This window comes from Kogia breviceps, chromosome 7, assembly GCF_026419965.1.
Source record: "Kogia breviceps isolate mKogBre1 chromosome 7, mKogBre1 haplotype 1, whole genome shotgun sequence".
NCBI lineage: Eukaryota > Metazoa > Chordata > Mammalia > Artiodactyla > Physeteridae > Kogia > Kogia breviceps.
This window is the reverse complement of record NC_081316.1, coordinates 2481409-2553497: the sequence shown is the minus strand read 5'-3', so window position 1 is coordinate 2553497 and position 72089 is coordinate 2481409.

Sequence of the window (72089 nt, the reverse complement as noted above, 5' to 3'; positions counted from 1 at the left end):
CCAGGAAAATGTAACAATCATAAATTTGTTTGCAATTAATAACGTAGTATCATAATTAAAGCAACTACTAACAGAAGTAGCAAATACATAACCAAAATAGAGGACTTGAGCACACCTCTCTCAGCAACTGATTGAATCAGCAGACAATTAGAAAAGACAAAAAAAGATCTAAACAATCCAATTTGCTAAATTAACTTCTGTAGCATATATAGAACACACCACACACCTGCAGAATATACATTTATTTTAACTGCATAAGAAACATTTAATAAAATTGCACATTAAATCTGAGGTATGTGGTAATAATATGCCACGCTACTTTGCCTGAAATGCATGTGACTTAGTTATTTATTGCTGCAAAATAGACCACATCAAAACTTCATGGCTTGAAACAAGAAATATTTTATTTATCTTCTACAGCATCTGGGTTGTCTAGAATCATCTACCCAGTCTTCTCTTGGTTTGTTAGGAAGGTATAGCCACTGTTGGCTGAGGTTGCAGTTCTGTTTGGGCTCTAAGTGGATAGCAGTGGGTATGGATTGTTGGCTGGGAATTCTGTTCTGTAGAACAAGACATTTCAGTTCCTCCATGTGGTCTCTCCCCGAGGCTTGAGGTGCTCACAGTACAGGAGCTCAATTTTCAAAACAAGAATTCTGAGATTAATTGTGGTGCCAGATCTTAAGGTAATTTTTTCAACCTATCATATCAATAATAATGCAGGTCTCCTTTATGAGTTCAATAATTCACAACAAATCCATTTTTTTTTACTTCACAAAATTCTGAAATCAAGAACTATAGTGATATACATAAATATTGGAACTACTGCAATCAATGACATAATGCACAGAAAACAAAACCAGATAATCTGTTGATACATGGTGTTTAGGTTCAGATGTGACCTTAGAACTAAACCTCTTCGTAAGAGAGAAAAGTATCCTTGTTAGAATAGGCTTCCTTGGGTTTCAGAATAAATAGTACATATAAATCTATATAATTAAACTACTTTGCCCTAATGCATTGAAATTCTTCACTGTGCCTCTATAGCCACAGCCAGATTTTAGGGACATTCAGAGAACTAAAGTAGTTTGAGTGACTTAAAGCTTGATGCACCTTAAAAGCGTAATGCATTTTATTTTGTGGATTTTGAAGGGTATGAACTATATTTTTTTAAAAAGCAGTATAGGAATAGGGATATTTATTTATTTGTTTGTTTATAAACAAGGCAAAATTTTCTTTGAATGTGTTCAAGATCTTAGTATCTTTATTTGCCCACTTTCTAGCACTTCAGATAAATAACAGGGAGTCTATTTTCTTTTTTACTCTCCTCTATTTTAGTACGTTCTCTTTTAAGTTCTATATTAATTTATTGTTTCGCTTATCTAAAATTTTTGGCTCCCTGGGCATCTTCCTATACTTTCTTCTTGTATTTTTGCCTTTTAATTTATTTTCCCCTTCTTGCACAAAATCACTTTCCTATAAAAAATTCATGCTTAACTTGTTACAGAATGTTCCTCACATTCTCATAAAATATCAATATTCTCCTAGGTTGTCAAAGTTGTTGGTGTATAGTTGTTCAGACTAGTCTCGTATGACTCTTTGTATTTCTGTGGTATCAGTTTAATATCTCCTCTTTCATTACTGATTTCAGAAACCAGAATTGTATTTCTGAAATCAGAAATCAAAGAAGAGGGACTTCCCTGGCTGCACAGTGATTAAGACTCCGAGCTCCCAGTGCAGGGGGCCAGGGTTTGATCCCTGCTTAGGGAGCTAGATCCCACATACATGCCACAACTAAGCAGCCCAGGTTCTGCAACTAAGGAGCCCACATGCTGCAACTGAGACCTAGCACAACAAAATAAATAAATAAATATATTTTTTTAAAGAAATGAAAGAAGAGATTTTTATTTATTTCTTAATGTGGGTACTACAAACAGACAAAAAACCGTGACATTGCATCTGTTCCAGATATTTAGATAAAGAAGAGAGCTAAGTAGTAGCACTGGTGGGAAAGGGAAAAAAATTTTATCTTAATAAATATACCTACTGTAGTGCTCAAAGCTATAAAGTCTCAGATTGCTCTATTATGAGTTCCTTTTCCATCCCTATCATTAATTATCTGCCTCAATTGATTTTTCCTAGAATAATTGAAGAGGAGTTAATTATACTAAGGTAATAGCGCAATTGTTAGAAAGTTGTGTTTTTTAGCTCAAAGTAAAGACAAAACCTGGTGTTTATCTAACTTTGGCTATCTTAACTTAAAATGTGAAGGTCTAACCTTTAGGTTTTCTTCAGTTACTGTCTATAGCATATATTTAAAGTCATTGTAAACTATCACCAGAAACATTTAACTTCTAGAGGTGACCTGTGTTTTATTTTATGCAATATGACATCTATTTTAAGCAAAATATAAGACTAAAGTAACAGTGTTTCCTTTCCTTGAAATCAGATTTTCATTACAAAATTGACCTTTAAATGTCCCATCTTGTTAGCAAACAAGATTATTTGAAGTTAGTCACAGGTTTCTTGTTTTGTACAAGCAAAGCTTGATTACAAGCCTTTCTATAAAGCTTCTATTCAGTTTAATAATTCATACTTCTCTCTTATCAGCTTTAGAATTCTAAAGGAGGCATTTGCCTATAAATCTTTCCCACTGCTGCATTTTATTTTAATTCACAGCAACAGAACACTAACATAATTGGTGCAATCTGTTATTTACAGATATGCAGTGAGACACAGGTGGCACACTCTCTTTCAGTGTTGTAAGGAAAAGTAAGACCTTCCTCTCATCTCGAGTTATGTGAATAACAATTGTGTCTGGGTTAGGACAGCAGCCATTGTCACTATGGGTGTTCTCCAATTTCTGCAGTAAATTTTTTCCATATGGAATCCTTTTTGATTCCACTCTCCACCAGAATGCTAATTTTCTATGTGAATATTTATTCTCTAAAACGTGGCTCCATAAAGGAATATTGTTGGGTTTTACATGTATAATCCTAAACAAATTTCAGAATAAACTGGCTTATGATTTTGTTCTAAAAATTTTTTCTATAAATCCTTTCTGACATCTAAAACATGCACCATGTTTTTGTGCCATAACCATAATTTTAAAATTTAAAAATGTCAAAACTAAAGCTCAGGCAGTTACCTCATTTGCCAGAAAAAGTTTGATATGTTTGAATAGGATGGGAATTTTTTAATGAACATTCTAATAACCATCTTTTGAAAAACAACTGTCTAATAAGTGGACTCAGTTGAAGGCTAGATAGTCCAAGCCCACATGGAATTAACTACAATCTTTGAGGCCAGACATAATTTGGAATTCAGAATTTCTTAAATTTTCTAAAGTAATACAGTCATATATTGCACATTATATACAACTCTAGCACCCTGTATTTCTGGGATAAATAATTACACAAACAGACTTATTTTAGCTCTATCTAAACTTTGTATCCATTTTCCATTTTTTGAAATTTGCGGTTTGGAAATTATAGATAAGTGAGTCTTTACTATGTATAAATTTGCTGATACCCCAGCAAAGCCATTTTGGGGGGCATTTTGTTGCTGTTTCTGTTCTTTATTGACCTATTAGCAAGTGTCCAGAACAATGAATGGAAGATATAAATACTCAATATATACTAGTTGAATAAAAGAGTTAAATGAACATTTGGGAAAATTTGATTTATTCATTTAACTATCATTTGTTCTGCTAAAAGCATTATCCAGAGATCTGGGGATTTAAGCTTATGTAACAATACAATAAAGTAAAACTGTACAATAATAAAAGTTAGCATTTACTGAAATTTACATTGTACTGATGCTTCTGTCTTGTGGAATTCTCAAAAGAAGTTTGGAATATGCTTACTATTATTTTTATAGTTGGAGATATATGAAACCTGAGGCTTAGAAAGCTAAGACACTTGCCAAAGTTGTCATAAGTAATAATATCAGAACTAGAGGTTAAACCCAGGCAATCTACTTTGGAGCCCATAGAATTAATGGTCTAGATATGGTGAACATGTCAGAAAGTAGATAATAATAAAATGCCATATTTAATAAGGATAAGAAAACTACTGAAAAAGTGTTTTCACTTAATAGAGAGATTATAATGTCTGGAATATTGAAAGAGGGCTTCCCTGAGGTGGCAGGGAAATATAATTCTTAGTGTATATGTGTAGGATTTAGAGAACATGTGATATTGAGAGAAATTACCAGGTAGATGCAAAGTTCAAATTGAGCTATTTCTAAGAATGCTAACATATGTACAGCAGCAAGAATGCCCTGTATTCATGGTGCCGATGACAGAAAATTCAATTTCCAGCAGATCCCAATTTTAGAAGAAACAGAATCACAGAAAACAGAACACAACAAAACACCTTTCTTGACTCCATATCCCCTCTATAGTTTCACTCATATATTTCCTAGTGATAAACCTGTCAATGGAATATTTAATATTTTCTGTATCTATTTCATCAACTCATACTTTGTTCTGCTCCATGAATCTTATAATCATCACTCACTATTTTCAAGATCATCAGTAATAATAACCTTTTCTCATTCAATGTTCAATTCTCAGTCCTTATCTTCTTGTATCTCTCAGTAGTATTCAATAAATTTGATGATATTCTTAGAATTCTCTTTCACTGAGCTTATTATATGCATCTCTCTGATGTGTTTTTCTCCTCCTTGCCTTGCTACTCCTTCTCCCTCCTTTTTGTTGGGGTCTCTCTTTGTATTCCTGAATGCTGGGGTGACCCAGCTCAGTTCTCCAACCACCTTCCTTCCCTATTTATATCTTACTTCTTTATGATTTCATTCAGTCTTGTTATACATAGTTCATTCTCAAATTTATAGCTTGATGTGCTATAGAACCTTACAAATAAGAAGCTTACAGCTAAGTATCTGTTAAAGCTTCTACTAACTGAGCTTAACATATCCAATACATAGTTCTACTTTCCACTGTTAATGAACTCAAGGCTTCCCCATCTGGGCATTCATCATGTATCTAATTGCTCAGATCGAGAAGTCATCCTTGATTCTTTTTATTTTCACTATCATCCTCAACCCTGTTCATATGTCTTGAAATATCACCTCTCAGGATGTATTAAGTTAGAACACTTGTCTTCATTTTTACCACTAGCTCACTAGCCCAAGCCGCCATCATCTCTGGAATCTACTTCAGTGACAACCTTAGTGGTTTGTTTACTTTTAATCTTGTCTAGTCTACATGTAGCCATCAGAGTTATCTTTTAAAATTGTAGATAAGATCATATCACTCTCATACCACTCAAAATCTTCTGGTGGTTTGCATCACACTTAGAACAGAATCTAACTTCCTGATTCAGGTTCAAAGTCTCACGTGATTTAATTTTCAACCTAGACGCCTTCCTGCTTCAGCTATGCTGACTCTGCCTTGATCACACTGACTCTCCTGCAGTTCCTTATGACATACCTAATTATTTCCCGTCTCAAAGACTTTCACTCGTGTTTCCTACTCCAGAATGTTCTTCATCCTTACAGGATCCCCTTCCCTCCCTCTCTTCATCAAGGAATCTCCTTAAATATCTCCTCCTCATAGAGGGCTTCCCTGACCACCATATGCAAAATAGAAAACCCACCACAGTTCTACAACTCTTTATTTCCTTACTTCGCTTTGGTCTTTCTTCACATTACTTATCACTTCTTTAATTTAACTGCATAGGCCTCTTGACGTATGGATTCATGCAGAAGTACCTCTTGTTCATAACGGAGGCTATCTACACCTTAAGAGATAAAAATGTTTTGAAAAATGTTTTGTAATAGTTATTAGTAAAAGTATCATATCAGTGATAGGAAGGGCCAGCTGTGCTGTGACCAAGATATAGGATGGCATAAGCTTCCAGAACTTATCTGCTTTTAGTAATAATATGTTGTCTATATACATATATATATGAGGTCATATAAAAATGTTTAGTATTTTAAATAAATTTACCATTGGGCATAAATTAACTAATTATGACATCGATTGAATTTTAAGAGCTATTGGACACCTCAAATCAAGGGACTAGTTCTTAGAAGAAAAAGACAGGTCCCCTTCCCTGAGGTGCTCTTAGAGTAAGAGAAATAAAATATTTGAATGCATCTGACAACTAATGATATGAAAAGAGTACTAAGAAAACATATTTATAAAAAAAACTTTAAAAGACTGATTACAGAGATCTCAAAGATTAGGTATAATGAGAACTCTTAATTGCAGGCTTAAAAAGGACTTGCAGTATTTAAAAAATTGGTCTCGATTTATGACTTAGAATTTAAATTAGAACATCCATTTATATAAAAGTCTATTAGTTAAGTATATGTGACTTATATTTAGAAAAAAAATCAATTATAGTACAATTTTACAATAGTAGCTGAGGAATAATTATTACGATCCATCTGCCATGAAAGAGGTGCTGATTTTTGCAGGCCACATTCAGAAAATCTTAGAACAATTGCTTTCCTTCTCCAAACCAGAAAGCGTCTTCAACTATTTGTTGCAAGATGGCATCTTTGCTACTGTCTATACTGTAAAGAAAAATGATCAAAATACTAACAATAGATAATAAATACTCTCTTGTTCTGTATAATTCCCAGAAGAAAATATATCATTTCTCTTTTAACCCATTTTTGTAAAATGTGTTACTTCACTTAAGGTGCCATTGGAGGAACAGTCATGACCATAACAGATGCCATCTTAGGATTCCGCTATTATTCTCACACAAAGATTTCTCAGAAGAAACTGATTTATTTTTCTAGGTCTTTCAAAGGCAGATTGTATCCAAGCAGTATGTCTGTATTTCTTCTATTACACTGGCATCCACAAGAATTGAATAGAACCTCCCTTTCTCTAAAATAATTCGATAATGAAAGGTTTCAGTTAAGTTAACATTCCAAGGAAGTGAAGCCTACATTTCTACCCACCAAACTATTTTAGAACTAGTTTGAAAGGGTAACATTTAATATAAATATGTATCATAATTCCAATTTGATTGTTTCACCTTGTCCTTAAGCAAATAAAATATTAAAATAAGAATATAAGCAATAAAATTAAGAACAAGTAAAACAATGATAATTGTAGCTATTTATTAAGCAGTTACAGTGTGCCAGGCACTGGATAAGTGCTTTGTATTATTTTCCCATTTAATCCTCATAACAACTGGTTACATACATATCATGTTTGTCACTTTTTGATAGGTCAGGAAACTGAGGCACAGAAATATGAGTTAACTACTCATTTAACTAATAAGGTTACTGGTATTCAAATCCATACAAGTTGACACAAGTGCTTAAGTCTTAACATCTACAACCCTTGTTAAACTCTCATTCAGTCATTCACCTTTTTCTTCTGTTAAGAATGTAATTAAAACCATGCCCTTAGAATGTAGTCACTTTGCTGTAGAGCAGTAATAACACAGCATTGTAAATCAACTATACTTCAATTAAAAAATAAAAGAAATAAAAACATAAAAAGATTCCTTTAAAAAAACAAAAGACCATGCTCTCATGTTCAGATTATCAACATATGATTCCCCACCCTACTCCATATTAGCTGTGTCATCTTGAACAAATTACTTCCTCTCTGCCTTAGTTTCCTCATCCACAAAATGGGAATAGTGAACAAAACATACAACATAGGACTGTTAAATGGGATAATAGATGCTAGTGCATGGCATGAAAAATTACTCAGTAGGTGTAGGATATTTTTCATTTAAGAAATGTTATGAGGCACTTTGCTTATCCCTAGGCAGGATAAGCTCTCCTGTCTTTCTCCTACTAAAACCACTACTGTGTATTAGTGGCATATCCTCTTTCTGAACATTTCAATGCCTCTATCTGTACTTACCATTTTTTCAACAAATATCTCCTGAGTTACCACTTAATATGTGCTAGCTACTAGGCACTGAAAGATCAGGAATGTATGTGTCCAAACCTACTATGAAGACATATCTGGACTTGTCTGAAAAACTGATGGGGTATATCTAATTCACATCAATTTGTATGAGGTGAGAACACATCTTAAAGGAAAAATAATAACTAAAACCCATTGAAGTTTAATAATGCCAGTTTTATTTAAATGCTACTGATTACACATGCTAGACAATTTGATCCCACTGACTAAATGGCAGGTGATACTATTGTAATATTGATTTTATATATGTGGAATGTGAGGCCCATGGAAATTGAATAATTTGTGAGAGATCACTCAACAATTATGTTGTGGAGTCAGGCTCTAAATACAGTCAATAAGGTTGAGAAGCTATACTCTTAACCACAACACCATACAATATTGGACCAGAAACAGGATGTCAGATGTCATAATCCAAGGTTAGAAAAAAATTCTCTGTAGAGCATAATGTTAGACAGTTCCTTCTCACTGTCAATACCCCATAAACTTCTGCTAAGTTTTAGTGAGATGGCAGTATGAATGAAAGCAAGGACTTTGTTGTTGTTGTTGTTGTTGAAAACTTTATAAGACTGGGATTCAAGAAGCAATTCTATATTGCCTGTTTAACGGAATGAATAAACTAAATCAGAGGTGTATTGTACTTCAAAAATGTCACAGAAGATCACTCAAACATGGCACCTAAAAGACTTCTCTGGGTATGGTGTCTGGCTGGAGAAGCCGTACCTGGAAAACAGAGCAACGGTGTCCAATACAGAAAGTCATGGAGGTTTTCGGCCAGTTTGTGAACTGTGCCAAGGATTGGGGTGACGCTGCCCAGACAGAGCTGCATCGGTGTCAGATATGTCAGTAACCAGCAGAATCTGAAGTGATGTGAGAAAACTGAGCAGTGTCAACAGACAGGGTGATACACAGGGAAAGAGAATCAAGCCAAACAAGTGAACAATAAACTAATGAGGCCTTGTGGTAACCCTAGTGAGCAGAACTGTTAATGAGCTCATGTGTAACATCCGTCAGGAGTCTCAGACACACTTGTGGGAGGATCTTAGCAAGCAGAAAAAGAGTCATTGGACTGTGGATAATGGCTTGGATCATAATACTGATTTCACTTCTATCTTGGCGTGGCCTTGCATATATGCAGATTCTACAAGTCAGGTAGGGTCTCTGCTCTTAAGAGGTGAGATGGACATGCAAATACTTACTTAAAACTGGCTCTTTCATTGAGTTCTACATGAAGTTGGGTTGGAACACAACCATTGAGGAGGGGGATGAACTCCCCACTCAACACTCCACCTTGCTGCGCTCCGTCTCTCCCCAAAGTTTCCTTTCATGTTTATGATTGCTGCTAGGGTGTTTCTGTTATATAAATTACGTCTAAATCTTAGTTCATGAGGGCAAGTTTCTCCTACAAATCACACACTTGTTCCCTCTCTCATTCTATGCCATGTAGGAACAAAAAACAGAGCAGGAAAAATAAATACAGTCAAGTTTTTAAAATGTGTGGTAGTAATGCTCTACTGCAAACACTGAGATAGTGAATCCTGAATCATTTATGCTAGGGGGAATACAGGGTTATGTTCCTGTGAAGCTCTGGTCACAATATTTTTGTCACCCAATCAATATATAACCATATTTATATGAGTTTCTGTTTAAAGATGCTTATTTAATATATACTGCCAATTTATTAACCTTGGATTCACAGCCAAGTGTATTATAACTCATACCTGAACAAAATTTATCTAATATGCTTATTTTGTCTATAAGGCATATCACAGCCTTCTTGAATTTAGGAACACTAGACAGCACTTCAGCACTAAGCCTGGGGCCACTTTAAATGACAAAATTACTAAGAAAATGCACAAAAATGCAAAAAAAAAAAGGTGACAATAAATAAACTGCAAAAAAGATACTTGTTTACAGTATGAGAGCTGTAAAAGGAGGTCAGATTGTCTTGTTTGGCCTCAGCTGGAAATGCATGCCCAGGGCCACTCAAAAGTTTCCTCAGCTGAAGAGACAAGAGACTTTTTCTTGCCTCTTTGTTTCCTGGTGCACGAGGAGAGGGGATTAAGTGCGTGTGCTTAAAGTAGCTCCAGAAACGGGCGTGAGCCACGGTTATCAGCGTGGACCCCAGAGATGGGCATGAGATGCTAATGCTGCTGTTGAAGCCACCAAGAAGCCTGTACAAGCACAGGTCACTGTCCACACAGCCCCTCCAGGGAGCCTGTGCAGCCCACCACTGCCAGGGTCCCGTGATCCAGGGACAGCTTCCCCAGGAGAACGCACGGCGCGCCCCAGGCTGGTGCAACGTCACACCGGCCTCTGACGTCGCACGCTCGCCCCGCCTCTGTGCCCCTCCCTCCCCGCGGCCTGAGTGAGCCAGAGCCCCCGAATCAGCTGCTCCTTTAACCCCGTCCTGTCTGAGCGAAGAGCAGACCCCCTCAGGGAACCTACACGCAGAGGCGGGGCCCAATCCAAAGCTGAATCCCTGGAGCTGTGTGAACGAGGAAGAGAAAGGGAAATCTCTCCCAGCAGCCTCAGGAGCAGCGGATTAAAGCTCCACAGTCAACTTGATGTACCTGCATCTGTGGAAAACCTGAATAGACAACGAATCATCCCAAACTGAGGAGGTGGAATTTGGGAGCAAGATATATTATTTTTTCCACCTTTTTCTCTTTTTGTGAGTGTGTATGTGTGTGCTGCTGTGTGAGATTTTGTCTGTATAGCTTTGCTTTCACCATTTGTCCTAGGGTTCTGACCGTCCCATTTTTTTCATTTGTTTATTTTTTACTTTTAAAAATTTTTCTTCTTATTAATTATTTTTTTATTTTAATAACTTTATTTTATTTTATCCTAATTATTTTAACCTCTTTCTTTCTTTCTTTCTTTCTTTCTTTCTTTCTTTCTTTCTTTCTTTCTTTCTTTCTTTCTTTCTTTCTTTCTTTCTTATCTATCTATCTATCTATCTATTTTTCTCCCTTTTATTCTGAGCCGTGTGGATTAAAGGCTCTTGGTGCTCCAGGCAGGCTTCAGGGCTGTGCCTCTGAGGTCACGACACTGTTCAACAAGAGACCTCCCAGATCCATGTAATATCAAATGGTGAAAATCTCCCAGAGATCTCCATCTCAACACCAAGACCCAGCTTCACTCAATGACCAGCAAGTTACACCCTATGCCACACAACTAGCAAGACAGGAAAACAGCCCCATCCATTAGCAGGGAGGCTGCCTAAAATCACAATAAGGCCACAGACACCCCAAAACACACCACCAGATGTGGACCTGCCCACCAGAAAGACAAGATCCAGGTTCATCCACCAGAACACAGGCACTAGTCCCCTCAACCAGGAAACCTATTCAACCCACTGAACCAACCTTAGCCACTGGGGACAGACACCAAAATCAATGGGAACTATGAACCTGCAGCCTGCAAAAAGGAGACCCCAAACACAGTAAGATAAGCAAAATGAAAAGACAGAAAAACAAACAGCAGATGAAGGAGCAAGGTAAAAACCCACAAAACCTAATAAATGAAGGGGAAATAGGCAGGCTACCAGAAAAAGAATTCAGAATAATGATAGTAAATATGATCCAAAATCTTGGAAATAGAATAGAGAAAATGCAAGAAACATTTAACAATGACCTAGAAGAACTAAAGATGAACAACACAATAAATGAAATTAAAAATACTCTAGATGGGATCAATAGCAGAATAACTGAGGCAGAAGAACGGATAACTGACCTGGAAGATAAAATAGTGGAAATAACTACTGCAGAGCAGAATAAAGAAAAAAGAATGAAAAGAACTGAGGACAGTCTCAGAGACCTCTGGGACAACATTAAACACACACCAACATTCGAATTATAGGGGTCCCAGAAGAAGAAGAAAAAAAGAAAGGGACTGAGAAAACATTTGAACAAATTATAGTTGAAAACTTCCCTAATATGGGAAAGGAAATAGTTAATCAAGTCCAGGAAGCACAGAGAGTCCCATACAGGATAAATCCAAGGAGAAAACGCCAAGACACATATTAATCAAACTGTCAAAAATTAAATACAAAGAAAACATATTAAAAGCAGCAAGGGAAAAACAACAAATAACACACAAGGGAATCCCCATAAGGATAACAGCTGATCTTTCAGCAAAAACTGCAAGCCAGAAGGGAGTGGTAGGACATATTTAAAGTGATGAAGGAGAAAAACCTACAACCAAGATTACTCTACCCAGCAAGGATCTCATTCAGATTTGATGGAGAAATTAAAAGCTTTACAGACAAGCAGAAGCTGAGAGAGTTCAGCACCACCAAACCAGCCCTACAACAAATGCAAAAGGAACTTCTCTAGGCAAGAAACACAAGAGAAGGAAAAGACCTACAAGAACAAACCTGAAACAATTAAGTAAATGGTAATAGGAACATACATATCGATAATTAACTCAAATGTAAATGGATTAAATGCTCCCACCAAAAGACACAGACTGGCTGAATGGATACATAAACAAGACACATATATATGTTGTCTACCAGAAACCCACTTCAGACCTAGGGACACATACAGACTGAAAGTGAGGGGATGGAAAAGGATATTTTACACAAATGGAAATCAGAAGAAAGCTTGAGTAGCAATTCTCATATCAGACAAAATAGACTTTAAAATAAAGACTATTACAAGAGACAAAGAAGGACACTACATAATGATCATGGGATCGATCCATGAAGAAGATATAACAATTGTAAATATTTATGCACCCAACATAGGAGCACCTCAATACATAAGGCAAATACTAACAGCCATAAAAGGGGAAATTGACAGTAACACAATCATAGTGGGGGACTTTAAAAACCCCACTTTCACCAATGGACAGATCATCCAAAATGAAAATAAATAAGGAAACACAAGTTTTAAATGATACATTAAATGGGATGGACTTAATTGATATTTATAGGACATTCCATTCAAAAACAACAGAATACACATTTTTCTCAAGTGCTCATGAAACATTCTCCAGGATAAATCATATCTTGGGTCACAAATCTAGCCTTGGTAAATTTAAGAAAATTGAAATCGTATCAAGTATCTCTTCCGAACACAACTCTATGAGACTAGATATCAATTATAGGAAAAGATCTGTAAGAAATACAAACACATGGAGGCTAAACAATACACTACTTAATCACAAAGTGATCGCTAAAGAAATCAAAGAGGAAATTTAAAAATACCTAGAAACAAATGACAGTGGAGACACGACGACCCAAAACATATCGGATACAGCTAAAGCAGTTCTAAGAGGAAAGTTTATAGCAATACAGTCCTACCTTAAGAAACAGGAAACATCTCGAATAAGCAACCTAACCTTGCAACTAATGCAATTAGAGAAAGAAGAACAAAAAAACCCCCAAATTTAGCAGAAGGAAAGAAATCATAAAGATCAGATCAGAAATAAATGAAAAAGAAATGAAGGAAACAATAGCAAAGATCAAAAAAACTAAAAGCTGGTTCTTTGAGAAGATAAACAAAATTGATAAATCATTAGCCAGACTCATCAAGAAAAAAAGGGAGAAGACTCAAATCAATAGAATTAGAAATGAAAAAGGAGAAGTAACCATTGACACTGCAGAAATACAAAGATTATGAGAGTTTACTACAAGCAACTATATGCCAATAAAATGGACAACTTGGAAGAAATGGACAAATTCTTAGAAATGTACAACTTGCTGAGACTGAACCAGGAAGAAATAGAAAATATGAACAGACCAATCACAAGCACTGAAATTGAAACTGTGATTCAAAATCTTCCAAAAAACAAAAGCCCAGGAACAGATGGCTTCACATGTGAATTGTATCAAACATTTAGAGAAGAGCTAACACCTATCCTTCTCAAAATCTTCCAAAAGATAGCAGAGGGAGGAACACTCCCAACCTCATTTTATGAGGCCACCATCACCCTGATACCAAAACCAGACAAAGACATCACAAAGAAAGAAAACTACAGGCCAATATCACTGATGAACATAGATGCAAAAATCCTCAACAAAATACTAGCAAACAGAATCCAACATCACATTAAAAGGATGATACACCATGAAAAGTGGGGTGTATTCCAGGAATGCAAGGATTCTTCAATATACGCAAATTAATCAATGTGATACACCATATCAACAAACTGAAGGAGAAAAACGATATGATCATCTCAATAGATGCAGAGAAAGCTTTTGACAAAATTCAACACCCATTCATGATAAACACCCCCCAGAAGGTAGGCATAGAGAGAACTTTCCTCAACATAGTAAAGGCCATATATGACAAACCCACAGCCAACATCATCCTCAATGGTGAAAAACTGAAACCATTTCCACTAAGATCAGGAACAAGACAAGGCTGCCCACTCTCACCACTATTATTCAACATAGTTTGGAAATTCTAGCCACAGCAATCAGAGAAGAAAAAGAAATAAAAGGAATCCAAATAGGAAAAGAAGAAGTAAAGCTGTCACTGTTTGCAGATGACATGATACTTTACATAGAGAATCCTAAAGATGCTACCAGAAAACTACTAGAGCTAATCAAGGAATTTGGTAAGGTAGCAGGATACAAAGTTAATGCACAGAAATCTCTGGCATTCTTATACACTAATGATGAAAAACTTGAGAGTGAAATTAAGAAAACATTCCATTTACCACTGCAACAAAAAGAATAAAATATCTAGGAATAAACCTACCTAAGGAGACAAAAGGTCTGTATGCAGAAAATTATAAGACACTGATGAAAGAAATTAAAGATGATACAAATAGATGGAGAGATATACCATGTTCTTGGATTGGAAGAATCAACATTGTGAAAATGACTACTATCTAAAGCAATCTACAGATTCAATGCAATCCCTATCAAACTACCACTGGCATTTTTCACAGAACTAGAACAAAAAATGGCACAATTTGTATGGAAACACAAAAGACCCTGAAAAGCCAAAGCAATCTTGAGAATGAAAAATGGAGCTGGAGGAATCAGGCTCCCTGACTTCAGACTATACTACAAAGCTATAGTAATCAAGACAGTATGGTACTGGAACAAAAACAGAAATATTGATCAATGGAACAGGATAGAAAGCCCAGAGATAAACCCACACATATATGGTCACCTTATCTTTGATAAAGGAGGCAAGAACATAGAGTGGAGAAAAGACAGCCTCTTCAATAAGTGGTGCTGGGAAAACTGGATAGCTACATGTAAAAGTATGAAATTAGAACACTCCCTAACACCATACACAAAAATAAACTCAAAATGGGTTAAAGACCTAAATGTAAGGCCAGACACTATCAAACTCTTAGAGGAAAACATAGACAGAACACTCTATGACATAAATCACAGCAAGATCCTTTTTGACCCATCTCCTAGAGAAATGGAAATAAAAACAAAAATAAACTAATGGTACCTAATGAAACTTAAAAGCTTTTGCATAGCCAAAGATACCATAAAAAAGACCAAAAGACAACCCTCAGAATGGGAGAAAATATTTGCAGATGAAGCAACTGACAAAGGATTAATCTCCAAAGTTTACAAGCAACTCATGCAGCTCAATAACAAAAAAACAAACAACCCAATCCAAAAATGGGCAGAAGACCTAAATAGACATTTCTCCAAAGAAGATATACAGATTGCCAACAAACACATGAAAGAATGCTCAACATCATTAATCATTAGAGAAATGCAAATCAAAACTACAATGAGATATCATCTCATACCTGTCAGAATGGCCATCATCAAAAACTCTAGAAACAATAAATGCTGGAGAGGGTGTGGAGAAAAGGGAACACTCTTGAACTGTTGGTGGGAATGTAAATTGATACAGCCACTATGGAGAACATTATGGAGGTTCCTTAGAAAACTACCACTAGAACTACCATACAACCCAGCAATCCCACTACTGGGCATATACCCTAAGAAAACCATAATTCAAAAAGAGTCATGTACCAAAATGTTCTTTGCAGATCTATTTACAATAGCCAGGACATGGAGGCAACCTAAGTGTCCATCCACAGATGAATGGATAAAGAAGATGTGGCACATATATACAATGGAATATTACTCAGCCATAAAAAGAAACGAAATTGACTTATTTGTTGTGAGGTAGATGGAACTAGAGTCTCTCATACAGAGTGAAGTAAGTCAGAAGGAGAAAAACAAATACCTTATGCTAACACATATATATGGAATGTAAAAAAAAAAAAATGTCATGAAGAGCCTAGGGGTAGGATGGGAATAAAACACAGACCTACTAGAGCATTGACTTGAGGATATGGGGAGGGGGAAGGGTAAGCTGTGACGAAGTGAGAGAATGGCATGGACATATATATACTACCAAACGTAGGGTGGATAGCTAGTGGGAAGCAGCCGCATGGCACAGGGAGATCCGCTAGGTCGTTTGTGACCACCTAGAGGGGTGGGATAGGGAGGGTGGGAGGGAGGGAGATGCAAGAGAGGAGAGATATGGGAACATATGTATATGTATAACTGATTCACTTTGTTGTAAAGCAGAAACTAACACACCATTGTAAAACAATTATACTCTAATAAAGATGTTAAAAAAAAAAGTTTCCTCTCTCTGTTCATGTTTGTGAATGACTTGAAAGTACCATATGTGTTAATTTTGAAGTTCCAAATCAATTTTAGAGAGTGGATGAATTTGCAAATACAGAAACCGTGAATAATGAGGATTGACTGGATTGGGCAAATAACATCATATGATTGATTTCCACAAAATCTTTTTCAGTTACAAACTGATTCTAATTGAGATCTTAATAATTAATACTCGACTGTATTTTAATTAGCTAAATAATGTATCTTTACCCACAGCTAATAATACATAATATATTATAAAACATAAAATTCTAAAAGATCTCTTGTTTATCATGATATAATAATCACTTAATTTTACCTACTATTTTACAATTCATACATGTAAATATATGAATTTTCATATATGTATGTTTGGTATTTTCATCAGAAGGAAAACATACTCCCTTCTCTTCTAAAGAAATTTCCCCCAAATGCTTTTTTTTGAACAAATTATAATGATATATCATGTTCATCTAGTGAATTTGAAGCTACTACTTTGGCCACTATTGATTATAGCAAGAATTGGTTTGTGAGCCAAAGTGAAGCTCGTTAGATAGATCATAATAAAATCCAGTTGCCTTTGAGGTGACTTGGCCCCAAATCGTTTCTAATTGGTGTGATTCACATTGCATGCTGATAAACTTACCTAGTCATATGATGTATCCTGACAATGATAATAACAGGTTCATATGGAGAGTGAAATCCTACACTTCTGGTTTTATCTTATACAATGCTTAATTATTTTTCCATTTTTGCCTAAACTACATCATTCTAGTTTTTAAAATCCAGAATCGGGGCTATTACAAAATGCTACCAGTTTCCTGTACCATGTCATTTCACCACAGAGCCTAATAACAAAATCACCTCATCAAAGATAAACTGTGTCTGTCTGTTATTGGCAACAGGAATATACTTGACTATTGCTGAGGCAATTGAGGCTCAGTGCATTTGAGTGAATTGGCTAAGGTTACACAGTCAGAGGTGACATTAGCCATAAACCCCATATCCTGACTTCAAGACTTCTGCTCATGTATATCTTATAACAGCTACTCTGTTTTGTTTATATCACTGCTATCAAAGTTGCAATATTGGGACATGTTCTCGTGGCTTCAGTGAATGATTAAAATTATGTACATGTTAAGACCCACTCTAGAAGAGAAACTCAATTTTACTCTTAGACATGAACACTGAGTAGAAATTATTTTACCTTCACCTATAATTCATTGTGTTTATCTTGTTTATCTAATCCTTTTTCATAGACAACTGTTAAATCAAAAGAGATTTAGCATACTGGAACTCACCTGTGGGGAAAAAGGTCCTCCGTCTATAAATGGGAGATAAAATATTCACAGATAAAAGGAAGACTCATCTTTAATCTCAGGCTTACTAAGTAAAACCTTACAAGGACAAAACACTTGACTTGATATTAATCAAGAACCAGCCTCTCTAGGCAGAAGAGACCTGAACAGGTTGGACTCATGAAATGATGCTTGGGGAGTGCCTGGAAATACTGTCACCCTTGCTGAGACTGCTGACGCTGCCACTTCTAATGCCAAACCTGCCGTCTCTCCAAGTACCCTCTTGTTCACGCCACTTTATGCTCATGTCCAATAAGCCAAGGAACACATTCAAAATCTACCCGTTCCAGGAAAATAACAGCATTTTTAGCAATCAAATTATGAAATGCTGGGGCTAAAGATCAGTAAACATGATTGATTATACTCTAGATCTTGCGTCTGGAAAGGTGAATCCAGTAAAAACAGAGAGCCATGAATCTCTGGCTATGAATCTGGAGCTAAAATAAAGTCTACTTTAGACTACTACTTCCCTCATTTTGCATGTCGCTTGCATACCAAAATATTCACTTATCTATTTGGAAAATTCTTCATCCGTTATCTTATCATGATATACTAGCAAATAAACATATCTTCACAGATCTCTTCATTCTGACCAATAAAAACGAATGTCTCTATTTCATTCAAATATAAAATAACTAAGTTAAATCCAACCTTTGTACCAACTGTTCAAAATGACTTTCATGCACATTAAAGTATACTGGTTATACTTTATAACTGTTATATACTGTTAAAACCGCATACACCTCATTTTGAGTCAAAACATATTTGTGCATATTCACAGAGCAGCAAGGTTCACCAAGTTTTCTCCAATGACTCATTTTTCATATTTAAGGATGATTTAGAAAGTGACATTGAAAAAACCCTAGGGGCAGGACGGGAATAAAGACTCAGACCTACTAGAGAATGGACTTGAGGACACGGGGAGGGGGAAGGGTAAGCTGTGACAAAGTGAGAGAGTGGCATGGACATATATACACTATCAAAAGTAAAATAGATAGCTAGTGGGAAGCAGCCGTATAGCACAGGGAGATCAGCTCCGGTGATTTGTGACCACTTAGAGGGATGGGATAGGGAGGGTGGGAGGGAGGGAGACGCAAGAGGGAAGAGATATGGGGATATATGTATATGTATAGCTGATTCACTTTGTTATAAAACAGAAACTAACACACCATTGTAAAGCAATTATACTCCAATAAAGATGTTTAAAAAATAAATAAATAAAAAGTGTTGGTTTTAATCCTTTCACCTTGTCCCTAGCCAAGAATTCTCATTTTAGTTGCAAACAGATCTAATAATTTTTATTCAAAATGTGTACGTGTAATTTTTATATGTCACTGCAGGAGAGCTCACAAAAAATCGCAAGGTTCACACCCACCTGACTCTTCTCAAATGTAAATTCTAAACAGGTATATCTTAAGCTTTTGGAGTGTCTGCTGAGGCTTACTACAGATCCACCTCTGGTGTATATCACCATCTCATTGTCAACTTTAGTACGTGAGCCTCAGGGACATTGCCATGCCTGTCAAAATTCTCAGTGATTTCAGGTTGTTCTGATATATATATGTATACATTTTTTACTGGCTTCAAACTTATACTACTATCTTTCTATTTTCCCTTCCCTCACCTTTCAAAATTTCTAACTGAAATTATAATTTAAAGCATATAACACTATAAATGGTTAAATTAGGAATGTTACAAAAATAAGAAATAAAGAAATTATCTTCCAGAATTTGTATTATTTTTGTTTTATCAAGGGATTCACTGTGTTGGGAGATGAGGCTACAGTTGGTCCCATATTTGGAAGTTAAACCTCAGTCAAGCATTAGTTCAGCAAGAAAATAAATTGGTTTCTCTGGAGCAGTAGATTTTGTATAATAAAAAATTAATAATTCACAGGTTAGTAAAGTAACAAGCTAGATAAGCCTCTGAAAAGCATTGAGAAACATTTATCTTCTCAATGGGCCCTTAGCTCCATCAATAAGTCATCCAAATTCATAAAAGTACCATCATTTGCCATCACTCACAGCACATACAGACATCCAACCATGCCTCTCCCTCAAAAAAAAATAAAAGAAAGCTTGACCAGTTTCCACTCCTGATTTAATTTTACGAGTATAGAAGTACAAAATTTCACTGCAGAATTATTGAAAATCTGATGTTCCTAGCTGATACTCCATATTGTAATTCAATGTTTCTTCTGGGGATGTTGCCCTAGTTGGAGATGCATGGCATTAAATTGTTGCCAAAATGTCTACTAATGTTCATAATATTTTGATAAGAATTGAAAAGTGTCACATGTGATTGCTGGTAATAAATAGTTTTGGTGTCTTGTTTTTGTTTGATATTTTCATTTGTGCTTTCTTACATGTTTTCTCTCTGTATTTGTCACCATCTTTCAGAATTTATACTTGGGATATCTTTTGCAATCAGATACAACATTGCTGTCTTTACAGGAACTTGAAATCAAGCAGTCTGGTTAAAAGGGAGAAGCAGATTGTAGCAGCAATATCATTACTGTGAAAACAGCCCATTTCTGAGGCTAGTATCTCATTAGGCTTATCTAATCAGCTAGATTGATTTTTTTTCCCACCTGATATATTTTGTGTGAATCCATAGTGTCTCAGAAACATAGATATGCAGTGAACAAAGATCATTTAATTCAATCCCCTCAGGTTGTAGGTGAGAAAACTCACTCCTAAAGGGAGAAAATTAAAGCTCTTTGCCCAAAGGCTCACACTGTCATACAGAGGTACAGGCAGGTCTTAAAAAAAACCAAGATAATCCCAATTTCAGTTTGTCAATTCTCATAAAAAATGAATTATATTATTAGTACTATAAACAATTTGTATTAAAAAATAAAGTTCTGTAAACTATATCGAAAAATGAAAAATTCAAATAGTAAACTCATTAAAAAAAAGTTTGTCAACTCAGAATACCTATCACACTTATTACCTTGTCTCAGTAGAAAAATAACTCAAATAACAATGAATTAGAGAGAAGTATTTGTTAATTAACATGTATAGTATGAAAAAATGCAATATAAATATAACAATAACCTAATAATTTTAATAAACTTTACTTATAGTAGTTATAAGTTAATAAAAGTTATATAGTGGTCTCGATATTATTTAAAACATATAAAACAATCTAAGCACTTCACTGATTATTTCAGCTTAAGAATATTATATTTTAGCAACTAATAACTTATTTCATCATTAAGTAAATCTTTGTAATATGAAGAATGAATGACAGTGGAATTATGCATAAGTTGCCAGTAAAAATGGAAGAGATATAATTATTTACCCAATTGGTGTTTTATCAGGAGGGTATTTGAAATCCACCTATGTATATAGGCCTGGGTCTTACTTTGAAAATCAAATTACTCTTAAATTTTTTTCTTTTTAATGTCACTTTTCTCATGAAACTGACCAAATATTTAATGAAGTTGATTCCAAAGTTAGTGATCCAGTTAATGTAAAATTATAGGAGTGTATGTCAATTTAAGAAATTATTTTTTTATTTTTCCACAATTGGGTAGAAACAAACTAATATACATGCAGAAAATAATGATTCACTCTATATTTCCATAGAAAGGAACTTAACTGTACACACTCATTTTTCTGAGAATTATATTTATGTCAGTCAAACCCCCTGCTGTGAATTCTAAAAACCATTTTCATTTCATTTTCACTTTAAATGTTATTCCTAGTATTATTAGGAAGTAGTATTCCTACTATTCTATGATTCTGTGGAAATTTGTAATCTTTTCTTGGCTTCATCAAATCCTATTATCATTGTTTTGTATTCAAGACTAAGCAGTTTTTGCAACTGGAAGGAAGAACTAGTAGCCAGGTGGCTGTTCGTGGTGGGATTTATAATAAAATCACTAACAGATACTTCATAATGCTAATTGCTAATGGAGAAACACATGTGAATGAGAATTAAAATGTTTTTTTCCTATATCTTTCAATTCTCCATGTTTCCAAATATGTTGAACATAATCTAATTAAGACTTTAGATTTAAAATCCAGTTTATTTGAATTACTACAGGTGGGGGATGGATAACTGATACCTAGAAGGAATAGTGAGAAGGAATCAGGCAGATTCAGGAGGTGAGTTTAGGGCAATTGGGGATTTACGTCCTGCATTTGTCCTCTTTTTCTCATTATATTTATTAAAAAGTTTGGTTCCACTATGTTCATATCTATAAAATAGTGTCGACCATACTTTCTGTCACATACTTTACATATATCACCTGACTTCATCATCAAAATTATAAAGCGGTTATTATTTAATCCATTTCATAGTTGATGAAAATAACAGCTAGAAAGTTTCAAAGTCACACATTTAATATTGTGCTGAAGTTAAAACGCAAAGGTTGTCTGATCCCAAGTTTATGTTTTTACCTATGACATCATTTTTTCTCAGTGTAGTTCATAGAAAAATGGCACCAAGAATTTTAAAAAGTTTGTTAAATAAAAGGCAGATTTATGTCTGCTGAATCAAAATCTCTGGAGATAGGGTCCAGGCATCTGTCTCTGTTAAGGGCTCCTAAGGTGGGTCTATATAGGATATAGCTCTAGTGCCAAGGCATATACTGTAATACTTCCAACAAAAAACAAGCACACCCCTTCAAATACCACTCCCCAACACACATAACAAAACTTGTTCCATTTAATTCACTTGAACACTTAAATAGATCATAAGGCAAGAGGGAAGTGGAGGACATTCTCTTCTATTCCCCCCATGTTTTCCCTGAAACATGGTGTTTCTCGTTTGTGTTTTTCCCTAAGATGCTGCCTCTACATAATTTTTTCATAACTTTTAGATATTAAGATTATCTGACACATCTAATGACATCTTAAGATACAAATAAATGAAACATTTAAGAAAATATAAGATGCCATCTCCCTGTTCTCATCTTTACCTGTGCCATTATGTGCCATATACAAATATAAACGACATTTATTTTTCTGGACTGAGAAAACAAAGTTTTAAATAAAAACTTGGCTAATTTATTATTTAGTTTCATTTCATTTCATCCTTCAACCAGCACTCCACTTGACTGGAGGAAAGAATAACTCAGTTAAACATCTGGCTTGAGGACATACTGTAGAGGTGAATAATATTAATAACAGCACAGGTGACCTTTTTGATGTGGGATAGAGAAGCTGGCACAATACTCAAATTGTGTAGAGAGGAAGTGTCCTTCATAGTAAGGACATCTGAACAATTTTCCATTCTGCCATGGCATTCAGGAAGATTTTCCATATTCCTTGTGCCAAATTTTAACATTTAGAGAGAAAGGAGAAAATATAAACAGCATCTCACAAAAAAGAACAACAATTTTAAGGAACTGTGCTGAGTCATTTGAAGAACACAGGACTTTTTATTTTGTTAAAAAAAAGACACACAGATAAGCACCACACACCAAAACTAGTATGAAAAAAATGAAACATACACACACACAAATAAGGATATTGTTTGAAGTGGAAGAAGAATGGACCTGAAAGATAGAAGTTGTAAGTTTTTGATCCCAGTTTTTGATCAAGTGATTTCCCGACTCTTAGACAGTTCCCTTTTTTGTTAAACAAGGGCATTTGTCAAAGGTTCAATGTCATTCAAAAAGAGTTTCCTTTTAAATGTCCAGTTATTTTTCCCAATCTTTAATTAAAACTTAACTCACCTGTTCCACCTATATCTTGTTATCTCAACAAAAAAATTAGAATCACCAGTATCTACTCAGAGAAGATAAATATTTACTAAAATGAGCTGTCAAACATGCTCATGAATATATTTTCAATTTTTAATTAATTATATACTTTTGTTCCAAAACATACTAGTCCAATATTTAGTGGCTTAACAACAACAATCATCATTTAGGTTATGATTTTGTAGTTAGCAAGTCTGGCTGGCCTCAACTGGGTTGTTCTGCTAGTTTCTTAGATAGGCTCACTCACGTGTCTGGGGTCAGCTGCCGGGTCAGATGGGGGCTGGTTTGTCTAGGATGCACTCATCTTGGGTAGCTTTTCTCTCCTACACATGGTTTCTCTGACATCAAACAGGGAATACCAGGTTTATTTTACTTGGCATGTGGGCTCACGGGAGCATAAACATCAAGAGCAGAAGCTGCAAGACATAAAATATAAAATGTGTTGGAAGTGACATAATGCAGGCTCAGAGGAAGTCACAGACCAGTCAGGTATAAGGATTGAGGGGAAAAAAAAGGAAAACAAAACTCTATTTCTTAGTGAAAGTAGCTACAAAACATTGCAGCCAATTTGCAAACTTCTACAACAGTTATTAAGATAGGGTTGTGCATGCTAAATGTCACCATGATTCAACATTAGTATGTAGGTTGAGAAATTTGCAGGGTTTTGGGGGAATATATACTTGGAAGAGAATTTAGAGAGAGAATCAGTTCCAGCTAAAGTGGCTAACAATAATAATTGATTGCCCCACTGAAAGTCTGTCATGTCTTTCCTAGCTACTCCAAACAACAGTTAGTTTCAACAACTTTTACTTGTTCTGTTCAATTTAACTACACTGTTATTGTTGTATTTAATTGTTTAAAAATAATAGTATTACTTTCAATTCAGTAAAAATGATCATCTTCAAGTTATATTATCTTATGGGCTGAATTGTGTTCCCTCAAAATTCATTTGCTGAAGTCCTAACACCCAATACCTCAACATGTGACTTTATTTTGTAATAGGACCTTTAAAGAAATATTTAAGGTAAACTGAGGTCACATTCAATATGACTGATCTAACATGTCTGGTGTCCTTATCAGAAGATATTAGGGCACAAGCACACACAGAGGAAAGACCATATCAAGACACAGGGAGAAGATGGCCATCTACAAATCCAGGGGCAGAAGCCTCAGAAGAAATCAATCCTGCAACACCTAGTTCTCTGATTTCTAGCCTCCAGAATTATGAGAAAATAAATTTCTGTTGTTTAATCCAGTCAATGTACTTTTTTATGGCATCCTTAGCAAACTAATGCATGTTCTATGTAATTTAACATCATTTTTGTTACTGGTTAGAACACTTCAAAATGCTTACTTTGAATAATTTTAATCAATTGCAGTAAAAGATATCAAAGTCATAGAGAAGGATGAAAAATTATAGTTAATGACAAGAAAATTAAAACTTTGAGAAAAAAATACTAGTATTATTTTTGAGTCAGTAAAGATGGCCATTTGAGATTATAAAGTGTACCTAGCACCAATAATAATATCCTTTATATAAAGTTGTTTACATACATTATTTTTAATAGACACAAATGAACCATTAGACACTGTTACAGTTATCTCTTGCTGCATAACAAATTACCCAAAACTTGGTGGCTGAAAACAATAGTTTAGTATTAGTTTTCACACTTTTGTGGGTTGACTGGTCTCAGCTGGATGGATCTCTCTTTGGGTTTTACATGGGAAAACAACTGAAGCTGAGACCGTCTGAAGGCTCAACTGGTCTTAGTTGAATGTTGTTTTAATTCTTACAACTGACATGTCAATCTTCCTTGGCCACTCTTTCTCCCCATGCAGTATCTCATCCTGTGTAAGTGGGTTTGTTTTCTCAGAGCAAGATGGTTCCAAAGTAGTCATACTTCTAATATAGTGACCAGATTCCAAGAGCTAAGAAGCAGAAGCTACCAGGCTAACCAAAAGTTCCAGCCAGAGTTGGCTCTTTGTAGGAGGAATTACAAGTCTTACCCACTACTATATATAAAATAGATAACTAATAAGAACCTAGCATATAGCACAGGGAACTTTACTCAATACTCTGTAATGACCTATATGAGAAAAGAATCTAACAAAGAGGGGATATACGTATAACTGATTCACTTCACTGTACAGCAGAAACTAACACAACATGGTAAATCAACTATCCTCCAATAAAATTTTTTTTAAAAGTCTTACCCATTTTCAAGAGGGTGGAAAAGGACTCTACTTCTCAATGGGAGTGTGGCAAGTTTAAATCACAAAAAGCGTGTGGGAGAGGAGATACGGCTGTAGCCCCCTTTAGAAAATAAAATGTGCCATAATCATCCACATCATTTTAATAATAAGGAGAATGAGTCTCAGACAGATTAGCTGATTTGCCCCTATGTCATAGCTAGTGGTTGGCAGAGTTGTGACTAAAACCCAGGTCCATCTAGTTCTAAGGCCCAAAGTTTTTACAAAAACCATGAAAATGAGTGGCTGCTATTTAAAACACACACATGTACAAATGCATACACACACACCTGCAAATAAACGCACACCTTAGGTAAATACCATTTTGGAAGTCTTATCTTTATGTCATAGTTGTCAGATACTTACTACACAAACTTTTGCCATGTAATTTCCCACATGAATATCAAAAAAACCAAATATCCCATAAGGATTTAGCTCACATTGTACGCAAAACAATCACATTAAAAATGTAAGGTGTTATTTTGGCCATAATTTTGGTCATAAGTTTTAATTTGATCTTATCCTATACATTTATAAGATGGAATGATTAGCCATAATCACTCTTTAAAAATAAGGAAGAGCCTAAGCAATCCTGAGAAAGTAGAATGGAACTGGAGGAATCCGATTCCCTGACTTCAGACAATACTACAAAGCTACAGTAATCAAAACAATATGGTGCCAACACAAAAAGAGACACATAGATCAATGGAACAGGACAGAAAGCCCAGAAATAAATCCACACACCTATGGGCAATTAATCTACGACAAAGGAGTCAATAATATACAATGGAGAAAAGATATAGTCTCTTCAATAAGTGGTGCTGGGAAAACTGTACAGCTACATGTGAAAGAATGAAATTAGAACAGTCTCTAACACCATACACAAAAATAAACTCAAAATGGATTAAAGATCTAAACGTGAGACAGGATACTATAAATCTAGACTAAAACATAGGCAGGACACACTTTAACATAAACTGCAGCAATATTTTTCTTGGATCTGTCTCCTAGAGTAATGGAAACAAAACCAAAAAAACAAATGGGACCTAATGAAACTTAAAAGCTTTTGCACAGCAAAGGAAAATAAAATGAAAAGACAACCTATGGAATGGGAGAAAATATTTGCAATTGATGTGATATGACAAGGGATAAATTTCCAAAATATACAAACAGCTCATAGAGCATAATGTCAAAAAACAAAGCCAAACCAACCAATCAAAAAATGGGCAAAAGACACAAATAGACGTTTCCTCAAAAAAAACATACAGATGGCCAACAGGCATATGAAAAGATGCCCAATATCACTAATCATTAGAGAAATGCAAATCAAAACCACAATGAGGTATCACCTCACACAGGTCAGAATGTCCATCATCAAAAAATCTACAAATAATAAATGCTGGAGAGGATGTGGAGAAAGGGAATCCTCCTATACTCTTTGTGGGAATGTAAATTGGTACAGCCACTATGGAGAATAGTATGGAGGTTCCTTAAAAAACTAAAAATAAGGTTACCATATGATCCGGCAATCCCTCTCCTGGGCATATATCTGGAGAAAAGTCTAACTCGGAAAGATACATGCACCCCAATATTCATAGCAGCACTGTATTCAATAGCCAAGACATGGAAACAACGTAAATGTTCATTGACAGATGAATGAAGAAAGATGTGGTATAGATATACAACGGAATATAACTCAGCCATAAAAATGAATGATATAATGCCATTTGAAGCAACATGAATGGACCCAGAGATTATCATAATAAGTGAAGTCAAACAGACAAATGTCATATGACATCATTTACATCATTTACATTTACACCATTTATGTCATTTACTTCATAATAAGTGAAGTCAAACAGACAAATATCATATGACATCATTCCACATTTTTTAGATGTGGAATCTAAAAAAATGATACAAATGAATTTATTTACAAAACAGAAATAGACTCATGACATAGAAAACAAACTTATGGTTAACAAAGGGGAAGGGGGGAGGGATAAATTTGGAATTTGGATTTAACAGATACAGATTATTATATAAAAAATAGGTAAACAACAAGGACCTACTGTATTCAGCACAGGGAACTATATTCAATATCTTGTAATAACCTGTAATGGAAAAGGATCCAAATAGGGATATAGATATATATAACTGAATCACTATGCTATACACCTGAAACATTGTAAATTAATTATACTTCAATAATAAAATAAAAATTAAAAAATAAAAATGAGACAGAACTGGGACATATTTAGGTTCTTTGTCTTTGTCGATTAACACACACTCAATTTTACATGACATGTTAAGACAATGATTTGGTCACCTTAATTAATCTAATTAAGAGGCACACCTATATACACACTTAGAAAACTGCTTTGGCAAAATAAAATAGAGATAATAGTATCAAATACTACATACTTTTTGGAAGACATACTGACCATTCTTACTAACAACCAAATATAGTTTTTACTTGTTACCAAGATGGCCTTAACATGCCCCTGAGCTTGAATAAATATATATATATATTTTTTTTCCGGTACGCGGGCGTCTCACTGCTGTGGCCTCTCCCGTTGCGGAGCACAGGCTCCGGATGCCCAGGCTCAGCGGCCATGGCTCATGGGCCCAGCCCGTCCACGGAATCTGGGATCCTCCTGGACCGGGGCACGAACCCGTGTCCCCTGCATCGGCAGGCGGACTCCCAACCACTGTGCCACCAGGGAAGCCCCTTGAATAAACTTTAAACAGGTATTTTCCTGGCTAGAGGCCCTGGGCTTCCTTTCCTTAGATCATTTACTTTAGAAAACTTGCAATTGTAAATTCTTTCTGTACCTCTTTAAGGTATAAATCTTCTACAACCCAGGCATGTCTTTCTCAAGGAACTTGGAGCCATCCCCTCTTCGCAATATAATCCTCAAGAAAGATAGGTCCCCTGTCTTCTAGTTCCTTTGGAAGATTAGGAACGTAGCTTCCATAACAAGCACTAATTAGCAAACACAGACTGAATCATCACATTCACCAGCCTTCCGTTTAAAGTGCTCCAGTATTTTTCCACTCACCCCAGCATTTAAAATCCTCCTGCATTTTGTTTCAGAGGAATTGAGTTCAATCTCTTGCCCCTGTTGCAATAGTCTTGAAGCCTATTGTAATGGTCTTGAAAAAAGGCTTCTCCTGTTTAACTTCATCTGGTGAAATTTTTCTTTGACGCTTGAAACAAGTTTGCTGTTTGACGTGAATTTAATTAACTGGCTATTTTCACTGGTTTCCCTTTGACATACACAGCTAGAGTCCTGGGACGCTAATGTTCGTGTTTTTCGATACCAGATGGAAACAATGATTAACGTACTTTGCAAATATAAAAAGCATAATTTAAGTACTTCAGCAGTGATGATCATAATGATGATGATACCAGATAAGAAAAAAATGGTGATACTTACATAAAGCTAAAAACACAAAATAACGCTTAAATATCAATATATAATATTTAAGGCTCCAATGTCCAACCTCTTGCATTCAGGTAACAAAAAACTTATACATTACAGATAAGGATTAAAGGTATGGCAAATTGATACTTATACCAATGTGTTAATGTGAAACGATCACTGGTTCTATTCATTAAAAGTTTGGGAGGTTTGTTTTTAACAAAGCTTAGTGAAAGCTATCTTATTAAAACTGGAGAAAATCACTTATATTCAAAGGATTATCTTGGGGATGACTCCAGTAGTGGTGTGATTGACAAAGTAACTTACAGGTTTTTTCCATTTTTGTTTAATAAAAATTGATTGTGCTTATTACAGCTTTATGCCATTGCTGTGTTGCTGGAGCTGAGACATTTCTTGATAAGTCCTATTTGCAGCCACTTACAGCCTTCAAAATGTATTGGCTTGAAATTCATCATCATTTTCCTCTTCATTCCTAAATGAGGATTTTCACAGAAAATTTGGTGAAATTCCATTCTCCATTTTTGGAGTTACTGAAGCAATAAAATGAGATATTTTTCACCTGCATGTTGTTTTAGGTACAGTTTTAAGTATTTTTCTGGTGAAGGTCATTGAAGAAAGCTCTGGTGCGAACATAGTTCCAAAAGTAAAAAGATTTTTATTTGACATTTTATATATAAAACTTTCTCTATATATTTGGATTTTAAAGTTAAAACCAAAGAAAGAAACAACAAAAAGAAAACAGCAATTTCTGTTTATTCTTAAATGACAGTATTTACATTTGTCTACTCTTATTTCCTGGCCTTTTTTCTCGTTCTCTTTTCTTATGCTATGTAGGATTCAGTAAGAAGTTTATGTTTTCCATTATAATCTAAAAGAAGAAATGTTTCAATACTCTTTTATCAGTTAAGCTATCTTAAAGGTAATATTCAGAGTCCAAAATAAATATATTTATGTGATTTTTTTGGTAACTTTTTTCATATGAGTTAAGCCGTTGTAATAGAAAGATTACATGACTTTATCTGGATTCCATGTCTAGTTCTGTTAGCCAGTAGAGTTGGATCACGAATGTAAAGAATACGCTTGAAAGTAAAAACGTTTGTTATTATTTTAATTTAAAAAGTGACAGCTATTTGAAAATTAGAGAAATAATAAAATAAAAATAAAATAAAATAATAAAAATCCCCCCACATCTCCACAACCATTCATAACAATATAAACATGTAGTATTTCCTAGGAGTATTTTAAAACACACACAAACACATACACACATACAAATCACTTGTGGTAGGCTACAAAAAAAGCCTCCCCTCCCCAAATATAAGCATGTCCTGATCCTTAGCACTTGTGGATGTTACCTTACATGGCAAAATATAAAAAAGAGGAACTTGTAGATACGTAGAATTGTTTAAATTAAGAACCTTGAGAAAACGATCCTCAGTTATCCACATGGTCCTTAAATGCAATCACGTGTGTACTCTCTTATATGAAGAGGAAGGGGGGGAGTAGGCACACAGGGGAGGAGCTGATATGATATGATGAAGGGGACAGGGAATCGAGTGATGTGGCTGCAAGATAAGGGATGCTGATGACCACCAGAAGCTGTGAGAGGCGAGGGGCAAATGCAACCTCAGAGCTTCTGGAGGGAGTATGGCCCTGCTGACATCGTGATTCTGACCCAGTGAAACTAATTTTGGACTCCTGGCCTCCAGGACTATAAGAATGTAAATTTATGTTGTTTTAAGCTATCAGTTTGTAGTAATTTGATACAACAGTCTACAAAACTAATACAGCACACAATTATAAACACATTGTAGATATAATTTTGTTTTCCACCATTGTCATTTTATTTATTAGTTTATACTGCCCTTTTCCACTAGTGTATAAGTTTTACATCTATGTCATTACAGTCACTGTTACTTCTAGGTTCTTTAAAAGTTTCCCCCTCAGTTTGTCATAAAAAATTACCATAGAATGTGTGGCTTAAACGACAGAAATGTATTTTCTCACAGTTCTTAAGGCTTAAAGGCTGAGATCAGTGTGCCAGCACAGTTGGGGTCTGCTGAAGGATCTCTGCCTAGCCTGCCTTGTTGTACCATAACATGACAGAATGAGTGCGAGCTCTGGTCACTCTTCCTCTTCCCTTTTTAAATAAAATTTTGATAACATAATATAAAATAGAAATAAATAATAGAAATATAAGAAATAACTGATTAAAAATGAATGATAAATACATAATTGATTACTCATTCACTTTAAATGGTTATCTATTATTCCATGTTATAGAATATTTTTGGTATTTTCCAAATTTTTGCTACTATTATTATTGTGTTGAATATATTTATACTTAATTTATTTCCTTATTTGGAATTGCTTTCGTTAGGATAAACAAGTCTTTTAGTATCTCTGCATACCAGTTTCTTCATTTGGAAAAGGTATGATTTGGACAAGATGACTTCTAAGGTCACTTCCAGCTACTGTATTCAAATTATTGTTTCTCAAGAAGTAAGGGGAGAAGATGGAAATTGTAAAGTAAAAAAATACATACATGTAAAATATTTGGATAACTGGATAAAGGCTGTCAAAGGACAGTCAGTCTACTTCTCTGTTGGGTGACCAGGTGCATTGTCAATAGTTTGAAATGAACCTTTATTTCTGAGGAGTAAGTCTCAGCTGTGGGCTTAAAACATTCAGTAATCCATGTTGTAAATAGACGTACTGTCATCCAGGCTTTGTTGTTCCATTGATAGAGCACAGGCAGAGTAGATTTAGCATCATTCTTAAGTGCCCTAGAACTTCCAGAATGGTAAATGAGCATTGGCTTCAACTTGAAGTAACTAGCTACATTAGCCCCTAACAAGAGTCAGCCTGTCCTTTGAAGCTTTGAAGCCAGGCACTGACTTCTCCTCTCTAGCTATGAAAGTCCTAGATGGCATCTTCTTCCCATATAAGGCTGATTTGTCTACATTCAATCTGTTGTTTAGTGTAGCCACCTGCATTAATTATTTTAGCTCGATATGCTGGATAACTTGCTACATCAGCACTTTCTGCTTCACCTCTCACTTTTATGTTATGGAAGTGACTTCTTTCCTTAAATCTTGTGAACCAACCTCTGCTATCTTCCAAGTTCTTCTGCAGCTTCCTCACCTCTCACCCTTCACAGATTTGAAGAGAGTTAGAGCCTTGTTCTGGATGAGGTTTTGGCTTAAGGGAATGTTGTGGCTTGTTTGATCTTCTCTCTCATCCACTAAAACCTTCTCCATATCAGCAATAAGGCTGTTCTGCTTTCTTATCATTTTTCTGTTCACTGGAGTAGCATTTTAAATTTCCTTCAAGAACTTTTCCTTGGCATTCACAAGTTGGCTAACTGTTTGGCACAAGAGACCTAGATTTTGAGCTATTTCAGCTTTCAACACACTTAACTTACTAAGTTTAATCATTTCTAGATTTTGATTTAAAGTGAGAGACTTTGCACTCTTCCTTTCACCTGAATGTTTAGAGGTAATTGAGGAATTTTAATTGGCTTAATTTCAATACGGTTGTGTTTCAGGGAATAGAGGTCCAAGGTGAGGGAGAGAGATGGGAGAACAGCTGATCAGTGGAGCAGTCAGAACATATACAACATTTGTGGATTAAGTTCGCCTCTTGTATGGGTGTGGTTTGGAGTGCCCCCTAACAATTACAAGAGTAACATCATAGATCACCTATCACAGATCACCATAACAGAATAATAATAATGAAAAAAATCTGAAATATTGTGAGAATTACAAAATGCGATACAGACATATGAAGTGAGAAAATGCTGTTGGAAAAGATGACTTCGACAGCCTTGCTTGACTCAGGGTTGCCCCAAACCTTCAATTTGTAAAAAACACAGCATCTGCAAAGCACGATAAAATGAGCTATGCCTGTATATTAGTTTCCTGAGGCTGCCGTAACAAAATACCACAAACTGGGAGGTTTTAATAACAGAAATTTCTTGTCTCACAGTTCTGGAGGCCAGAAGCCCAAGATCAATGCATCAGCAGGGTTGGTTACTTCTGTGGGCCATGAGGGAAAATCTGTTCCATTCCTCTCTCACTGTTTCTGGTGGTCTGCGGTCAATTTTTGTCATTCTTTGGCTTGTAGATCTCTGCCTTCATCTTTTTTTTGTGTGTGTGGTACGCGGGCCTCTCACTGTTGTGGCCTCTCCCGTTGCGGAGCACAGGCTCTGGATGCACAGGCTCAGCGGCCATGGCTCACGGGCCCAGCCGCTCCATGGCATGTGGGATCTTCCCGGACTGGGCCACGAACCCGTGTCCCCTGCATCGGCAGGCGGACTCTCAACCACTGCGCCACCAGGGAAGCCCCTGCCTTCATCTTTAAAGACCATTCTCCCTGTGCATGAGTTTGTTTCCAAATTTCCCTCTTTTACACTTGTCATGTTGGATTAGGGATCCATGCTGCTCCAGTATGACTTCATGTTAACTAAAGACACCTGCAATAACCTTACTTCCAAAAAACGTCATATTGTGTGGCACTGGGCGTTAGGACTTCAACATAATGAGTTTTGGAAAAACACAATTCAACTCCTAATCAAAGTTTTTTTTACCTGGTTTTAGAATTCTTGTTTTTGAATCTCCAGTATGGGCAGACCTCAACAAGATAAAGAAACAGAAAAATACCAGTTATAGAATAGGAGATATTCATGGCAAGTGACAATTAATAATAACATTTTAAGACTTTATTGTTTTAGAGACATTTTAAGTTCAAAAAGAATTAAGAGGAAGGTACAGAGATTTCCCACATACCCTTGCCCCAGACACATGCATAATCTTCCCCATTATAAACATCTCCCGTCATAGGTACGTTTTTCTTTTTTACAATTGGTGAATTTACACCAACACCTTTTACACACACAAAGTCCACAGTTTACTTCACAGTTCACTCTTGTTGTATACTCTATGGGTTTGGACAATGTATAATGGCATGTATCTATCATTATAATATCATACAGGGTATTTTCACTGCCCTAAAAACCTTCTGTGCTGTGCTGTCCATCTTTCTCATTCCTCATCCACTGACAATTACTGATCTTTTTACTGTTTCCATAGTTTTGCCTTTTTCAGAATGTCATATAGTTGGAATCATACAGTATGTAGCCTTGTCAAATTTAATTATTTCACTTAGTAATATGCATTTAAGTTTCCTTCATGCTTTTCCATGTCTTTATAGTTCATTTATTTTTAGTGCTGAATAAAAGTCCATTGTCTGGATGTACCAGTTTATTTACTCATTCACCTGCTAAAGAACATCTTTGTTGCTTCCAAGTTTTGACAGCTACGAATAAATCTGCTATAAACATCCATGTGATGTGTGAGTTTTTGTGAATGTCCCTAATACCTCCCATTGGCTTATACTCATTTCATTTCATTTATTTTCTTTCTTTTGTGTGTTTGTGTTGCTCCCATTCTCACCAGCATTTGGTGTTGTCAGAGTTCCAGGTTTTTACCATTCTGATAAATGTGTGATGGTATTTTTGTTATTTTAATGTGCATTTTTCTTATGACATATTATGTGGAGCATTTTTTCAAATGTCTATTTGCCACCTGTATATCTTCTTGGTGAGATATCCTTTAAGGTCTTGGGCTCATTTTTTAAAACTTTTTTTTTTTTTTTTTGAGTTTTAGGAGTTAGCATATTTTGGATAACACTCCTTTATCAGATGTGTCTTTTGCAAATATTTTCTCCAATTCTGTGGCTTGTGTTCTCATTCCCTTGACATTGTCTTTTGCAGAACAGAAGTTTTTAATTTTAATGAAGTTAAGCTTATCAATTTTTTTCTTCATGGATTGTGCCTTTGATGCTTTATCTAAAAAGTCATAACCAAACCCAAGGTCACCTAGGTTTTATCCTATGTGACCTTCTAGGAATTTTGCATGTTACATTTAGATCTCCAATCCATTATGAGTTAATTTCTTTAAAATGTGTAAGGTCTGTGTGTAGATTCTTTAATTTTTATTTTTTTGGCATAGGAATGTTCAGTTTTCGAGCACCATTTTTTGAAAGTACTAGCTTAGCTTCATTGTCTTGCCCGTGCTTCTCTGTCAAAGATCAGTTGACTATATTCATTCGGGTCTATTTTTGGATTCTTTATTCTGTTCCATTGATCTGTCTATTCTTTCACCTACACCACACTGTTTTGGTTACAGTAGTTTTATAGTAAGTCTTGAGGTTCAGTAGTGTCAATTCCAACTTTGTTCTTCAATATTGTGTTGGCTATTCTGGGTCTTTTGACTTTCCATATAAACTTTAGTATCGGTTTGTCAATATTCACAAAATAACTTGTTCCATAGATTCAGTGCAATCTCAATCAAAATCCCAGCAGGTTATTTAATTTTACACTTATTTCCACAGGTAATTTTTACGGAATGCCACAGAGTTGGCATACAATTCTCCCTCAGCTCTCCAGATAATATTTGAAATTCAGAACAGATACTCTACTACAAAGCTTATTGATAAAGTTAATTAATATAAGCCAATTTAATTCAGGTCTGGTTTGAAACAAGTTCTACTTCGATGCTATCATTCTTGATTTTATGAGTGTGAGTGTGTGTGTGCGTATATGTAGCTTTTAGTGGTTTCTTTCTTTCTTTCTTTCTTCCCACTTACATGGTTTTGACTATAGCACACATTTTTTTTTTCTCCATGTTAGATCTTTTATTTTCATTCTGAGACCAGTCACCAAATGACACATCTACACATGGTTACTCTTAAAACCTGTACATTTCATTTCATTTGAAATTCCTCAAGAAGGAGAATGTCATTGTTGTTGTTTGTTTGTTTATGGTTTTTGTTTTTGCTAGTTTTAACTATATTCATGACAATATTTTCTGGATTTCTCTGGTTCTACTTCTTTACCACTAGTTTCATGTAGTAGGTCTCAAAGTCTCTTAATCCTTAGTGTGTTTCAAAACCCCTAAATTTTATAGTATGCTTGAACAAATAAAAATGCATAAAGAATGATCATGCTGGTCATCTGGTAGCTCTTCATCACTATGTGTTTCTTTGAAGTTGAACTCTATTTCCATGACTTAAGGCCTCAGGAGTCAGCTTTACCACATTCTATTCCATATATATATATATATATATATATATATATATATATATATATATATATGTTAGTTTGAACACTCTCGTCCTAACTTAACATTTTTCTCTGACATAAACATTTTATCTCAATATTCCATCCAAGATTACCATAATAATAATGATCTCATTTGTAATAAAAAATTACCATTAAATAAAATTTGAGTACATTCATGTGAAGGATTTTCCCTAAGTAATCCTCAAACTCCTTTCTCTGTAGTATTTTCTGCAATTCATGACCATAAGTTTTCTTTAGGTTGCTTATTATAGAATTATAATACATTTCCTTTGGCCATGTTAGTAAAAATCATATTGCTAGAGTCATTCTCAACATCACTATATAATACCATATACCACCATGAATTTCATTAACTTAGTTTTTTGGAGGACTTAGTATACAATACTTCCCTAGGGAAGTATATAGAGAGAAAGACCTAAGAAACAGAAGTAAATAATCAGAAGTAAATGGCTTGCCCAAAATTGTTCTCACAGATTAAGCATATATAACTGTCCTCCTAAGAAACATGAAATTAAATATCTTGAATTATTACTTTTAAAAAGTCTCACTTTCTTATTATAGTTATTATCAGTACCAATAAAGTTTCCAATGAAGTAAAATATATTTCGGTTAGGTTTTATATCTCCCACTTAAATTAAAATCTAACTATAGCCGCACAACACAACAGCCTTGCTTCTTATACCACCATCTGTATTGTCATTCAAATTATTGAGTTTTAGAACTATAAGCTTATTCGAAGGACACTTCTAATGCCAATTTCCCTTAGTCTTTGATAAACTTTTATTTAGCCTCTGGAAATCTCTCTATAAATTCCCATGGGCTCTGTTTTATGAATTTTTCAAACTAAATAAGGAAGGGGTATGTTTGCTTTGAGGATTGTTTTTCCTACATATTTAAGGTTTTGTCTTTCCTTTCTTCTCAAAGAGAAACTAGGTATTTTGATTGTGTGTCAAATTGTTATTTATCAAATCTTCAATCTGATTCCATTTTATGTCTCTTCTCTGGTCTGTGAAATTATTGCTTGTGACACCACTTATCTGGAAAGTTATTTTTACAGATATAAAAGTGAGCAATCGAAAGCACATTTGAGTTGTTTTATCTGTGGTAGGAAAATGGTGAGCAGTCACCTTAGAAATGTACAGCCCACCATATTCCTAGAAGTATTTGCATCTATTATTTTATTTGTAAAATTTCAATATTTGGGTATTAAAACTATAAAGTACAAATAACTTACATAATTTTAACATTTATTTTCCAAAGCTGAGTTGACAATTATATTTAAACAGTTTCAAAAATACCTAACTTTTAATTACATTTAGATAAAAATATTTTACTTCAATGATAATCAGTCATCTAAACATCTAGCTCCCTTTTTCCAAATAGCTATTACATGTATCTTCTATAAAAATATTCTGTTCATTTTTTCTAGTCTTTCCACTGATATAAATTTAATTTCTAGGTTCTTCAATATCATTTTCCATCACCCACTATAACTCTAAACTTTGGCATACAGCTTTTTTTCCATATTTGGTTTTCATAATTTAGTTTGTAGGAAACCATGAAGTCTTGAGATGAGGTGGGTATTTCTGAGGTGTAACTCCAAATATTCAGTTAATTTCAATCCATAGAACTAGATAACCATATTATTACCATTGGATATACTATATGAGTCTTTTCTATTTCTTCTCTACAGTGACAATGTACTAGAATGAAAATGACAAAACAAAGACAAAATATCAGAATAAAAAGAGGGAACAAAGATAAGTGTGCCCTGTTTAAGACAGTCACAATTAGGTGTATTAATTCATGTGTTATATTAAGTAGTTTCCTAATATGGCTCTAGAATGCTCACTTCTTTTTTAAGAAAATTATCTAAATCTAAATGACAAGAACATTAGTCAGACACAAATGTGAAATAGTTTCTACTGGCAGGGATTCATGAAATGGATGCCAATGTTTCTTAACCTTGATTGTAATGGAATAGATAAATAATCACTTACACAAAAATTTTAACAGAAGGAGAAGCATATTGTATGCACCCGATCCTTATGGCGTAAACTACAATTATGTGCCAAAATCATAAACTGAAAATCCAGACTTTAGATATCAGGATATTGTTGGTGAGCTCCCTATAATATGTTTGTTGCAGACCCCTTAATATAAAATCACATAATATGCCCACAAAATGAAAAGATGCTCTTGAGGGTAAACGTAAGAATAAATGCTGGCTAGAAATGTTACCTAAATATTAAGAATTTTAGGTTAAAAAATTAAATTTAGTCATACCCGTATTATATATGGAAAGCACAGAGAAGAAAAAATATATATATATCTCAGTTCACATTCCATAGATAACCACTGTGAACACTTTGGTACAATTATAGAGTTTTCTTATTTCATCATACTTTATGTCAAACCCTGTCCTATTTTATTTTTTAAAAATATTAAAGCACATTTATTCCTGTAAAATAATAATTTGGAGATCAATTATGTTGGGATAAAGTATGCTTCTGCATCATCACTTAACTATTCTCCTATAGTTAAATACTTATGGTGTTTCCCTTTTGTATTAATTATAAATTATCTCCCAAACCACATCTTGGATATGAAGATTGCTTTCTAGTTTAAATTATTTTATTAGACGAGTGTTCATGTAATGGAGTTTAAAGCTCAGGTCATTGCTATGTGCCTCCTAATTGTTTTTCCAAGTAGTTATACTAATTTACCTGCCCACAAGGAGGCTAGATTTATCACACCAACATTAAATATTTTTACTTTTTATGTTTGATAATTTATAAGCAGGGAATTGGATATGTTTGTTTCATTTTTGGTAAAATTTCTCATATTCCATTTTTTTATCTTTTTAATTAATAATGGTCATTGTTTTTTAGACATACATGAGTATTAATGTTTTTCTTATAATTTCCTTCATTGTTTTTAAATTTGGGCCAGTTTTCTCTAGAGATGCATAATTATTCAAATATTTCTATATTTCAAAGATTTGTATTTTTATTATTTCCCTCTTTAATCTATCTAGAATTGATTTTTGATATCACATAACATTTTATTTTTGCAATAGCCATTTATTATATAGCTGTCTTCCCCACATATGTGAAATGTTTTTATCATATTCCACATTAAATCATTTTATGTGATGTGATTTGTTTCAAATATATGTATTCAGTTCCTATTATCCTATGTCAGTATCACCTCTTTTAAAATAGCTTAGTTGTACAAATTTTGATACTGTTAGGACTAATCTATTCTACATCTCTGTCCCTAGTCAAAATAATATTTCTCCTCTTACACACTTTTTTCTTTGGCTGTTATGTCATATAAATACTGTTGGTGAATATAGACAAATTTTGTAATTAATTTTACATGTTTCTCCCACTTCCATCCTCCAAACACTAGAAGTATACATTATATAAAAAGTACCTTAGAATTTCATAATTAGTTGAAATCTATTCTGGTATTTTAGTCTTCTTACTCATTAATATTTATAATATTTATTTTTTTTCTATTGCACATTACTAAGAAAAACATGGAGTAGTAATAATAGCATCTTCTGACGCTGTATTGTTCTTTTATGGCTGCATAGTTGTGCATATAGTTTATTCAACATGTTCCATTCAATTGTCATTTATTACATTTCATTTCTTTTAAAATTTCAAGTTCTACAAAACACAAGTATACATTTTATTGTAATACATATATATTTATTATATATCTTTATAATTTTTTAATCTCATTATCCTGGGAACATTCTTAGAAAAAAAGTTAGGTTAAAGCATATGGATATTTAAGCAAGTCTAATTTATACTTTCACTTTAGTTTTACAACAATAATTTTACCAATCTACATTTCCAGCAAGATATGAGTACCCATTTTCCTATACTTCCATACTTTGAATGTTATCACTTTAAAAAATGTTTCTAAAGTATTGAGTGAAAAATTATCTTGTTTGATGACCTTTTATATTTCCTTTTTACTTGCTCAATAATATTAGTGTTATTGAGTGCCTGTCATTTGGTAGTCACTGGTAATATAAATGATGAATAAACAGATATGATTCTCTTGGGGCTTACATTTAGTTGAGAGAGACACACAATGTATAAGTAAATACCTAAATAAGATCATTTTAGTTAAAAGAAAGTGTTATAAAGAAAATTCAGGGGCTTCCCTGGTGGCGCAGTGGTTGAGAGTCCGCCTGCCGATGCAGGGGACACGGGTTCGTTCCCCGGTCTGGGACGATTCCACGTGCCGCGGAGCGGCTGGCCTCGTGGGCCGTGCCCGCTGGGCCTGCGCGTCTGGAGCCTGCGCACTGCAATGGGAGGGGCCACAGCGGTGAGAGACCAGCGTATGGCAAAAAAAAAAAAAAAAAAGAAAATTCACTTGATGAGAACAAGAGAAGGGGGGGAGGGTGGGCTCCTTGGAGTCCTTCTGATGATGTAGTAGGGACTACAGGGACTGAAGAGGTGGTTTTGCCCCTATTAAAAGAGCCAGCAAACTCTGCCCCAAGCCAAGGAGAGCACATATTAAAAGGCACGACTACAAATTGCATTTCATAGCAGACCCACACTCGAATTCTAGTCCAGAGGCTTACTAACCTGAGATTGTTATTATAAGTGATTATGAGCTTGGCCTCTGGAGTCAGGTGGTCATAGATTTAATTTCACTTCTCTTATCTTCAGTTTCTTTATCTTCAAAATGGGGATAATGTTGTATCTCTTATGGAGTCATTATACAAATTTGATACACAATTTATGAAATGTCTAATAGTGAGTGTGTTTTTATTCAGTAACCATTATTGTTGTTGTTGTTATTGTTAAGTAGAGACAACTGATACAATCGATTTTGACCTGGGATTTTAGCTAGAAGGTATGGATTAACATCCACATTCTACCTCATAATAGCTGTAGAGCCAACCTAACTTATTAAGCTCCAATTTATTCCATTTATAAAGCAGATAAACTACCTTCGATCTTATTTTCCTTTACTCTTGGAGTCTTGCTTGATACCCAATTTCATCCTACACTAAGATCCAGCCTTTCTCTACTGAGCATATTGATTAATTTATAAATCACTCATTGAGTTCCTATGTTTTGTCATAAGATATCCACCATCAAAAAATGTCAGTTTTGCATCCTCAACTCTTATCTATACCCTACTGCTAAAATATTCCCTTCCTTCTTCACTCTGAGAGTATCCTATCCACTAGCCACAATTTCTGCCTGCTGGCAATTTCAGGGTATTCCATTTTGACAGAAACCTGTCTTATTTCCAGGCTTTGGTTATTTCTAGACCCGTCCATTTGCAACCAAGCTACCATATTAGCCCCTATGAAGACTAAGTATAATGAGTAAATACTTTATACATTGCAACTGCTGAGTACACGAGATTAAAGTAGGTATTTTTTTGTAGATCTAGAAGTTATATACAGTATGAATTTTGATATTACTGGTTTTAAAAAATAGGTACTTTTGAAAAAATATATTTTTGAAATTTATAAAATAAAATGAAATTATCAGGGGAGGCATAACTACAAAAATTTTGGCTGAAGTAATTCTTACTTGTAGATTATAAAGTTATATGTTTGAAATTATTATTTCACTTCTTTCTTGTATGAGAGATTGGAAAAAGCAAAGATATATTTTCCGAAAAATATTAACTAATTATCTGTGACAATTTAATAATAATGACAGAATATACTTGTAAAATGTCACATATTGATTGCTGAAAAGGATTTTATTCCAGTAGGTATGAAGTAGAATATGATACCAGCTTATAAATTGAGATATCACCCATAGAGTAAATGAGGGTAATTGCCACAGCTGGCTTCATTTTCAACTGACAGTGCAGAGAAACCTGTGACACTAGAATACTAAACCATTTCAATAAATTATAAAAGCAACATTTGACTGACAGCTATTTTTAAACTTAACATAACATTGCCTCTTATTCCAAGGGAAATCAACTGCACTGTTATGAAAATTCCTTTGGGTTTAGTTCTCAGTTTATACTTTAGGGTAGATGGCTTTGAAAAGTAAGTTTCCCAGAAATTAGAACTGGGTGGAGCTTGGTAACACTCTAACCAATGAGACACAGAAAGAGACAGAGACAGAGAGTGAATAGGAAGAGGAGGTAGAGGAGAGGAGAAGAAAGTAAGGATGAAATGGAAGGGGGCACCAGGAGAATAAAGGTGAGAAGGAACCTTTAGAATGTCTTTTGACTTTGCCAAATTCCTCTTTTCTTCCAGAGCTCTCAGTCATTTCTATTTGCGCAATGCAGATCAACCTTTTCCCAATTTTAAAGGTACGATGAACAACTTTCTTGACACCCACAATACAGCTGTGACTTTTCGAGGATCCTTATTTGAGCCTAGTTCCACATGAATGGTAAACTTTGGGTCTTTGGCATTTCTTGGCTATTAGATTTATTACGTCAGAGGCTTCGTTCAATTCTCATTTGCTTACATTTGAACCATATTTTATCTCAGTTTCCCTACAATGCAGTTATGTTCCATACATAGACTCTGGTCATAAATTATAATTATTGATGCTTTTCCTAAGAGATGAAAATGTATTTATTTCCTTATCATTTTCTTGAAGTATTAGACTTCGTTAGTCCTAGAGGGGACAGAGTTTATTAGAATGGTTCTAATTATTTTTCTTGAAATTGTAAAAGTCATGCCTCTTCTGAAACTAATAGAGTGCTATTTGTATCACTCTATGCCAGTGCAGAAAACATATTTCTTTAAGAAAAAAATAAAAAAGAGAGAGAGAGAGAGAGAGAAATGGGTCAAAAGGAAAAATGCGGCAAAAGGGAAAAGACTCCAGTTAAATACTGTTTAAGTGTAGTTTTAGAAAAAAAGATGTCATATGAATGGCTAATAAAGAAAATTTTTAAAGAACAAAAAACACCACTGAAGTTGGAACAACAAAGGAAGCCCCGCCCAAGAATCTCCAGTGTATCTGAGGCCATATCCAAGACCATTTTAAGAGTATATGGTTCTATTGCCTAGTTTCACTCTAAGGCCGCAAGTTAAAATGCCTGTGACTGAGTTTCAACTATTAGAAACCCACTACTGGAAAATTTACAAGGAAAGAGGAGATATCTTGATTATTCTGAAAGGCAGAAAAGACTGAAAAACATTAGTAAAACACCAGCTGGCAGATAAGATAGAGGGGCACAAAAAGGAAAAGACAGGTAGAGAAACCAGGATGGAAAAAATGGCATTAATACAAATATGTCAGGGGCACAAATCCTGTACGTGATGAGCAGGTCCTGCAAGTTATATATGGAGGTATTAAAATTATTACAATGCAGCAAAGACTATATTGCTGAGTAAGTGAGAGTGAAAAGAGAAGCAGGCAGATATTAGCAAATATATGAAATGTAGATAAAAACAGAATGGAGGAGAATTGGATAAAAAGAGAAATAGAATGATGCATAAGCTTTATGTTTCCTTTTACCAGAGGAGCCATACCTCAGACAGGATAAATAAAACCTGATGCCTGGAGACTGCCCTCTGTGTAACAGCATTTAAATGGATAGTCCTATCCCATTTAGATAGGCCTGCATGTTTTCCATTACTTAGAAAGGAACTGAGATCAGATCAGTTTTAAACCTATAAAGGAACAATTCTGTTCTGCTTAAACCTTACCTGAATTTTTAGACAGTGTGCTCTTCTCATTATGAAAATCTGTTTATGAGCCCCTACATTTCAGGGTGCTACTGAAGACATAATTGCATGTCCATTGAAGAAATATTACTGACCATTCCAGAAATATTACTGAGTAATTACTATGGGCCTGACATGGGCTGGGCACTATGGACTAAATTAGAAAAAGGAGGGGAAAATATGTGGTCCCTATTCTTGCCGTACGAGGGCCTCTCACTGTTGTGGCCTCTCCCGTCGTGGAGCACAGGCTCCGGACGCACAGGCTCAGCGGCCATGGCTCACGGGCCCAGCCGCTCTGCGGCACGTGGGATCTTCCCGGACCGGGGCACGAACCCGTGTCCCCTGCATCGGCAGGCGGACTCTCAACCACTGCGCCACCAGGGAAGCCCAGCCCTTGTGGTCCTTATTCTTATGCCGCTATTGTACAGTGAGGAAGAAAGAAAATAAAGAAACAATTCCACAGATTAGTGTACTTTATACGAGTTGTGATAAAAATCTGTGAAGGAATAATACGAAGGGCCATGGGAGTATATAGGAAGGGAGGGGGCCATTGTTAGGTTTAGGGATCAGAAGGAATGCTGCCTGGAAAAATATAGTTTGTTTCAAGGTCTGAAGAAGTTGCATTCTCCATAGGAGTGGGAAGGTAGGGATAGGATGATGGGAATCGGAGGAGTGAAAAGAAGACGTCAATGTAAGGCTCAGAGACAAAAGACCTGCCTTGGAGGATTAGCAAGAAATCAGTAAGTTGGGATCTAATAGAGTGAACAGATGTAGGGTGAAGAGGAAACCAGAGAAAGAGGCAGGCGGCATATCAGGAAGGCTTTTGCGGGCCATGTTCCAAAATCCAGGCAATGACATGTGCACAAATTTAAAAAGGATGTTGTAAAGGCACTACAGAGTCCTAGGGAAGGACAGTGCAAGGAGAGATGATTCTTACTGGTAAGTCATTGAAGGATTCACAGAGGTGATCACATGTGCAGAGAGCCTTAACAGAGAGAGGGCATTTTCACTGGAGACTTGAGATGAGATGGACAGGTGGAAAAGGACTGTTGTCACAAAAGCACAGAGGCTATAATTTATATTGTGAATAGAGTCTATTTGAAAGGACATAGTTGGAGACAAGGCTGAAATTATAGACTGGAGCCAGATCATGGAGGATTGTGAGTACCAGATGATGCTCGTTATATAAAAACTTTCTTATTTTATTTTACCTTATTTTGAAAGCATAGAAGGAATAAATCATACTACTTAGAGCATGAGCTTTGGGTTTGATTCCCAGCTGTAACACTTACCAAATGTGTGAATTTGGGTAATTTACTTAATATTTCTTTGACTATTTTTCTGACTTGTAAATACAACATCATTGGGATGATATAAGGATTAAATAAGTTCAATAAGATGAAGTATAAAATACTTGGCTCAGAAATTGACATTTAAAAGTTTTTTAAGGATGAATGCTATTAATATTAATTTTAATAAAATGATTCATATTGATATGTAGGATACTTAGGCAGTATAAAGATCTTGGAGTCAGGGACTGAGGCCACTGTAGAAATCAAGATATGAGGCTATAACAGAGAACAAACCTGACTCCATATTGGATCTATTCCTTCAGCTCTGACCTTTGTGTTCTGCTGCCTGTGCTTAGCCATGCTGGCTCTGCATCTTTGTAAAAGAATGTTGCCTATAGCCTGAAATATACAGGATAGCTCATTCTCAAAGCTCTGACCTTTAAAGGTATAACACTTTTCCATTCATACAGATAAAAAGTTGCAGAACAGATAATAGTAAATGTTTTGTTGGAGGTTTATAGGAACATTGTGACCAGACCTACCAGGACAGCTGCAAGAACAAAGGACTCCAACACCAAGAAGTCTGTAACAACCAACCACACCCCCTCCCCTTTTAGAAACAATTCTGAATTCTACCTCAGGTAAGATGGTTCTTTAGGACACTAGTCCACCATCTTCTCAGTCTGCTGGCTTCCACATAAAGTCATTATTCTTTGCCCCAACAACTTGTCTCTCGATTTATTGGCCTGCTGTGTGGCAAGCAGTATGAGGTTGGTAACAATGTGGTGAGAATTTGAACTCAGAATGGCAATTGGAGTAGAAAACAGGTCAGAGATGTCACATAGACAATATGCAGGCAAACAAACTGACTTTGGAACAGTATAAGAGCAAGTTAAAAGTATAAGAGCAAGATACTGGAAGAAGTCAGAAATGACTGAGGTTAAATGAATTGGGGTTATAAACACGGTGTTTGCCTTTCATTGAAATCAGAACATCAAGAGAAAAACATTTTCATACTCAGGAGTGAACAGAAATCCCTGACTAGTGAAAAATGAGACATATCTGATAAAAGAGGACATATTTTACCTATGATTCAAATTTAATTCAGGCATGTATCTCTTTAAGAACTGTCCAAAATAAAACCATGACATTTACCTCATGATTTTTGGAATCTGCTACCTGTCATGACTTGATACACACTACACAACACACACACACACACACACACACACACACACACACACACACACACACTGATTTGTATAAGTAGAATGTGTAATTGTGTGCCTATCTTTTTATTCTTTGTGAAGTACAATGCATGCAAAAGTGTAAAAAACATAAATGTACAGTTTAATAAATTGTTATAAAGAGAACACTCATATAATCATATCCAAGAAAAAGAACATTACTAACATCTCAGAAACCTCTTTTCATGCCCATCTCAATGTACCCTCTCCTTCTTCCATATCCTTAGTTTTATACTACTTAATCTGTTTGTTTTCTACAATTTTATGACTTAACTATTCATCCTTAAACCCATTCCTTTAGTCTTCCCTATTTTTAATTAATTGATTAATTAATTATTCTTCTAATTTTATTGGGAGATAATTGAATATAGCACTGTGTAAGTTTAAGGTGTACAGCATAGTGATCTGACTCGCATATATCATGAAACTATTATCGCAAGTTTAGTGAATATCCATCATATATATATATATATATATATATATACACACACACACAAAATAAAAGAAAAAAATAGTTTTCCTTTTGATGAGCAGGATTTATTTTCTTAACAACTTTCATGTACAACATACAGCAGTGTTGGTTATATTACTCATATTATGCATTGTACATTGTACATCATATTGTACTCATTGATCTTATAACTGAAAGTACATACATTTTGACCACCTTCATCCAATTAGTCTTACATATTTTTAAAGTTTATGTAAATTATATCAAACATTAGGATTTTTCTTTTGCTTGTATTCTTTTCTTCATCCTTTGTTTTCAAGATTTATCCACTGGGTTCCTTGCAGTAGTAATTATTCATTTTTATACTGTATTGTATGTCTCTGGATTAATATACCACTATTTATTAGTTCATTATATTATTCTTGAGTTTTTAGATAATTTCTATTAATGAACTATTATAAAGAATATGGTTTGGTTATTTTTGTTTATGTATGATGGTACAAAATTACATTCAGTTTTGTAGGGTAAACATTGTAGTAGGATTGAAACAATATAGGATTAAGTGTATCTTCAATTTTACTAGACAATATCAAACTATCTTCCAAAATAGTTAGGATAATTACCCACCCATCAGCTATAGATCCATGGATGAGAGTACTTGTTGTTATATATCATAATCTACATTTGGCATTGTCATTTGTTTTTATCTATTTTAATAGGTGTTATATCACTGTAACTATGAACTTTATGAGAAGTTTTTGCCTATATTTATTGACCATTTATAGTTCTGCTTTTTGTAAGTACCTGTTTAAGTCTATTGCCAAGTTTTCTATTGGGTTTTCCATTGTCTCCCTAACTGATGTATAAGGAATTTATGCATATCAATTTATATATTATTGTATGATTTCTTTATTAGCAAATATGTTGCAAATACCTTCTTGCATGTATTTGAGTGATTCTAATGGTGTTATTTGGAGAGATAATTCTTGATTTTTAATCAAATTTATCAAACTTTTCTTTATGGATTGTATTTCCTTGTCCTGATCAATGAAGATATTTTCTTATGTTATAAAAGACATTTCTATTTCTATCTTTTACATTCAGGTTTGCTTACACAACCATATCATCTATGGTTAGTGACGGAACTATTATTTAGGTATTCTTTACCAGAATAAGAAAGTTCTATTCTATTCCTAGTTGCTGTAAGATTGTTTCCCATGTATTATGCATGTTCACATGCTTTTATATTCTTTATTCTGTTTATGTGGTGAATTCTATGTGTTGCTTCCCTATTTAAATAAACACTTGTATACCTGTGATAACTTTAACTTGGTCTTGATGCATTTTATTTTATATATTTATCATATTTACTCTGTATATTTGAGTTAGGATTTTTTACTTAATTTTACGAGTGACATTAGAATGAATTTTTGTGTGTGTTTTATAGTCTTTGCTGGGTTTTAGAATCAAGGTTATGTTAGCTTATAAATGATGGGAGAATATATCTTGTTGCTCTCTTTTCTGGAAGAATCTGTAAATCAGTATCATTGACATTATTTATTCCTTAAATATTAGGCAGAACTTGACAATGACGCTCTGAGTTTTTATTGTGACAAGATTTTTAATTACAGATAATTATAGAAATATTTATAGGATTATTTTTATTATGTATATTTTTATTGTGGTGAAATGTCATAACATAAAAATTGCTATATTAGACATTTTAAGTGTACAATTCAGTGGCATTAATTACATTCACAATGGCACGCAACCATCAACACTATTTCCAAAACTTTTTCATCAATCTAAACAGGAACTCTGTAACCATTAAGCAATAATTCCTCATTCCCTCCTCTCCCCTTGTCCCGAGTAACTTCTAATCTATTTTCTGTCCTATAAATTTGCCTATTCTAGATATTTCATATAATTGAAATCATGTAATAGTTTTCATTTTGTATCTGACTTAGTTTCCTCCCCCCCCCTTTTTTTGCCACTACCAATGATATTTTGTCCACTTTTATGTATTTATTTATCAAAAGTTGCACAAACCTGACCTCATTCACCAACACAAAACATACAAACAGGACACACACAAGGCCTTAGAGAAGGCTAAGTACTTTGAAGGACAGGAAAGAATGAACACAGCAGGTGGGCTTTTGGTTTCATTTGCAGGGGTCTGGGGAAGGCTCTGGTCCCACAGCTGGGAAGGCAGAGGGGTGGGAAAGGCAATAGATAGCACCCTGGGCCCAGCCTGCTTCGGTACACTGGTGATTCATCCCTGCACAGAGCCCTGGCAGCACTTGCCCTTGGCCCTTAGCCAACAGCAGGCGCAGCACAGGCAGAACCTGGGAATCTGGTGTAGGCAGGTCAGACGTGCTGCCACGGTTCCCCTCCAAACAGCCCCCAGTGTCCTGCAAGGCAGGAGGTAAGACTGGTCCAGGCTCCGCAGACCTTAGGTGGTCACATTTGAGGGCACTGTCTTTTCCTTGTCTGAACTTTCAGGGAACACGAGGTGCCCTCCAGCACCAGAGGCCTCCTCTTGACCACTCACAAGCTCTGGCTGCGGTACAAAACTTCCTTCCAGCTGGACTGGTCTCTGGGCGCTGCCTCTGTATCCGATCAACACCCATTCTCAGTGTCACACTCCTGTAGGACTCCTGCCCAGTATGAATGGGTAGCCTGATTTTGGTTTTCTCTAGTTTTATTTTCATAGTTTATGTATAGATTTCTTTGCATCCACCCTGCTTAACATCATAAAATTTCTTGAAACAATAGGCTAATACTACTCATGCATTTTGGAAAATTCTCTAATGCTACCTCCTATTTTACTTCTGTCTCATTAACATGCTTCTCTACTTCTGAAACTCTAATTTTCTTCTGAAACATATGCTACTGCTTCTTCTATATCCTCTTTGTTTCTTTTCTCCTATATAAAACTTTTCAAATTTCTGTCTCCAAATGCTGCATTCAGCTCTTGTTTGTTCTGGCAAAATTTCCATTTCATTATTTCTTTTTCATCTTGTATAATCTGCTGTTAAGTATGTTCATTGAGCCCTTGTTTTAGATTATTATATTATTCACTGCAATAAATTCTATAAAGATATTTTTCTTCAATATGCTTACGTCCCTTTTTATTGTTTCTTGTACTCTGCCCGGTTGTTGAAGGTTTTATCTCCTTTAATGTATAAAAACATGTTTTTATCTTCAGTCTGAGACTGATAATTCCAATATTTATAATTTCTATACATCTCTTTGTTCTCATTTCTAAAGTTCTTGCTCATGTTCAGTTGCCACCTCTTTGTGTGGTTACATTTGATCGTGTGTGCAACATACTGTCATTGAAAAAATATTTGTAGCAGTAATTTGAGGATTAGGATGATGTCACCTGTGATATTATTTTACTCTAGGAAAGGATACTTGTTTAACTTCTGCCTGTCATCTGTAGGTTTTAGAAACTTTATATAACAATGCAATCATACGGTTTGAGATTTTTCTGGGCTATTCATATTATTTCAAAATAGATTTTACTATGTATGAAGGCTGATTTTATTCCATTCAACTCCACAGTTGAACCTTTGAAGTCCAGGAGGAAAATGGTTTACCAAGATCTATTCCCTTTTATTAGCCTTTGCTTCTATTTGTTTTGTCTTAGTTTTTTGATGCTATATGTTATAGAATTAATGTTTGTGTCTCTCCTCAAATTTATATGATAAAATCCTAACCCCAATGTAATGGTATTCAGAAGTGAGAGATAACTAGGTCATGAGGGTAGAGCCTTCATGATTGGGATTAGTGTCCTTATAAAAAGTCATGAGAACTTGCTTTTTCTGCCTCTGCTCTCTGCCAGGTGAGGACACAACAAGAGAACAGCCATCTATGAACAAGGAAGCAGGCCCACACCAGACACTAGACCTGCCAGCTCCTTAATCTTCAATTTCTCAGCCGTCAGAACTGTAAGAACTAAATGTTTATTGTTAAAGCCACCCAATCTATGGTAATTCGTATGGCAGGCCAGATGGACTAGGACACTGTCAACAATACAGTTTAATCTTTCAACCACATCTTATGAATTGGCAGCATCATTTTTCTTTAATAATATCATGAATATATTTAAGATACTTTTTGATCCAAAATGTTCTTGTCAAATAGGGTGCATTTTCTGGAAACTAAACTATTAAAAATTTTTGCTTTATAATTATTTGTCAGCATTAACATTCACTGAATCGGTACTGCACAGACACATCAAGTGATAGGATAGATCATGTTCGGTAGAAAGACAAAGAAGTAAGATGGATTTCTTTTCTTCTTCAAGGTCAGAATCAGTACTAATTTTATTTGAATTACAAAATATTATCACTTTGTAGACCTAAAATAAACTAAAACATAGAAAAAAAAAAAAAAAGGCCAGTACTTCATTTGCCAGCTCTGTATCAATTTCTAAATTGCTTACATGCATTATTATCTAATTAAGTCCCACAGTAGATTTTTCATTTATTTTATAACCATTTTTTTTTCTCCATGCTGCTTAGAGATGTTTAAAACATTGCTTAGTGTCACAAGGTGACTACGTGGACCAGTTTTGCCATTCCCCAACTCTACCATTTTGTCTCTCAAATATAGACCACAAAACTTGTACAAAAAGCAAAAAAAACAAAAAATCTTGTTTAATTAGCAATAACTTTTGCTTTTTGCACTCCCTTTACCATCATTGTTCAGCTATTTACACCACATAGGCCATGATTATTTTTCTTATCTCCTGATCAAAACCCCTTATATAAGATTTATATAAATTATAAAAGAAGTAGGTTTATTTTCTCCATTTTATATAGAAACTGTTTCTCAAAGTGATGAAGTTATTTAGTAGCTAGTAAAAGAAGAGAAACAATTAGAGTCGAGATCTCCAAAACCTGTTTTTTTCCTACCTTATATAGATTAGGGTGATTATTAAGATCAGGTTGATTCTTGATCTGATACAGAGACAAGCATGATGGACATGGATTAGTATGCTGCTTGCTTTTGGGCAGAAGTAGATATCTTTTATTAAAAGAATAATTCTTTATTACTAAAATCCCAAACATACTTCACTATGAAGCAGATGAACTCACACAATTCAAGTAATACCTCTTTCAGCTACTGATAAATTTTCCTTTCTGGGTTACATATAGCAAAGCATAGTTAACGTTTATTCTGCTAATTCATGGAAGAAATATTTTACCTAAATAACTAAGCAAACACACCTTCCTTTAGCATGTCAAACTAATTATACTTATTTGTGAAAGCATATGAATACTTTGTGTCTTTGAATATTATAAGGAGTCAATCAGTCTTAGACAAGAGTGGAGTGCTGCCTAACAAATATTTATCTTTTACTTTGTGCCATGTGTTGAGGATAAAATGCAGAAGTGGACATAGTCCTCATCCTTTAGGATGTGTTATTCTGTTAGAGAGACTTTCATTATTTAAAAATTCTAATAAGGGTGGTAATAATTTTTATCTTGAATGAGGCTTTGCTTTATTAAACAAATATGTAACTATACTAGAGAAAAGAATTTCATTAATTTGTCAGTTTTTATTTCCTGTTATGAATATTAACAATAGCATTAACAAAAGCATATACACAGTAGAATTAATTTTTTATGCTATTCATATCTCAGAGCAATATAACCGGAAGCATTCTGCCTAGGATTCAAAAGTCCTAAGTTTTTGCCTTAGCTTAGCCAGTAGATAACTGGCTGTGTGATTGTAGAGAGTTATTGGGTCTCTTTCTGCATTCATAAACTGAGGGATATAAAATAGATACTACCTAAACATTTATTAGGAATTCAAAAATATTCAAAAATGATAAAAATTTTATAAGCCACCAGTTAAACATTTATGAACATCTAAAGACTATCTAATTATAATGCATTCTCTATGGTATTTCCCCAAATGGATTATATTTCTTAGAGGGTGGTGTTATGTCTTATATGTTTTTTGGTTGTTCATTGCTGTAGTGCCTAGTACACTACTGACTGCAGAAATATGAATAGGACAGATCTACATCTTCTTTCTGTATGATGGGAAAAACTTTGATATCCTCAAAGAAAGAGCAAAAGATGTTTGACATAATTTTCTCTGAATTGAATGACTTTATTTTTAAAATTTGAAAAAAGTTGACACCCAAATAAGCATTTTTAGTGTATTTGGGCTCTTTTTCTGACTTAACAGAAACAATCAAATTTTGGTTGGAAATTTGTAAAAAATTATGATTGGCTGCAAGTGTTACTAATAATGACGTTGTTAGTTTTCTCTTAATCATTCTTCAAAGATACTTTGCCCTGGTTGAAAATTTCATAAACTTAATATCTCATCTAAAAGATCTCCAGTATCTAGTATTTATTAATACAGAGAAAATGTGTTTTATATATGAACATGTATGTATGTATGTAGGAATGTATGTATATACATACACACACAGAGTGGGTGTTTATTTTTGGTTAATGGATAAATCCAAAATTGAACAACTCTCTCTATATATATCTCACAAATAAAAATAAAATATAGTATTTGGAAGAACTTTAAAAGCTCTATGACAGCACAGAGCTGACAAATTCATAGAATTCACACACATTAAGTTCCTTCTAGCATTCTCTGTGGTATGTGCAAGATTAATATACATTTGAATGGAAAATAATATAGTTTGTTAGATAGAATACATTCCTAAAAGTCTTTGCAATACTAAAAATATGATTTTAATTAAATTATTTTAAAATAATAAATTAAAATATCTGTTTATTATTGCTGAGTTGATGAAGAAAAGAGGCTAAGTATGCATAAGATATATAGCAGGGGGGGTAAAATAAGAAGTTTTTTTGTGTCTGTGTAGAAAAAAATGACAGAGATTTTAAAGAAGAAATAGAACTTGGATAGTTAATATTACTAATAAGCAATTTTATTTTCAAAAGAGAATCAAATTAATCTCATAAGGCCACATAACATTGACTGTGTATTTTATAATCTTTTAAATAAGAATATTAACAATGATATTTAATAGTAATTACTAATTATTCAGGACATCACATTTACTGTGAACAACTTGCCTTCAAAGAATAAAAAGTGGATCTTATTATTTCTATCTTACATGGAGAACTTTTAGTTTGAAAAACTGTCCTATTTTCTTTAAAAACATTGTTACTATGAATCGGAAAATGTGATAGAAACTGAATATGTATTTGGTAGCAACATAATCGCTAAGTGATGGAGCAGTAAGATTAGCATCAGTAATATTTTATAATTAAGTTCACTATTGAATTTTTTACATAATAACCAAGTGTGTCTCTCATCTTCCAATGTAAAAAATTTGATGTGAGGTTGGATGGATAATACTCTCTATAATGCTTATGATTGTATTATCAGACTGAGTGTTATTTTTTCAATAAATGAGTTTCATTTCATATGCTGCTTTTTCAAAACTCTTCTCAAGTTTTTATTTTATTCTGAAAATATTTTTCAATAGAAAGTCAACTTTATGATATATTTTTCCCACAATATATGAACATCTATATCAAGTAATGAATACAAAATTATTCAGAAACCAGACTTTCTTTTTGATTTGAATGACACCATGAGAAGTAAAAGAAAAAAAACTGGTTGAATCTCCAAAATTTGATTTTGCTAGAGCTAATTCAACTGAAAAGTATTATATTTCTTTATAATTTGGGACTCATATTTTTAGAGATATTATAAAGCTGACATGTTACTTCTTTCAAGATACAGGTGGTTTGTTGAGTGTTCTTTCTAGATCTCTCTCTCTCTTAATCTCTCTCTCTCTCTCTCTTTCTCTCTCTCTCGTGTGTGTGTGTGTCTGTGTGTCTGTGGTGTCTGTGTATTTCAGTAGGGGGTTAATTTAGTCTCAAAAGAAATATGAAAATTAGAAAAAGACAGAGGGGAAGAGAAATACCTTAAACATGCATATGCATTTTCTTCTACCAAACTCACCAGCTATTGTTTCAAAGAAAAGTTAACATTATATGTGTATATCCACATCTATTGCATATATTACTGTGTAGGTATGTAGTTTGTGCATGTATGTGGAATATGGGAAGGAACTTCAGTCAAATTAAGGGATGTACTACTACAACATATGACAAAACAAGTCTAAGTAAAGAATGCTGCATATTTAGGCACCCTCTGATTCATCTCTGATATGGTAGTTATACATGAAATATCTGGGTTTCCTCATTTATTGTCTTCTTTTGCAGTTCTAAGATTTATCAAGTGATGGTCCAGACTATATCAATAACTTTGTATTAAAAAATTAAACTTAAAAAGTTGAAAGAATAAACAAATGGGACCTAATCAAACTTACAAGCTTTACAGAAAAGGAAACCATAAAAAATCAGAAAGGCATGCTATGGAATGGGAGGAAATATTTGCAAATGATGCAACAGACAAGGGCTTAATCTCCAAAATATACAAACAGCTCATACAACTCAACAACAAAAAAACAAACCCAATTGAAAAATGGACAGAAGAGGTTAGTAGACGTTTCTCCAAAGGAGACATACAGATGGTCAGTAGGCACATGAAAAGATGCTCATCATTGCTAATTATCAGAGAAATGCAAATCAAAACTACTATGAAGTACCACCTCACACCGGTCAGAATGGTCATCATTAAAAAGTCTACAAATAACAAATTCTGGAGAGGGTGTGGAGAAAAGGGAACCCTCTTTCACTGTTGATGGGAATGTAAGCTGGTGGAGTCACTATGGAAAACACTATGGAGGTTCCTCAGAAAACTAAAAATAGAATTACCATATGATCTAGCAATCCCACTCCTGGGAATATACCTGGAGAAAACTATAATTCAAAAAGATACATGCATCCCTATGTTCATAGCAGCACTGTTCACAATAGCCAAAACACGGAAACAACCTAAATGTCCATTGACAGATGAATGGATAAAGATGTGGTACATATATACAATGGAATACTACTCAGCCATAAAAAAGAACAAAATAATGCCATTTGTAGCAACATAGATGCAACTAGAGATTATCATACTAAGTGAAATAATTCAGAAAGAGAAAACAAATACCATATGAGATCACTTACATGTGGAATCTAAAAAATGGCACAAATGAACTTATCTACAAAACAGAAACAGACTCATAGACGTAGAGAACAGACTTGTGGTTGCCAAGGGGGAGGGGGGTAGGGAGAGGGAAGGACTGGGAGTTTGGGGTTGGTAGATGCAAATTACTACATTTAGAATGGATGAACAGCAAGGTCCTAATGTATAGCACAGGGGACTACATTCAATATCCTGTGATAAACCATAATGGAAAAGAATATAAAAAAGAATGTCTCTATGTGTATAACTGAGTCACTTTGCTGTATAGCAGAGATTGGCACAGCATTGTAAATCAACTACATTTCAATTAAAAAGTTGCAAGAATACTACAGTGAGCATTTATGTATTTATCATTCATATATTTTTCTCTTTCTTGTCAAGGTTTTGTTATTTTTGCTCTCTTTTTTATCCTTCTTTCCCTCCCTCTCCTTCTGTGTCTCCATAAGTGTGTGTGAGCTTAAGTGTGTGTATGTGTGTATAGACACATATTTTTCCTGGAGTGGTAGAGCATCGTGGTTAATAGTAAAGCATATATTATTAACAAACAAGTATATCCTCCAACATAAAACAATATAATGAACACAATCAGCAAGCTTAACATGGATGAAATACTTTTGCTTAATACATAACCTGAATTCTCTCAATAGTATCATATACCTGTTATTTTTTATGACCAGGACCTAAGCTAGAATCTTTTATTACTTTTACTTGTCATGGGTTTAATTCTTCTTTAATCTAGAATAATGTCCCCAAGATTTTTTTGTCTTTTATGACACTGACACTGAAGCCATACAAAAGTATGTAATTGAAGTTTCAAAATCTATTCCTCCCACAAGAGCATGTTTGTTTGTTTCATATAAGAGGGAATGTTTATGTAAATTTAGTATATAAATTAGAATGATAGAATTCTAATTACATTTAAAATAATAGCACTTTTTTTCCCTAAGAAATCTCATTTGTGATTACTTAAAGGTAGTATGCACAGTGATATTGAAAGAGAAAACATAAACTCCTATCATACACTCTGTCTCCATCACTAACTTTTCCACAAAAATTAAGCTACTTGCTTTCACCAGAAAATAAAGGCTTTGCTTTGAAACAATTTTGCCAATATATATGAATACTGAAAACTGATTAGTGTGATTTAATGTATGCTTTCCTTAAATGCGATGAGATATAATTATTGGATTTTCTGTACTTTGCTTTAGTATGTAAAAATTGGCATGCATTTATCTACCCTGTAATTTCATGTTGTTACAATGTTATTACTCAATATTAACTTAGCAATTACTCTATAATTACCCTATCACTGAATAGTAATTATCCCATAATTAGAGGATCAATTTCCAAAGACTGGAAAAAATACAGCAATTTAGGCCATGTAAACAGTGATAGTAAACTTTAATGTATTTAGAAGATTATTTCTCACATATAAAATAAAACCAATAAACATAATTTAGAATCCAATAACTAGATTGCAAGGCAAGTTGAGGATTAAGTTCATGAGAAATAAATAATAGTGTGCTTATATTAATGGAGCAATTTTTTACTTATTAAAAACCTATTGGTAAAACGTTATTTGTAATAAGTAATAATGTACATGCTTAAGACAATAGTTGGCATTAGAAATTAATAAATGATAGTTTTTATTAGTGGGAAAGCAATAAATAAAACACAGCTGGGCTTCCCTGGTGGCGCAGTGGTTGAGAGTCCGCCTGCCGATGCAGGGGACACGGGTTCATGCCCCGGTCCGGGAAGATCCCACGTGCCGCGGAGCGGCTGGGCCCGTGAGCCATGGCCGCTGAGCCTGCGCGTCCGGAGCCTGTGCTCCGCAATGGGAGAGGCCACAACAGTGAGAGGCCCGCGTACCACAAAAAAAAAAAAAAAAAAACACAGCTGAAGAGGATTCCTCCATATATCATTATACAAAAATATTATTTACAAGCATTAAAGAAGGTGACAATTTGAATAAAAACTAAAGTTACTTTACATAAAATGAAATAATTTGGGTTTCATTGCTTTTGTTGTTATTTTGCTTGTGCTTCATCCTGCTGTTCCTAATATTAAATTTCTAAAGTAAATAAATTTTTATATCCATCTACTCAAAATATTATAGCTCCTTCAGATTAATTATTAATTCTAGAGTAGTACACTTTTATTTTTCTTTTTGCACTAAAAATTTCCTTGATCATCTATAAAATGTTTCCTGGGAGGGTTGGTGAAGTGAATTTATTTGGGGTATATGAAAAACTCTCACAATTCAATAATAAAATGGTGGAAAAATCTAGTAAAAACATAAGCAAATAATTTGAATAGTCAATTCAGTAAAGAGGATGTAAGCATGGACCATAAGCACCAGAAAAAGTGTTCAATATTATTATTCATGATAGAAATGTAAATAAAACCACAGTGAGATACTACTACACACCTCCTAGGATGTCAGATGGGTGAAGTTTAACAATGTAATAATAACACCAAATGTGAAGAAACTAAAACTCTTACACATTGTGCAAATATTGAAAGGGACAACTGCTTTGAAAAAAGTTCTGTCAGTTTCTTATAGAATTAAAAATATACCTAGCCTATGACCAGAAACGCACAGGCTCAGCGGCCATGGCTCACGGGCCCAGCTGCTCCACGGCATGCAGGATCCTCCCGGTCCGGGGCACGAACCCACGTCCCCTGCATCGGCAGGCGGACTCTCAACCACTGCACCACCAGGGAAGCCCCAAATTTAGTTTTTTATCCAAAAGAAATAGATACGTGTTAACAAAAGAAGAATTGCACAAAGTGATTATAGGAGCTCCAAAATTGAACTGTCCCAAGTTTCCATTTAGATAGAGAGATATTAACAGAAGGAAACATTACTCATTGTTATGAAGGCACAGATTATTGATTATATGTAACAACATGGGTGAATCTGAAAGTCATGTATCAATCTAAGTGGTAAAAAAACCCTTACACAAAAGAGTGCATACTCTCTTTTTTACTCAAAATTTTTAAAGCTCTAGAATAGTCAAATCAAATTTATGGTTTAAAAAATGTGTGATTATGGTTACATCTGGGGGCAAGATTGTGGGAACTGGCTGGGAAAGAACATCAGGGAATCTTGCTGGATAGGGTAACATTCTACATCATGATAGGTTGTGTTTACACAGGTGCATGCCTGTGCCAAAACTAAGCAAACATAAATGTGTGCATTTCAGTGTGTGTAAATTTTACATAGAATTAGTAAATCTATATTGATCAGTAGGTAATAATATATGTACTGAAGTGTTTATGGAAAGTAAAACGAAATCTGCAATTTAGCTGGGAAAAAAACAAACAAGCATTGACTCTGACCTCATACCATACACACAAAAATAGAGAACGCACAGGATGGAAAAAAAATTGCAAATCACATAACTGATAAGGGATTAATATCTAGAATATATGAAGAACTCCTACAAGTCAAGAACAACAACAAAGCAACCCATTTTAAAAATGGGCCAAGGACTTGAGGAAGCATTTCTTCAAAGAAGATATACAAATAGCAAATAAGCCCAAGAAAAGGTGTTCAAGATCACTAATCATTAAGTAAGAGCAAATTAAAACCACGATGACATACCACTTCACACCCATTAGGATGGCTATCGTTTGTTGATTTTTGAAAGTAACAGGTGTTGGCAAGGACATGGAGAAACTGAAATGCCTGTGCATTGCTGGTAGGAATGTGAAATTGTATAGCTACTATGGAGAACAGTATGGCAATTCCTCAAAAAATTAAACATAGAATTACTATATGCTTCAGTAGTAATTAAAAGCAGAGACTTAAACATATGTTTGTACAGTACTCTTCATAGCAACATTATTACAAAACCCCAAAAGTGCAAGCAATCCAAATTTTCATCAATGAATGAATGAACAAAATGTTTTATATTCAAACATCAAATATTATTCAACCTTAAAAAAGAACGACATCTTAATACATGATATAATACAAATGAACTTTGAAAACATTGTATTAAGTGAAATAAGCCAGACACAAAAGTTAAGTATTGAATAATTCCACTTACCTGAGTTACCTGGATTAGGCAAATTCATAGATACAGAAAGTAGAAGTTACTAGGGGTTGATGAGAGGGGGAATGGGAAGTTAGTATCTAAAGAGTAGAGAATTTTTGTGTAGGATAATGAAAATGTTCTGGAAATTGATAGTAATGATGGCCACACAATACTGTGGATGTACTTAATATCACAAAATTGTACACTTAAAAATGGTTCAAAAGTAAATTTGATGTTATATATATTTTACCAAAACAAAAAAATCTCAAAATGGATTACAAACCAAACTATAAAACCTGTAGCTAAAATGTCTAGAATTAAACACAGGAGAAAATCTTCCTAACCCTGATTTAGATGAAGATTTCTTAGATAGGGCAGAAATAACAAAAAATAAAATAATAATTTTAAAAAGAGACTTCATCAAGATTAAATGCCATCACTAATACAATCAGGCAATCTATGGGCTGGAAGAAAATGTTCAAAACACATGAATCATACAAGGACTTGAATTTAGAACCTATGAAAACCTCTTACAAATCAATAATAAGAAAATAAATAATGGGCAGAAGATTTGCTCAGACACTTCACAAAAGGAGATATATAAATGACCAATAAGTACATGAAAAGACACTCAACATTATAAGATAAATGCAGTTAAAATAACAATGATGATTTTTTTAAAAAGAAGAAAAATCAATGTTAAACGAATTAACAAAAGCTAAAAGAAAACACACATACATATGAAGAATACAAGGAGATATGGATACACATCCCTTATAATAATTAAAATTTTTGACAAGACCATACCAAGTGTGTATAAGGAAATCCCATTCATCTTTGGTGTAAAATGGTCTTAATGCTTAAAAGAAAAACTGTTTAGGAATTTTTCAAAAATTAAACATTCATTTATTATATTATCCAGCTATTTCATTACTAGGTATATGCCCACAAATAAAAATGTATATATGCACAAAAACTTGCATGCAAACATTCATGTAGTGTCATTTGTAATAGGAAAAAAATTGAAACAACCCAATGTCCATCAAGATGTGAATGAATATACAACTTTTTATACAAACAAAATGGAATAGTGCCCTGCTCTAAAAATGAACTACTGATTCACAAAACTACACTGATGAATCTCAGAAACGTTACGCACAGTGAATGAAGCCAGGTAAAAATGCATACATATATTGTGATTTCATTTATATCAAATTCCAGAAAATGCAAGCTAATTTAATTGTTTGCCTGCTGACAAGGATAGGTGTAGAGATGGGTTACAAAGGAACAAAAACAAATTTGAGGGCAATAGAATGTTTATTATTTGATGATTTTCATGGTTTCATAGTTGCACGTATGTAGACACATATCTGTTAAACTGATACAATAGAACACTTTAAAAATGTGTAGCTTACTCTACTATAATTATGCATCAATGAGGATATTTTAAAGGACACTTAAGACATTGAAAAGGCAATTCAGACACTGGATAAAAATATTTTTAAAACACGTATCTCATATGCAACATATTTCTGGAATATATAAAGAACACTTACAATTCAATAACAACAAAAGAAGACAAACCACTTAATAAAAAATGGGCAATGATTTAAACAGAGACTTCTTCAAAACAGATGCAGAGCTGACAAACTAGTACACAAAAAGAAGCACACCCTCATTAGTCACTAAGGAAGTGCAAATGTATTCTACAATGAGATATGCCCACACACATTAGAAAAGTTAAAAGAACTGACAATGCCAAGTATTAGCGTGGATATGAAGAAAGTAAAATGCACATATATATAGGAAAACAATTTGACATTTTATTATAAAGTTAAACATATCCTTATCATTTGACTTATCAATTTCACTCCTTTGTCTTTTCCCAAGATAACATATGTCTATGCAAAGAATTTTATGTACATTTTCATAGCAGCTTTATTCTTAATAGTCATTAATGGAAAGACATTTATCTTCTGGAAAAGTGATAAACATAATGTGGCATCAGTTTGTAAATCACTAAAGAAATTGTGTTGCATTCAGATGACGGTCTACTATTTAACAGTAAAAAAGAATGCAACAACATGAACAAATCACAAAAACTTTACATCAAGTGAAAAAAGCCAGACAGAATAAGTTACATATTATATTATCTAATTGATATAAAATTTGGAAAAATTCTACAGTGACAGAACCAGATTAGTGGTTGCCTGGGGCTAGGATGGGGCAATGAGACTGAGTTTAACAGGAAATGACGAAATGTTTTGTGGTTACAGAAATGTTATAAATCTTTTGTGGTGATGGTTAACTGACCATATGTATTTGTAAAATCCATTTAACTGTACACTTTAAATGGGATAATTTTATTATCTAGAGTATAACAATATAACTGATCAAAATGAAAAGAAAATGATAAAAATAATTAATTGGTGTCGGCATAGCAGGTACATCAGAACACATTTAGAGTTTTGCTCCAGGTCTATATACATCTCCTTCTCTGTCATAATGCAGAGATTTGGATATCACATTGAATCATTAAATCCATGACCCATGACGACTGGACAGGATGGGAAGCCTCAGTGAGGCAAATGGACCCCAGAGGGTGGAATGTTAAGCCCTCTGATTATTTAGGAGCCTGCAACATAAGTAAAGTTTTTAGGAGTCCAATTGTAGAGTATCCACTCTAAATTGAGAAAAAATCCTGAATTGTACATCCTTTGCCACAATAAGGGAAGCAAAATCCCTGGTATGCACGTATAAATTCCAGAGGCATATATATATATATACACACATACCACATCTGGGAATTATGTTCCAGCCGATATATTAGTTAACATGGAAAGAATTTTGCATCAGTTCCAGGCAGAAGGGAAAAGAGTTTTGTCACCTGATCTAGGCGATCCAATACATCTTTGTGTGTCTAATTCTGTCTTGGCACCTGCTTCTCAGAATACCTAACCTAATACAGCATGGCTTCACTAGCAGGAAACCATTGGGCCAGTACTTCCCATTGGGTGGGCTGAAAAAAATCTATATTTTAGTCTGAGGCTCTCCCTGCCAAGTTTTATTTTATTTCCTCTTTTTTTTTTTTTTGCGGTACGCGGGCCTCTCACTGTCGTGGCCTCTCCCGTCGCGGAGCACAGGCTCCGGACACGCAGGCCCAGCGGCCATGGCTCACGGGCCCAGCCGCTCCGCGGCACGTGGGATCTTCCCAGACCAGGGCACGAACCCACGTCCCCCGCATCGGCAGGCGGACTCCCAACCACTGCGCCACCAGGGAAGCCCTTATTTCCTCTTTAAAAGTTTGAGCTCTGCACTGCAGTCTGAATGTTTCCCCTGCACAATCCCCCCACCCACATAACCCTTTATATTTTCACAGGTACTACCTCCCAATAAAGTTTTTGCACTTCGAACTCTGTCTCAGCACCCACTGACTGGAAATATCCTGACTGCAAAAACTTGTCTGTACACGATTTATACATGACTGTTCATGGCAGTTTTCTTCCTAATATCTTAAGACTGGAAACAACCTACATCTCCTTTATTGCTGGAAGGGTAAACAAAGGTAGACTATTGGTGCTCTGGAACACTACTAAGCGATACAAAGTAATGACTTACAGGTACGCAAAATGTGGATACATTTCAAGAATGGTAGGCTTGATTGAAAGAAACTGGACCTAGGAGAATGCATACTGTATGATTCTATTATATGGCTTTCTTTAAAAGAAAAATACCATCCATAGGGTCAAGAGATCAGTGGTTGCATGAAACCAGGCATAGAGTAGGGATTAACTGGGAAGAGCCACAAGGGAGCTTTATGAGGTAATGGAAATCATCTATTTATTAATTATGGTGATGGATATATGGGTATATGTTTTGTTTATTTGCGGTATGCGGCTTCTCACTGTTGTGGCCTCTCCCGTGGCGGAGCACAGGCTCCGGACGCGCAGGCTCAGGGGCCACGGCTCACGGGCCCAGCCGCTCCGCGGCACGTGGGATCCTCCCGGACCGGGGCACGAACCCGCGTCCCCTGCATCGGCAGGCGGACCCTCAACCACTGCGCCACCAGGGAAGCCTGAGTATATGTATTTTTAAAACTAATTAAAAAGTTCACTTAGAAAGGGAGAGTTTTATGATATGTATATTATACCTAAATAAATGTTTGGGTTTTTTTTTTGATAAAGAGTGTATGTCAAGCCAGATTGTATTTAGTCCACAGTGGCAAATAAATACATGCAGGTATGCATATATACATACACAGACACATAAATAAATGATGTATCTGCCCCCAATTCCTCCACTGTTATATAATTATTTATGAAAATATGATTATGTGATACAGATTTTTGAACACCTACTTTGTTTCAGGCAATTGCCTAGGTACAGGGAATATATTGATATACATAAAGTTGAGATAGCCTTTATCCTCAAAACCTGCACTTTAATGATAACTAGAGTTTAGTATTGGGATAGAAGAGTGGAGTGTCATTTAAAATGGGCTATTTATAGAAGACTATTAAGAAAAGAAAATATTGGAGAAAAAACATGAATTAAGTCAAGAAATTAGCCATGAAAATACCTTAAAAAGTCTGGGAGGCAGAGAGACAAGTACAACAGCTGTGAGATTATAATGCATTGGAATGTTTCAGGAAGAGCAAAGAAGCAGAGGAGCAAGAAGGAAAGTAGTAAAATTTTCAGTCAAGGAGGAGATTATATCAGCCATGGAAGGCTGCAGAAGGTACTTGAGATCATGCATGTAATAACTCTATTTCCTTGAACCCAAGATTTCCACTGAGCTTCAGGAACCATCTTAAGAACAAAAGTAAAGTCAACAATTGGGAATCTTTATAATTTACCTTCTCCTATCTTCCTTAACTGACTGCCCAGAAGATCTCTGCTTCTACTTTTCATTCAGAGATTTGATCCAGCATTTCATCAAGTTAAAAAATTACAAACAAAACATGAAAGAGGTAAATTAACAGTTCATGTTTGTTAAATAAATATCAGGGTCAAACCAGTATCCCAGAACCTTGCTTGTTTATCATTTTAACAAGTATATGGGATAAACAATATTATCCATATTTTTAAAAGAAGAAGTTTAACTCAGATAATCTAAGTTATATAACCAAGATCACATAACTAGCAAGAACCAAGGAAGGGTTCAAATCCAGGTCAGTCTGATTTTAAGACTATATTCACTCCATTGTAACCACACTAATTCTCTCCAGTTATGAATTAGACATTTTCAAAGCTGCTCGCAAAAGTGAAAATGTTCTACTCAGTGACAACAACTACTAAAATCCTTTGAAATTTTTTATTTTTTTAAAAAATTGTTAATCATCCTTCTCATCTGAGTATTCTTTCTTTTTTATTATTTTTTTAAATTAAATTTAAATTTTTTTATACATGAGGTTCTTATTAGTCATCCATTTTATACACATCAGTGTATACATGTTAATCCCTTTTGCCCAATTCAGCACACCACCACCCCCACCCGCCACCACTTTCCCCTCTTGGTGTCCATATGTTTGTTCTCTACATCTGTTTCTCAATTTCTGTCCTGCAAACCAGTTCATTTGGTTTCATCAGTACCATTTTCTGGGTTCCACATATATGCGTTAATATACAATATTAGTTTTTCTCTTTCTGACTTACTTCACTCTGTATGACAGTCTCTAGATGCACCCACGTCTCTACAAATGACCCAATTTCGTTCCTTTTTATGGCTGAGTAATATTCCATTGTATATATGTACCATATCTTCTTTACTATTCATCTGTCTATGGGCATTTAGGTTGCTTCCATGACTTGGCTATCGTAGATAGTTATGCAATGAACATTTGGGTGCATGTGTCTTTTTGAATTATGGTTTTCTCTGGGTATATGTCCAGTAGTGGGATTGCTGGGTCATATGGTAATTCTATTTTTAGTTTTTTTAAGGAACCTCCATATTGTTCTCCACAGTGGTTGTATCAATTTACATTCCCACCAACAATGCAAGAGGGTTCCATTTTTTTCCATACCCTCTCCAGCATTTGTTGTTTGTAGATTTTCTGATGATGCCCATTCTGACTGGTGTGAGGTGATACCTCATTGAAGTTTTGATTTGCATTTCTCTAATAATTAGTGATGTTGAGCAGCTTTCCATGTGCTTCTTGGCCATCTGTATGTCTTTTTTGGAGAAATGTTTATCTAGGTCTTCTGCCCATTTTTGGATTCGGTTGTTTGTTTTTCTAATATTGAGCTGCATGAGCCTTTTATATATTTTGGAGATTAATCCTTTGTCCAATGATTCCTTGGCAAATTTTTTCTCCTGTTCTGAGGGTTGTCTTTTCGTCTTGTTTATGGTTTCCTTTGCTGTGCAAAGGCTTTTAAGTTTCATTAGGTCACATTTTTTTTATTTTTGCTTTTATTTCCATTACTCTAGGAGATGGATCAAAAAAGAGCTTGCTGTGATTTATGTCAAAGAGTGTTCTTCCCCTGTTTTCTGAAGAGTTTTATAGTGCCCGGTCTTAATTTAGGTCTCTAATCCATTTCGAGTTTATTTTTGTATATGGTGTTAGGGAGTGTTCTAACTTCATTCTTTTACATGTAGCTTTCCAGTTTTCCCAGCACCACTTATTGAAGAGGCTGTCTTTTCTCCATTGTATATCCTTGCCTCCTTTGTTATAGATTAGTTGACCATAAGTGCATGGGTTTATCTCTGGGTTTTCTTATCCAGTTCCACGGATCTATATTTCTGTTTTTGTGCCAGTACCATATTGTCTTGATTACTGTAGCTTTGTACTATAGTCTGAAGTCAGGGAGTCTGATTCCTCCACCTCCGTTTTTTTTCCCTCAAGACTGCTTTGGCTATTTGCAGTCTTTTGTGTCTCCATACAAATTTTAAGATTTTTTGTTCTAGTTCTGTAAAAAATGCCATTGGTAGTTTGATAGGGATTGCATTGAATCTGTAGATTGCTTCGGGTAGTATAGTCATTTTCACAATATTGATTCTTCCAATCCAGGAGCATGGTATATCTCTCCATCTGTTGGTATCATCTTTAATTTCTTTCATCAGTGTCTTATAGTTTTCTGCATACAGGTCTTTTGTCTCCTTAGGTAGGTTTATTCCTAGATATTTTATTCTTTTTGTTGCAGTGGTAAATGGGAGTATTTCCTTAATTTCTCTTTCAGATTTTTCATCATTAGTGTAAAGGAATGCAAGAGATTTCTGTGCATTAATTTTGTATCCTGCTACTTTACCAAATTCATTGATTAGCTCTAGTAGTTTTCTGGTGGCATCTTTAGGATTCTCTATGTAAAGTATCATGTCATCTGCAAATAGTGACAGCTTTAATTCTTCTTTTCCAACTTGTATTCCTTTTATTTCTTTTCCTTCTCTGAATGCCATGGCTAGAACTTCCAAAACTATGTTGAATAATAGTGGTGAGAGTGGACATCCTTCTCTTGTTCCTGATCTTAGAGGAAATGCTTTCAGTTTTTCACCAGTGAGAATGATGTTTGCTGTGGATTTGTCATATATAGCCTTTATTATGTTGAAGTAGGTTCCCTCTTTGCCCACTTTCTGGAGAGTTTTTTTCAAAAATCGGTGTTGAATTTTGTCAAAAGCTTTTTCTGCATCTATTGAGATGATCATATGGTTTTTATTCTTCAATTTGTTAATATGGTGTATCACATTGATTGATTTGCGTATATTGAAGAATCCTTGCCTCCCTGGGATAAATCCCACTTGGCCATGGTGTATGCTCCTTTTAATGTGTTGTTAGATTCTGTTTGCTAGTATTTTGTTGAGGATTTTTGCATCTATATTCATCAGTGATATTGGTCTGTAATTTTCTTTTTTTGTAGTATCTTTGTCTGGTTTTGGTATCAGGGTTATGGTGGCCTCATATAATGAGTTAGGGAGTTTTCCTTCCTCTGCAGCTATTTGGAAGAGTTTGAGAAGGATGGGTGTTAGCTCTTTTCTAAATGTTTGATAGAATTCACCTGTGAAGCCATCTGGTCCTGGACTTTTGTTTGTTGGAAGATTTTTAATCACAGTTTCAATTTCATTACTTGTGATTGGTCTGTTCATATTATCTATTTCTTGCTGGTTCAGTCTTGGAAGGTTATACCTTTCTAAGAATTTCTCCATTTTTTCCAGGTTGTCCATTTTATTGGCATAGAGTTGCTTGTAGTAGTCTCTTAGGTTGCTTTATATTTCTGCGATGTCTGTTGTAACTTCTCCTTTTTCATTTCTAATTTTATTGATTTCAGTCCTCTCCCTCTTTTTCTTGATGAGTCTGGCTAAAGGTTTATCAATGCTGTTTATCTTCTCAAAGAACCAGCTTTTAGTTTTATTGATCTTTGCTATTGTTTTGTTTGTTTCTATTTCATTTATTTCTGCACTAATCTTTATGATTTCTTTCCTTCTGCTAGTTTTGGGATTTGTTTGTTCTTTCTCTAGTTCCTTTAGGTGTAAGGTTAGATTGTTTATTTGAGATTTTTCTTGTTTCTTGAGGTAGGCTTTTATAGCTATAAACTTCCTTCTTATAACTGCTTTTGCTGCATCCCATAGGTTTTGGATCGTCATGTTTGTATTGTCATTTGTCTCTATAAATGTCTTGATTTCCTCTTTGATTTCTTCAGTGATCTCTTGATTATTTAGTAACGTATTATTTAGCCTCCATGTTTTTGTGTGTTTTACATTTTTTCCCCCTGTAATTGATTTCTAATCTCATAATATTGTGGTCAGAAAAGATGATTGATATGATTTCAATTTTCTTAAATTTACTGAGGCTTGATTTGTGACCCAAGATGTGATCTATCCTGGAGAATGTTCCATGCACACTTGAGAGAGAAGTGTAATCTGCTGGTTTTGGATGGAATGTCATATAAATATCAATTAAATCTATCTGGTCTATTTTGTCATTTAAAGCTTGGGTTTCCTTATTAATTTTGTGTTTGGATGATCTGCCTTTGGTGTAAGTGAGGTGTTTTAGTCCCTCACTATTATTGTTATTGTCAATTTCCTCTTTTAGAGCTGTTAGCAGTTGCCTTATGTATTGAGCTGCTCTTATGTTGGGTGCATATATGTTTATAATTGTTGTATCTTCTTCTTAGATTGATCCCTTGATCATTATGTAGTGTCCTTCCTTGTCTCTTGTAACATTCTTTATTTTAAAGTCTATTTTATCTGGTATGAGTATTGCTACTCCAGCTTTCTTTGGATTCCCATTTGCATGGAATATTTTTTTCCATCCCGTCACTTTCAGTCTGTATGTGTCCCTAGCTCTGAAGTGGGTCTCTGTAGACAGCATACAGATGGGTCTTGTTTATGTATCCATTCAGCAAGCCTGTGTCTTTTGGTTGGAGCATTAAATCTATTCACGTTTAAGGTAATTATTTATATGTATGTTCCTATGACCATTTTCTTAATTGTTTTGGGGTTTTTTTTGGACATCCTTTTCTTCTCTTGTGTTTACCACTTAGAGAAGTTCCTTTAGCATCTGTTGTAGAGCTGTTTTGGTGGTGCTGAATTATCTTGGCTTTTGCTTGTCTGTAAAGCTTTTGATTTCTCCATGGAATCTGAATGAGATCCTTGCTGGGTAGAGTAATCTTGGTGGTAGGTTCTTCCCTTTCATCACTTTAAGTATATCATGCCACTCCCTTCTGGTTTGTAGAGTTTCTGCTGAGAAATCAGCTGTTAATCTTATGGGAGTTCCCTTGTATGTTATTTGTCATTTTTCCTTTGCTGCTTTCAGTAATTTTTCTTTGTCTTTAATTTTTCCAGTTTGATTACTATGTGTCTTGGCATGTTTCTCCTTGGGTTTATCCTATATGGGACTCTCTGCACTTCCTGGACTTGGGTGGCTATTTCTTTCCCATGTTAGGGAAGTTTTCGACTATAATCTCTTCAAATATTTTCTCGGGTCCTTTCTGTCTCTCTTCTCCTTCTGGGACCCCTATAATGAGAATGTTGCTGCATTTAATGTTGTCCCAGAGGTCTCTTAGGCTGTCTTCATTTCTTTTCATTCTTTTTTCTCTATATTGTTCCATGGCAGTGAATTCCACCATTCTGTCTTCCAGGTTACATCCATTCTTCTCTGTCAGTTATTCTGCTATTGATTCCTTCTAGTGTAGTTTTCATTTCAGTTATTGTATTGTTCATCTCTGTTTGTTCTTTAATTCTTGTAGGTCTTTGTTAAACATTTCTTGCATCTTCTAGAACTTTGCCTCCATTCTTTTCCCCAAGATCCTGTATCATCTTCACTATCATTATTCTGAATTATTTTTCTGGAAGATTGCCTATCTCCATTTTATTTAGTTTTCTCTCTGGGGTTTTATCTTGTTCCTTCATCTGGTCCATAGCCCTCTGCCTTTTCATCTTGTCTCTCTTCTGTTAATGTGGTTTTTGTTCCACAGGCTGCAGGATTGTAGTTCTTCTTGCTTCTGCGGTCTGTCATGTGGTGGATGAGGCTATCTAAGAGGCTTGTAGAAGTTTCCTGATGCGGGGGGACTGGTGGTGGGTAAAGCTGGCTGCTGCTCTGGTAGGCAGAGCTCAGTAAAACTTTAATCCGCTTGTGTGCTGAAGGGTGGGGCTGGGTTCCCTCCCTGTTGGTTGTTTGGCCTCAAGTGACCCAACACTGGAGGCTACCCAGGCTCTTTGGTGGGGCTAATGGCGGACTCTGGGAGGGCTCATGCCAAGGAGTACTTCCCAGAACTTCTGCTGCCAGTGTCCTTGTCCTCACAGTGAGGCACAACCACCCCCTACCTCTGCAGGAGACCCTTCCACACTAGCAGGTAGGTCTGGTTCAGTCTCCCCTAGGGTCACTGCTTCTTCCTCCTGGGACCTGATGTACACACTGCTTTGTGTGTGCCCTCCAAGAGTGGAGTCTCTGTTTCCCCCAGTCCTGTCGAAGTTCTGAAATCAAATCCACTAGCCTTCACAGTCTGATTCTCTAGGAATTCCTCCTCCCATTGCCAGACCCCCAGGTCTGGAAGCCTGAAATGGGGCTTAGAACCTTCACTCCAGTGAGTGGATTTCTGTGGTATAAGCGTTCTCCAGTTTCTTAGTCACCCACCCAGCAGTTATGGGATTTGATTTTATTGTGATTGCACCCCTCTTACCATCTCATTGTGGCTTCTCTTTTGTCTTTGCATGTGGGTATCTTTTTTGGTGAGTTCCAGTGTCTTTGTGTCAATGATTGTTCAGCAGTTAGTTGTGATTCTGGTATTCTCAAATGAGAGAGTGAGAGCATGTCCTTCTACTCTGCCACCTTGAACCAATCTGAAATTTTTCTTAACAGATGTCTTGAATCAGGTCATGGTTTTTAGTTAGGTGATGACTTACCCACTAACATATAAACAATTAGTGAAGGAGTTAGAAATACAAGTCTCCTGATGGCTAGTGCAAGATATTTTTTAAAAGAGGGAAGCTGTCTGTTATCACAACAAAATATACAGAAATAAAAAATTTCACACTCTTGTTGAAAAGATATAGGCCTCAGGACACCTTTGTTACAAGACATCATTAAAATCTTTTTTTCTTTTTGGTGATCTAGAAATTAGGTATCAACAAATATCTCTAAATGTCTTTCCATATAAAATAAAATGCATACAAATCTCATTATAAAGCTCTACTAATTACTACATAAGCTTCCTTGTTGTATTTGCTTCTCAGTTTCTTGAGAATCATTAGCTGTCAAATCCAGTGATCAAGCAAGAAACATCCAAATAGCCATTATCTCTGACAGGTATTACAGCAGCCTTAAAAACCTGAAGTTTATTGACTTTGATCAGATATGATGGATATTGGATGCTTCATTGATTCTTG